The following is a 72,089-nucleotide window of genomic DNA, read 5'->3' on the forward strand; positions in this document are numbered from 1 at the left end:
TAGCTAGAACTAACTAAAAGCCAGAGAGAAGCTCTATCCCGCTGTCTGTCCGTGCTGCAGACACCACAGTCCCGCCAGCGAGATTTGGGGGAGTGATGTTTTTCTTTAACACAAACTGCGCGCTTCTTCTTCTCCCTCTCTTGCTCTCAAAGCCAGTCTTAAAGGTGCAGAACTTAATATATAACATAAACCAGACGATTGGGGATACCAGTATCATAAAGTCACCCCAGGACAGGAATGCAATGCAAGTGCTTTGGAAATCAACTCTGCTCCCGGTGGAATGATGATCCTAGGCTTAGCTTGCTTTCCTGCTGACTCAGCCCAGACACATGCCCTGCTGCTGGGGGGCGGCACAGTGTCTTGGAGGAGCTTTCCACTGGGCTCTTCACACTTGGCATGCTGAGGGGGGCATTTGAAACTTTCAGCAATTGCTGAATTGCTCGGCTCTACCCTGCAATTCTATTGCTGCAAATCTGCAGTAGTTGGCCAGGAGAGTTGCCTCCATTTGAAAGCATCTCTTTGGCCCCAGTTTCTAGGTGCCACGCTGACCGAGAGATGGGACTCTAAAGGAGGGCAGCAAAAAGTAGCCTAAGCAGGAAGCTTTGGCCAAAAGAAATGCAAAGCCGAGCAAGAAGAAGTCTGAGGTTGATTGGAGGTGCAAGCAGAAAAGTGGTTGAAGTGGTTTCTTGAAGTCCTTGAAGTCACTGAAGTCATCTCTTGATTTCAAGGTTCAGATGATGTCCCATTACAGCCCCAAGCAGTGAGAGCCCTAAGCAGTGGGAGCCCCAAGCAACAAATTTCCCACCCCTTACAGAATCATTTGTGTTCCAAAACCACATGGTTTTAAACACCTTGATACTTTGAAAGGTGGTGCCTTGATAGTGCACATGCTGTACTTTTCCCAGCTCTTCCCTTCCCATCCACGGTTCCCTATGCCATGGGCTGTAGCTCTGCAAGGCCAGACCAGAAGCTCAAGTGTGCTCTCTGTTGCGTCCCCCGTTTGTTTTCCCATCCCCAGGCAGCTCACATCAAGCAGCTGTAGGGCTGTAGGGCTGAGGGAAGGAAGAAGGACAGTTCAGCATGGAGAGGCACGTGCAGGGTCTCAGACCCCCTTGAGTAGAGCGCTTTGGTGCCCCAGAGGTTTACAGGAGGGAAGCCTTAGGAAGACGTGCCATTTCAGCCCTCCTTTCCTCTCCCATGCCAAGTGATGGCCTGGAGCGGGGGACAAGCAGGGCCTGCTCCCTCCTGCTGCCCCGCCATCAGCTGCAGCTGGCCCTGGGGGACGCCAGGGCACGGGGGACAACATCTCTACAGGGCAGGTGGGCTGGGCTGGGGGAGGGCCCCAAGGTGAGGGGGAGAGCCTTGGGCTGCTGGCAAGCAGTGCAAAGCCACGAAGGCCACAGCCTGGCTGGAGCGCACAGCTCCGAAGGCACCGTCTGTATTAGGCGTGGCGTGGCAAAGAAAGGAACCTGGCAGGGCTCTGGAGGCTTTTGGGGTTTTATTGCCAGTCTTGCTGAAAGCCAGGACTGAATCAGAGCCTCTTCTGGCTACTTCATCATCTTCACCTTCATCATTCTCTCCTCCGGGTGGCCTGTTCAGGCTGACAGCTCGTAGCACGTGCATGCTCCGCTTCTACTGAGTCCCAGCTTTTGCTTTGATAGCTTCATTCTTACTATGACAATTCTCTCTTTTCCCCTAAAAGGCAACTCCTGAGCTGCACTACGACAACAATACTCTACTCTTAGCTAAACATTACTGAAGCTTGCTATGCTCTAGCGTCCTAACTAAAAGCGGCTAAGCTAAGAAAAGGAGAAAACATTAAATTTTCCTCTGTGTGGCTCAGCTCCTCATAAAGTGCAGGGGATGGCTGACTCTCTGCCTAAACACCATCCATCACTAGCTGCTGGGTAATGAGAGATGTGGGGGTTGTTTGGGGGTGGAGCCGAAGCCGAGGGGACGGTTACGGCATGGAAAGGGGCGGAGTCACATGGGGCGAGTCAAGGGAAAGGGGGCGTGGTCAGCGTTATCCCCTGCAGGGCTGTGACCGGAGAGGACACTCGGTGACCCCTGATGGCCCTCGAGTGTCACCTGCAGGGGAGTAAACTTATGCTCTAACACCACCCTGACAACCAGGCCATGGCACCGAGAGCCACATCCAGTCATGAGAAACCAAGGTTGAAATCTTGGTCGAATTTCTTTTCTTTAAGGGCATTTGTGAACGGCCTGCTCTGTTTACCAGCTGAAAACTCTTATTTCTGTCTTAAACTTAACCAAAATCGGTTAATTGTCACTTGTGGTTATGGACACTTGATTTCTTTGCACCCTTTACGTTGAGTCCCTATTTCTTCTGTGGTTCCAGCCTGCCTCAGTTTCCTCATGGGTGTGCCGAAACAGCTGGAATTTTAACAGAGGTAAAAACAGAGAGGGAAAAAAGTCATCATCTAGCACTCATCCCAAGTGTTTGACTGTGTTTCCCTTTTCTCCCACCTGGAGGTCAAACCTGCCTTAAGGAGTCCAAACCCACTTCATGGGTGTTAGGAAGGCACCCTGTTCCACTGTTGAGAGCCAAGAGCTCTGACACAATCCTGTAGAAAGCACCACGTTGTCCTACTCATGGCAAATTCCATTTATTTTTTATATATATACATATATTTATATGTAACACAGGAATTCTGAGAAAGCTGTGCGTCATGTTAGTGACATTTTATGCTATTCAAGCACCGCTGGCTGTTGCTTTTAAAACATTTTAAGGGCAAAAAAGGGGAATTTGACAAAAACTCTAATTACAGGTGATTTGAGATTAAGGTGTGTTTTTGTCCCTTTTTGTGCTGTTATTTCTTTTGTGAGTAGTAAATGGCATTTCTGCTTTCTGCTTTTAAGTGCTCAGCTCTGAGGGAAAATTATGTGGTACCCCCACTTCCTGGTATCCCAGAGCCTCATTATTATTCCCTCCCCACCCTTTAATTTAGGATTTGCCTAATGCACTACTGTTCTCCCAGATGCACTACCCCTCCTACAGAGATGTGACCTCACACACAGTTATTTCAGCACCTGTGAGTTTACTGTGCCTTTATCAGGGCACAATAAATTTCAGAGACTTACATCTTGCTCTTCCAGCTGCCTCCCAGCACAGCACCAGTCCAGAAGTTAGATCTGGTCTTGGTCAGCTATGATGGAGCTTTGAAATCCAAAGGAAAAGGGGCAAAAAAAATGTAGCAGGGTCTCAAGGAGCTTGTTTAGGCCTTTGTGGAGTATCATTAACAAGTAAAGAAAGAGGCACTGGGCACTGGAAGGGGCTGCCCAGGGAGGTGTTGGAGTCACTGCTGCAGGAGGCGTTTAAGAAAAGGCTGGATGTGGCACTAAGTGCCATGGTCTGGTTGACAAGGTGGTGTTCGATCATAGCTTGGACCTGATGATCTCAAAGGTCTTTCCCAACCTAGTTGATTTTGCAATTCTGTATTTTCCAGGGTTTTTTGAAATGTTAAGACTCAGTTTTAATATGCCAACATTTGTGGCTTTTTTTTTTTTCCCTTAGGTTTTCTTCTGCCTGACAGCAGCACTGATAAATAAAAAGCCAGGAAGGGCAGAGTGCATCCTTAAAATCTTTATTGGAGTGGCACGGTGCAGACTGCAAGTACAGTCATGAGTCTAAATATCCCCAACTTCAGCCCCTGCACCATACCTGCCTGCAAGACCCCGGGCTCTGCTGCCAGTGGCAGGATGGGCAAAAGGATGTTCTGCAGGGCAGGGAGGCAGAGGAAAACCCACAGAGGTGGCGGCAGCTGACCCGTGAGAGGCGCCTGGCCGTGCCTGTCCTCGCAGGGAACAGGAGAAATGGGGCTTTGCTCTCTGCAGCATCACCTTCAGCCCCATCCCTGTGTTCCCTGCTGGAGTGCCAGGAACAGGAGGACTAGAAACAGTGCAAAATAAGATAAAAAGCAGCCCAGTCCTGGACCTGAGCTTCAATTGCTGCTGAGGCTTGTGCCCCTCCTTTCCTTCCCCACCCTTATGTGTTGGTAGCTGTTAAATTTGTTATTTGTCCAGTCCAGGAGACTCCTGAAATTATGAGATAACAGTACAGATACAATTGGAAATAATGGTAACAATATTAATAAAAAAAAAAAAAAGTCCTGCCCTAGTGTGTTTTAACTACGGCTAAAAGGCAGCATCCCAAATACCTGCTTGATGTCCAGACATGCTGGAAAAAGCGGTTCATCCCCAATTTCTCATTCTTAGCTACCCCACAGCTGGCCTGCAGCTTCCCACCAGGAACTGGCCTGAGCAGAAGGCTGCACAGCCGAGCTGAGGGTAATTAAAGCTCACTATATTCCAAAATACTTAATGCATTCACTGCAATGTTAAAAAATGCTAGCACATATGAACTCTTCAGAGATTTACAGGCACTATGTGGAGATTATGTGCAAAAGTCTGCAGATTTTTTTTTTTTTTCTTTTCTCTTTTTTGGCATAGCTCTTCATTGATGCAATATATTTCCTGCAAATAGAAAGCATTCTTTCCCCCTGAATGCTGAAGGAAATTACAAAAATATCAGACCATAGCAGTCTCAATAAAGTGAATTGCTGGAGGAAAGAAACAAACCACCTGAGTCTACTACTGAGAAAAAAGAAAAGATGAGAAGAAGTCCAGCAAGTAGCACTGTACAAAAACCACCCAGAATAACTATGTGCTTTTGGCATCAGCTTTTGTTCTTCAATAATATTCATCCACCCACAGAAAGAAGACATTTCACACGATGCAGCAGGATCCTGGGGGCAGAAAACAAAACAAAAAAATTAAGTCAGAGTGCTCATCTTCTATTAATTGGAAATAAAACTCACTACATAAGTCTGGGAAGAATTATAGGAACTAAGCCTCCAGATAGGTCCAAAGCAGAGAAAATGACACAAGGTCAATAACCTAAAGATCAAAACCCCCAGCTGAGATGTGCTTGGTCCTAATTACTCTGTGAAAATGTCTTGGGGAAGCTGCACTTCACACCTTCTAACGCTTGGAATTCCACCAGCCTAAAGGAGTTTAGTTACATGAAGTAGTTCTGTATAAACTGAATGGATGAAGAATGTGAAAAAACTTTTCTGCCTGGGAACCCTGAAGGGCAAAGCCATACCAAGCATTTTGATTTAGCAGCAGTTTTAACCATGTCTTGGTTTGAATTAAGGACTGCTAGCAAAACTCAGCTTTAATTCAGAAGCACAAAATTGTCTTTGTGGTAACCCAGGGAACAGGGAAGGAGAAACCTCACCTGGTAAGGTTAACGTTTAGCTTGCTTTCTGCTTCTCAGATTTGCTGCTGGAGGACTGTCCCTTTGCCTAAAGAGAGGATGAGACAATGAGAAACTGAGCCAAGTTAAACCTGAAATCAGGCAGTGACAAGACACTCATCAGAATCACAGCTCAGACATAAATACAATCTGCACCTGAAATACAGATTGTTTAGCAAAAGTATTTGTGTCTCCTGCTGTGTACAAACACTTTCACATTTTCACTATCGTTTTCTTTCAGAGAGTGGGCTGTGCCTGACCTTGTCATTCCCTGCTCCTAAAAGACCTTTTTACCCACCCTAGTGATCAGGTCACAGTTCAGAACATCCTCCTGAACAGGAGATAAGGACACCCCTCAGTTTTACACTGAGAACTGCAGGACAGTTCTGTGGTCACACAAAAGGCACCTGTGGTGATTTAATAATAACGACAACCACAAATCCCATCACTGATATGTGAAATGTAAAATTTCCAGAGCAGATATAATCATCTGATTCAGGCATCTATTGCACATACCTTCTGTGAGAACCACATGATGGAACAAGCTTCAACCTGACCTGAATCAATTTTCTATACTTCTGGAAAAAAAAGCCATGCAATCCTTTTTATGTTCTCCTTCTCCCCCCTTTTATTTCCCTTTCTTTGAATGTAGAAATAGCTGCCTGCCTTTCCCCACCATGTTTATTAATATGAAAGTATGTAGGTCTTAATTAATTTTAAAAAACAACTTCTGATAATAACTTGGGAACCTGGCTGTGGTTGTAGGAGTACTTTTTAGTCACTTTTGGGATGCTGTTACTCAAAACTATCAAGAAATGAGAGAAGTGGTGTGGATCCTGCCTGAGGCAGCTATAGGCATGCAAAGTGAGACTCTTAGATCAACCAGTCTGGGAAGGAGAAACCTGTGGAGCATGCACTGAGTACCCCTCAGAAGACCATACTCTCTCTGAAAGGTAAGTATTATTTTGCCCCTGTTTATTGCCAGTTTCCCTTGACACAGAGAGGGGCCTTTCTCCTATGTACATATTTACAAAAATGGATCAAGTTCAACCTACTGATATAAAACTCCCCCCTAAATAACAACCCTGTAATATAAATCCAAAATGCAGCTACCCCTCTTGTATGACTGTCCATACTAAAATAAACATGTTTGTACCGTTTTAGGGTCTCTGGGCTTTCCTTTATCCTTTGAGCTTGGTTTAGTGGTCGTAGCTTCCTTTCCACTTTTGTCCTACACTCCAAAGAAAAAAAATAATTACAGTTACAAGGAGAATAGAGTGGCTCCTGCTTTGACATCTGCCAAAACACAATCTTTTGAATAGGGCTGGCAGCAACACAGGCTGTGCTGACAGGAGACTGCATCAGAAAAACTTGGTAGAGATGGGCAGGTTTTGCATTTAGTAACAGGCAAAAATGTTGCAGCAGCATTTCTAGCCCTGGATTTCATGAGCAGATGAAGCAGCACTTGAAACACCAGTGGGCCTGTCTTCAGCTGCCTGAGAGTTCTGTGCTGAGGGAAGCCCCTGGGGAAGCACTGCAGTGTTAAGAAGTGCTGTTTGGAAGCAGCTCTTTCCTCCCAGGAATACAGCTGATTTGACCATCAGTTTCAAAGTTGCTGCTCCTTTTCTCAACTGCAGGACCTCTCCAGTCCATTCCTTTTCCTTTCTTCTTGTCAACTCCACTGTTTTCCCTAACACATCTAAAAGTCTTTGCTGCTCCCTGCTTTTCTCTCTACAAAACCCTCTTGACCTGTGTCTCAGTTCCACCCAACAACCATTGCAACACAGTACCTCCTATCATTGAGAAAAGGTTTCTCTGCCTGTCTGCAGTTTTTGAACACTCTTAAAATCTGCTACCACATTTCTTTGCTCAACTTGCTTCTCCAAGCCTGTCTGAAAGGCTCTAATTAACACAAACCTTCCTTCCTCCAAATATTTAGCACACAGCAAAATACATCCAACTTCCACTGCAGAAGTGAGACAATCCCTGCATCTGGACAGGCTTCCTGTAAACCTATATTGAGCTACTGCAAAGAAAAGTGGGGAGTGAAAAACTGTTTACTTAGCAAGTTACTAGCAGAAAATGGCCTACCTTTGAGTGCTGGGGTGTAGCAGGAGCCTTTGCACAAGTATCAAAGTCACCTGATAAGGCATCAATAGCTGCACTGTCATCTATAGGTTTCTGCAAAAATTTTAATTTGGAAGTGACAAAATGTGCGACCCAGTTTCCCACAGTCAAATTAGTAGTTCAGGAATTTATGCCTGCTTTAAATATTGATCCCTTTTCTTAAAGAAAAACACACCTGAACTCCACTGTTAGAGACATCTATTTGAGGTTCTCAAGAGGCATGATTTCCTGAACATTCATAATGCAGTTGTACAGAACAACTGCATTTATTGTGAAGAGTTACTTCCCACTGAAGTTCTACTGTCCACTACTGTTCCTATTACCTCCTGCATTTATGAGTTTTTGCAATGAAACACCCCTTAAGCCTACAGTGACATAACTTTGAACCAAAATCAGAACCCACAGCATGAGAAAAACCCACAGAATAAATATCATGAATATAAAAAGAAAACCTCAATAAACCCCATCATAAACGTTACCTTCTTTCCTTTGTGTTTCATCCTTTCATCCTTTGCTGGTTTACTCTTGGGAAGAAAAAAACCAGATCCTCATTTTGAACTGGGCAGATTAGTTTTAAAATATAAAATAAGTATTTACATACAGCACTACTGTGTGTTCACAGATTGCCAATGAAACTGCACCATTCTAAACAGATTTCTTTAGTAGTTCAACATGACTTATTTGTTCAGACTGCCCAGTTGAAAAAGGAAAAAAAAAAAGAGAGAGAACAAAACTTTTTTTCCCCTTTTGTTTTTTGACTTACAAGCATGCAAGGATAGAGCTACTCCCACTGAAGGGTATTTCCTCAAATAGATAGGTCAGATTCCTGAAATATCAGGTGTATATATATATATATATCTCATATATATACCCTATATATAGGGTATATATACCCTAATATATAAACATGATAAATATATATATATACACACCCCAATATATAAACACAATACAGACACTCACTTATTCAACTTGTAATTCTGAAGGGGACAGACTCAGAGAGTCTCAAATTTCCACTGTTGCAAATAAAAACTAAGGAAGCTTTTCCTTACCTGCTCACCTGACTCCAGAAGTTTTCGATAGTCAGGTGGGATTGTTTCATCTCTCTCTCCAAGCTTGTCTCTGTGTTCAGATTTAGTCTTTTCCTGAAAGTATTTAATTTCTTAAGAACTTTAAATATCCATGTTAGAAATATTAGCAATGAACAAGTCAGAGGGCATATCAGACTTAGGAGAGATACCCTTTTTTCACTTGAAAATTTTAAAACTACTGCGAAAACCCACATATATTCATTTCACTATGAACTGTGTTTCACGCCTGAAAGTTTTAAAAACTACATTTATTTTTCAACTTATGCTGCTCTGATTTTTGGCAGCATACCAGGAAAATGCCACACAAGAACACCACAAGGACATTTTTAAGCAGACTGCTGAAGAACCCTTTTGTTTCTCTTAATGCAGACATTTTGGGGATCTCTTTTATCTTTTTTCTCCAGCTAGGATTGCAACCTAAACTTACTGATAGGCAGCATATGGTGGTTTTATTTTATCCCAGTGATGTACTTTACCTTAGCTATTTCAAATTACAATTTATTATTACTATTACTACTATTATGCAGAAATTTATTTTCTTGTTAGCAGAAGTGCCTTTATAGGATTTTATGAAAGACTAAATGAAGACAAAACCAGCAGAAACAAGGAAGTCTAAAAATGTGCCTGATTAAGTGAACTTGATACTTGTGTTTATAAAAGTCAAAGCTTGACAAAAAGAGGGCCAGAAAATCAATTCTAGAAACTGAGGCCCAAGAAGACACCTGAAAAATTATGAGAATAATTTCTCATATGAAATGAAAAGGCACTGAACTAAAATTATTTCAAATGACCTGTAACATTTCAACACTTGCCTCCAAGTGGCTAAAGTATATTGACCAAATCATCATTTTTCACAGAACACACAAGTAATCCGGATGACTGAAAAGTGGTTGATATACCTGTACATAAGAGCATGGATTTTTTTTTCTCCAATAACCTTACTCTTACAACATCTAAAATCCCAATGCCATATACTCCTGTCAGCATATGAGAACCATTGTAGACTTTGGGGGTTTTGGAGGGTTTTTTTGTTTTTTTCTCTCCCACCCCTCCCTCTCCCAAAATTGCTCAAGTTTCAGAAAGTCTTTTGTTACCTTCACTTTATCCACAACTGGTTTGTTCTCATCAGGGTCAGGTTCCCTTTGTCCCAGGGAGTCAGATAGGAGATCCAAGGCTTCATCCATCTCTCTTCCTCCCTAACAAAGCAGAAACACATTTGTGAAAGCACATCTGCTGCATAAATTATGTTATTCATCAATCTACTATGAGTACTGGCTAATGAACTGCAGAACCTGAGTGAACAAAGAGCACTCCCTTTGTACTTGCACAATAGTTGGGGAGAAATACAGAATATTTCTGATTTGCAGAAAACATAATTTCAAGAAGGGCTTATAGAATTTATTTGAATGGTTTTCTTTTTTTATAAATAAGCCTAGCTGTTGTAATGAGAACATATCTATGAAATGGTTTGCAATTGTTCAGCAATTATTGTTTGGTAATTACCATTCATTTTGCAATTTTATACAGAACCTGGATATAAAAAAAGTCCTTAAAGCCAACACCAGCAGGAGGAGCTTTATATTCCCCTTCCAAACCAGGCTAGGAGCATCAAGGGAATATCCCTCTGCATGGATCACAGTGTGGAGCAACATGACAAGAAACCCCAGGAAGAAAGTTCCCCTGGTATTCAAAGGTGGTTAAGGTGCTGCCAGTGGAACTCTGTTGAAAATGGAGAGTTCACTCATTTTCTTTTTCTTCTTTTTTTTTTCTTTTCCCCCCAGTGGAAAAAAATGGCCGTTCCTTCTCTATGGCAACAGCCATTTTTAGCAATAAATGATTAAATTCTGCAACAATCCACACTGGTCAAACTGTCCAGATCATGCTGCTGCCTCTCCTCACTACTCAGCCCCTTGCTTTGGGTAAGGGCCTACAGGAGAGGTTTCTTACTGAGGTAGAAGGTGCAGGAGCTGCTGAGTGCACTGAGGAAACCGTAGCAGCAGAGATCACATCCGAGGAACTCGCAGGCTGGGCACCATCCTTGGCTTTCTAGAAGAACAAGACACACAGAGGACCCAGAGAAAAACCCCATCAGACCCAAAAACACATCCAAAACACAGCACCCACACAGGTGATTTCTAGGATTTCATTTTCCTCAGGAGCCTTGCCAATTTTCAGACTGAAACACATCCCCACACACACACACACAGTGCAACTGTTCCTCATCTCAGTTCTTCATCTCAACCAATGGGTTATAGACTTTGCCACAGCTGATGTTTAAACAGGTTTAACATGACTCCAAAAGAACCAAGATTTCTCCAAGCCACCTAATATTCCCAAAAAACACTTTTAAAATTCTCAGCTGCAAAGCACTACTTATGCAAGCAACAGATGAAAAGAAAGGTCACATAACTAGTTTTTTGTTTGTTTTTTAAAGTCCTGCTCTTCTATTAACTTACAGCAAGAAGTATTTTAAAGTTTTAGTTATTGGATTCCATTTAAGGAACTTTATATAAAGGAAACATAGAAATTGTCATGATTATTCAAACAACTTGAAAATAAAACCAGATTTCAGAAATCTAATATATTCACCTTTAGTACAGTTGACATAGGTAATGGTGCAGATGGTGATGGAGAACAGGAAAACCCTTCTGTCAAACCCTCTAAAAGATCATTTTCACTCATAGGCTGCCATTGAAAAGTAAAAAAAGAAGATTTTAAGTCTCTTCATCTCTTTAAAAAGCAAGCAGGTAACATAGACAATTTTTAAACTAAACACTGGGTAACCTTGCTGACGTTTGTAAACAATTCATAAACAAAACAGTTATTTGAAATCATCACTTTTTTTTTTACCTGTGACTTCTCTTCTGGCTTTGGTAGAAGAGGTTTTCCATCTTTATCCTATAAAGAAAAAAATGCCTTGCATTACACCTTAAACATGCAATACAAGCACTCTGGGAGCATTCTCTCAGTAACAGAGAATGTTACACAGGACAGGGACCTAACCAGCAGCCTCTGTAGCATCTAATGCTGCTACTCAAGATGCCACTTAAAACATCCAGGTCCTTGGGGTTTTCTTAACAGTTTTATCCAATCACTATTTATTTCTTTCTAAAATACCAGAAGCTACTGAGAGACTCTGGTGGACTTATCTCACACAGAATTATTAATTTGCAGGTACTTTTATGCCCATGCTGGCATCCAAAGATAGATGACACGTATTTGTGGGAAACCAGAATTTCTAGATATTATAAAAATGGCTGAACCAAAACATCAGTGTTTCAAAACTAAATGGGAATCTCAGTTTCACCCACACATTCTGAGGAATGAAAGGGAAGTAAGACAAAGCACATTAAATAAATTACTTTGGCTTCTGTTAATCTGTACTCTGGAGGAATCGTTTCTTCTTCTTCACCCAGTTTTTTGTGTTGTTTCTTTTTGGTTTTCTCCTGTGAAGGCAAAATAGGAATCACAGTAAGAAAAACAACTACCCACAGAAATGCACATGAACAAGCTTCCAGCCTTCAGTCTTCTGATTCAAATTTGTCTTTCTCATTCAATCCAACCACCAGATACAAATCTCATGAAAGATAAAATAAAGCATTTTCTCTTGAGAAAGCCTTCATTCCTCTGCCTGTTTCTTCCTCTGTGTATCAGAAGTGGCTCTATCTATTTCAGTGAAGATAGGAGAGGTAAGTAAATAGACAAGGGAAGACCTAAATCAAAAATATCTTTGAGTCTTAATTCTTGACATTTTTGGAAATCCACTCAACAGCTGTCTGGGCTGCATGCAAAGGAAGGCTGAAGAGAGAAATCAGTGTCCCACTTCAAAAATTATTATTCCCATACAAGTTATGCTGGGAAAATGCCAACTAAGAAAAGGGACTAAAGCCAACTTTGGGAACTTCTGCCTGACAGAATTCCAGCCACTAGAGGGGCTGGTTTCTGACTCCAGCCAATTCCATCTGGTTCAGGGCAGCACATGGGGGCCTTCAGATTGTGCCTATGAACAGCATTCCCTTGGACAGGATTTCACTGACTTATTTATGGCTCCCTATTTAAATATATAAACCCCAAAACTTGAGTGCACAATCCCTAATTTAATTCCTCCTCATAAATTTGGTTCCTTCAGAAAAAGGACCATACTGTGTGCTATCCTTGATGTGCATCTTACTTCTACTTCAGTTCGGCAGAAGGACACAATAAAACAGAGTTTTCAGAAACCGAGGGAACTACTGCACTGCAATAGTCAGGTAATAGGGAAGTGTATTCATTGTGTTGAAATCCTACCAGAACTTACTAAGCAGAACAGAACTGGTTTCAACAGTACATTCTGTTTGTTAAAAAAGTGAAAACATAACGTCTGCTTTGTTTGTGACCTGAGGAAATGGGGGAACACTGAAGGTAATTACATCAACATTTTTTGAGGTCTGATTTTTTTCTCTACCTTAACTTTGTCCACAGCAGGCTTTTTCTCATTTGGATCAGGCTCCCTCTTTCCTAGGCTACTGGACAAGGCTTCCAGTGCTTCATCTGACACAGGACCAACCTGCATGGGTGTTGATACAGGAAAAAACAATTTTTAGTTTGAAGAAACCTTCCCTGTAGTTCCTATTAGATTTACAAACAGCATCCCCTTTAGAGCTGGAGGACACCAGAAGAACTATCAGTCTGGCATCCTCTATGAGGAAGGTCACTGACCATTCAGTTTGTGCTTGGCTTGGCATTTTTTGGGGTCTTTTTGTTTGGTTTTTTTTGTTTGCTTTTTTTTGTGAACCACTCAGCCCTTGTGGGTTACCACTATGAAGGAAGAACATGCAATACTGAAATGAGCATCTTGACAACATGTTCCACTATCCTACAAATGAAACACTGAGTTTTGCTTCAGCTCCAGCTGAAGGGGCTCCAGTACTTACTGAAGGCATGGGAGCTGCAGACTGCACAGTGCAAGCTGTGGCATGAGGCACCACTTTATCCTCAGTGGCTTTTGCAGAAACAGAACATGATGGCTTCTGAAACAGAACAATTTACACTGTATTTTAGTGAATATGCTTAGAAAACACAAAATGTGCCCATTAAATGGCTTTTCTTTTTTTTTTTTTTCTAAATACAGTGCTAAATGAGAAAGAAAAGTCTAAATTTAATGGCAGAAGGTGCTCAATGAAGAGCTGAGTGCCAGTACTGCATGTTTCAGTAAAGGTAACAGGAAGAGTAAAACAGGAAGAAATGGTTTTTTTTGAAAGAACAGTAGCACTACCCAGTCTTAGCAAAACTGTCAGGATCAGCTTCTCCAGTGAACCAGAAAGACCTACTTTGGATGTGTTGCAGGGCTTTGGTGCTTTAGGTTGTACTGCAGGCTGTGCAGGGCAGGCAAAGTCCTTTGAAAATTCATCAACAAGGTCAGATTCACTCAAAGGCTGAAAAAACCAAAAAAACCCCCATATGTGGCACAGGTGACTCATTGCTTCTTTTTAATTTACTTTTTCAAGGTCTGTACTTCAGCTACTCAGAAAGCAGGAAAACATCTGTAGCTTACACTGAAATAACCTTTACAATTATGTACAACAAAACAGAATTAATTTTGCAGTACATAAAATTAGGAAAAACACACTTCAGAGTAAGTTTCTTTGTTACTATAAGTCAATATAATGTAGAGAACTGTACATATAATATAAAACATAATACAGGGAACCAGATATATAATTTTCAAGACAGTGCTACTTAAAATCAAAGTGTAACCTCTTTATAAGGAAGAAAATATTGATAATATTTACTAGCAGAACTAGAGCTCCCTGAAAGTTCCCTTAGCCTGTCCACTGACTGCTGACCATTCAGTGGTTTTCACTGTGCATGTTTTGGTGAATAAAAATGCAGTTTTAGTTTCCTGCTGTGTGTGATATACTACAAACTACCAACACTATGTGAACTAGGCCTCTGCAATCCATGTCTCCCTATATCTATATACCTGAAGCTCCTGGGATGCTCCAAATTACTGTTCAAAGCTAAATGTTTAAATCTTTGCCAGAAGTGATGGCCATTCACCTGCTGCATGGAACTTAAAGCTTAGGCACAGACTCATAACGCATAAAATGACATTTCTGAGAGAGAAAGCCCTCCCTCATTCCCTTCCCCTAATTCCTTATAAAGTGTCTCAACATGCAAGGCCTCAGTTTTCATAATGCCTGAAATCCTCCTTCAGACACTAAGTAAGAAAAGGCATTTTATTCACTAAGAGTGATGCCACTCCATGTGCTTAAAGCTATGCAGAGTGAAGGCCCAAAAAGCCACAAACACTAGTTGAAATCCTGAAGGAAGGACTCTGCCTTCAGCAGAAATCATGGAAGAAGCAGCAAGTGGCTTCACACTCATTTCAGGAGGGCAGAGATTTATTTCCTGTGCTGTTCCAATTTTTGGCAGCACTCCTCAGCTCACAGTATTTCCCAAGTGAAGCCCTCAGTCTCTTCAGTGCACAGTTCCTTTGCTTTCCTCCCTTTAAAATTAGTATTTGCCACTGCCTCTTTAAGTATTTTAATCCTCTCTTGCATTTTCTGGGCCATGATGGATGATTTTTGCAAAGTCTAGGTTGTTCTCTGTGATTAGGAAAATGTGCATAGCAGCTCTTTTTCCTTCTTTCCAGTCAAATTCCTTTATATTTGATCACTAGCAAGAGGAAACTGTCAAGAAAACAAGAGAATTTCCTGCTCCCCCTATATCCTTAACAGCTCCAAGAGACCTCTACTGAATACTAACTCCCCACACAGCCTTTTTTGGAGTCAGCCATAATTTTTGTAACTCTCCTGTCTTGAACTCTCTAAACCTTTTTCTTATATGAGCTCTTCATTCACGGACAAATGAATTTCAATAAAACCAACTTCCACTTGATGCTTCTGACCAGCAGGTTTTGTGCAAGGAAGTAAAACAAGCAGTCCAAGAGACTTACATCATGGCACAGAGAGAAGTGATGACAGAGAGGGAGAAAACAGGATATCTAGCCACACTCCTACAATATTGTCAGTTTTCTAACCTTTGGTTTTTCTTCAGGCTTCGGCAATATTGGTTTTCCATCTTTATCCTAGGACGAAATTAAGTATTATTGACATTTTCCTGTTGGTACAAGAAGTGCCATACTCAGTATTCACCAGCAAAATCATGTAAACTACATACTCAAGAATTAATCACTGACAAGAACTCCCCTAAATGGGGCATTTTTACATGATCAGGTAAGTAGATCAAAAAATCACATGGGATGTCAGCACGTTACAAGAGACCAAAAACTGTTCTGCCATTGTTTTGCTTAACTTTGAATTCATCTCTATCATTTTGGGTGACAATTAAAAAAAAAAAAAAAAATCGCAATCTTCCTACCATTTTACATCAGTGCTTCAAGGTTACATTATTAAGTGATGCCAAAGAGTACTCCTGCAAAGGGATGGACTTTACAAGGCTGAGATTTAATGTAAGAAACAAGAAACTTCATTCTTGCAGAAGGAATGGGTGACTTTGCCATTTGGGATTACTCACCCATCTCATGGGTGAGATGAGATCTTTGCCTAGAGTGCCTGGAAAAAACAGTGATGCCCACAAAGGAAGAGGAGGAAATAAGAGGTATAGAAATCACCAAGGAGAAAGCCATTGATTAAATATTAGTTTAGTTTGTTTTCTGCATGTTCTGTCTCTCTCTGTAATGAAAGAAAGGGTCAGACACAGTGCCCTGACCACAAAGTAATGGAGGTATGAAAAACTTACCAATTCTGGTGTTAACCTGTACTCTGGAGGTATTGTATCATCACGTTCTCCAGCCTTTTGTTCCTTTTTCTCTTTGGCTTTTGCCTTAAAAAGAAACAACATTAAAAAAAAATTAAAGAAATTAAAATAAAAGCTCCAAGCATACTACTTCACCAGGATTCTTCTGCCTACAGTGTACAAAAGGACTGGCATCAGATGAAATTAGTCTATGTAGCAAGATACTAAAATCCCTCAATTTATTCCTGTCAAATGTCTGTGGTAAAATCATAAAGGTTTAAGATTCAACGCCATATGGCTAAATTATTTTAAATCCTAAAAAACTCTAGACAGTATTCAGAGCTCTGTCTTTGTAGCTGGCACTTTTAGAATTTCTGTGTGTACAAAATCCTCAGGTTTTCTTGCCTTTCAGCACTCTGATTACAAAAGCCATAATTCTGTGTCTTTTTCCATCACTGGCACCACAACAAATTTTTTAATTCTCTGGGCCTCCTTCATGAAGAAATGTAACCACTAAGTTATCTGAAGGCCCAGACTGACAATTCTGCAATACAAGGAGCTATTTCTTTTGTCAAAATTTAGCTCAGCAACTGAAGACTTTTTTACTGTCTCCCTGCTGTTTGCTTGCTCTGAGCTTTAAGTGAAGACAGGAAAAGCCTGCTCAAACTATCGTTACAGACAGAGTTTGCAAAACTAAACCAAAAAGTTAAAGTTTAACATGGAAACACAGGGTAACTGTTTATCTGCTGGGGAAAAACAAAACTCTCAAAACACAGTGAAAGGCAAAACTCAAATTAGGAAGATAATGGAGTTTGATGGGAAAAGGAGCATATACACTGGAAGCCCAAAATCAAACAGCAAATATGGGCAAAATGAAAGCTTGCTATAAATTGTATAAAGTGCTGGGGGCACAAAAACCCAAAACAGAGCTGTATCTATCCATGAATGTATGTATGTATGTAAGTATATATGTATGTTTGCTTGTATAAGCAAACAAATCACATGCTCATAATCTTCCACACCACTTTACTAGTAATGTTCTACTCTACCTGTATCCACTTGGGATTCTTAATGCTTTTCATTTTCTTAATCACTGAAGACTCACACATTCCTTAGGCCCTTGATATCAAAGTCACTTTCCTGTTATTTCACACATACAATTTTGTCCATTGTCTAAACAAAGAGAACTCAGGATTCCACAACCAAAATTTGGATGCCAGGCTGAAAAAGGAGTGAGGTGTTACCTCTGACACCTCTACAAAAGGCGTAGGATCTTCTTCAGGTTCAGGTTCAGGTCCTCCAAGAGTATCAAGAAGAGCATCCATTGCATCATCTTTCATTTCCTGTATTTTAAGAAAATGTGCAAACCATTTTGTTATTTCTTTAAACTGATACGGGTTTTTACTCTATGTATTTGTGTACTGCATATGTAAGAAAACAGCCAGCACCAGATTGGTCATTTTGGTTTGGCTTTACCCAGTTTCCTTTTCACCAACTTACATAACAGAATTAGCACAGCTTTAGTCAGACATGGGGCTTTTCTCAAGGAGAGAAGGAAAGAAAAAGGAAGTAAAAACCCCCCCAAAACCCACAGTGTCACAATGTTATCTAACAAAATTCTTACAAATTGAAAAAGCTTGCTCTAATCAGAGGGGAAAAAACAGAAGGTTCATAAAACATGAGAAAATTACAGCATATCCAAGATTTAAACACAGATCACAGAGCTAAGAACATTTTCCTACTAGTATCTCTACTCCCTGTAGTGAGAAGAACCACAGTTATTCTCCAGAATCCAGAAGGAAAATAATCTGATACACTAAAGGCAGATATTTAAGGCACAATGGAATCTTGGCAATGGCATTTCTTGTTATTATTATATATTATTCCTATATTTTCTATATTCCTATGCTTTCTATAATAAGGAGGACTTACAATTGAAAATGAGAATGATGAGCATCTTTATGAGAAAAAAACACATAATTGCAGCATAGGCCTCTAAATTTAATTATAAGGTAACCAGGTAAAGAAGGATTATGTGTACCTCTTTTGTTTTCTTCTCCTTAGGAGGAACTGAGGTCTTAACTGAACTTGCTGCTTGCGCCTGCACAATTTCTCCTTCTTTATTTGGTTTCTATGAGTGAGATGAAATTACAGGCAGAAATTTTAAAAAATAGGAAAGAAGCAGGAAATTTTAAAATGAAATATTATGATAACAGTGTCAATTTTTCCTCACAATAAACGCATGCAACAGCAAAAAAAGTGTCAATACCTCTGTCTTCTCCTCAGCAGAAGCAGCACTGCAGGTGAAGTCAGATGACAGGGCCTCTGCAAGCTCATCATCCGTCATTGGCTTCTGAGCAAGGAATTGCAAACCAAGTTATGACCATGAGATAGTTCAAATATCATCATGGGTCAAGCTCAGTTTACAGCCTGAGTGTGTCCCACGATTACTCACACAGTGACCTCACTGGCACAAGTTCCTGACACAACAAAAAATAAAGGTGCTTGCCCCCACTGGTTGATTCATGTCTCAAATAAGCTTTTATTTTTAGTTTGTCAAACTTCCTAACAGGCAAAATTATGTTGGCTGGCACAAATCTCTGATCAAGTGTAGAAATACAAGTAGTCTTTGCTGAAGGCATTACACAGACTCCTCCTTGCACAGTATTCCTCTCCTTAGTTATTCGTATGCCCAATATTTCTGTAAGCATTTATTTGACTCGTTTCAGCTTCAGCATCATGACAATTCCTACATCTTTATTAAAAACATATGTGCCAAACTCTATTTAGTTCTATCAGTAGCTAGGTTATTTGGCACTCCACATCCCCCTCCCATTGCCTGGGACTTCTGGAGAGCAGGCAACTGTCTAATTATGGATTTTTGGATCTGGGTTCTTTTTCCCTTTGAACTGAAGATTGATGAGAGGGAGGCTTGTTTTTTCTCTCGTTCGGTCTCAGTTGTTTATTTTTTCTTATCAGCATTACAAGGTACAAGGAGCTATGTGCACTATGATAGTAAAGGGGTAAAATGGCTAACAAAGATCTTCTTCAAGGTCTTTTATATGTCCATTTACCCAATTAACAGATGCCAACCAAGCTATTTTTCTTAGTGACCCAATGACCCAACACCTGTGTGCTGCACTGTGGCATTTTCTACCCAATCACCTACTACTGCCCAAAAAACCCTAGGAAAGAACATGAAGAAGAAAGAAGAAGGACAAGAGACAACACCCTAAATCCTCCATCTTGTCTCCTGTTCTCTAAACTACTTTTTCACCCAGTGATTTAAGAAACTTTCTAATCTACACACTTACACTATTCTTATCTAACTTTAGCATTTGTTTTCATGTATCACCATGAAAACATGCTCATGAATTTCATACTATATGAAATTCAGTGTTTCTTTGAATTCTATAACTAAGTATTAGAAACAAGGTCACACAGTCTGTATCTCAGACTCCTACAGGCAACATTTATGTTTTCCTAGGAATCCAATGATAACTGAGTTATTTTCACCCAGGTTACTTTCACCTTCCAGTGTATTAAAAAAGAGTCTTACTTCATCTTGCTCATTTGGTTTCGGTGGGACCACATCTTTGCCATATCCTTTGCTCTAAAATGAGAATTAATTTTGTAGTAAATGGGAAGCAGAAATATTCAATACTACAGAAAACACACATGTTTTTTAACTCACTCACCTTCAACAATTTAACATACTCTGGTGGGAGACTCCCTTCCCGTTTACCCATTTCTTCCAAGTATCTTGCATATATATCTTCCTGTGAAAATAATGCACTCATTAATGGTTGTGTACTGTTCTTTACTGAAATGAATTTCTCATAAGAGCTACCTACAGTGATACTGCCAGAAAGAAAATGCAAATATTGACTAGGCCTCTCAATTGTGTCTTTCAGTACCTATTGTCATGCACATGCCTCCCCACCTGCTTCAACAGTGCTCATCATCCAGCATAACATTCCCAGATTCCTAATTTAAGCCATTTCACTGTCTCAGACCACAGAATGTATTGCTGAACCTAGACTGCTTTTTAAATATTTATCAATTCCAAAATTTATGCCATGTTTTACTGAGCCACTAAGCTTGTAATTTAATCCTTCTTAAATGACTCTCCCATTCAGACTCAGAAAGTTTTAAGTTCTTCAACAAATTCCCCAAACTGTGTCATTTCTATATTAACAAAACCAACAATAAAATGTAATTGTGCATACTGTGTTTTAATTCTTCACACATCACAGGTATAAGTCCTGGATTATTCAGTAATGAGCAACTACAGATGTAATTTAAGGATGAATCTTCTAAGAAATTAAAATGTGAAGTGTAAAATACCGTAATTTCTGGGCCAGTGTAAACAGGAGTAGTAGGAACATCTTCCTCAGGTCCACCAAGGGTATCTATTAGGCTGTCAAGTGCTGACTCATCCATACCAGGCTAAAAAAATAAGCAAACCATTACAGAATTTACCAAAGTGTACACAGGGGAAAAAAAACATCTGAAGCATCTTGTGAATCTATAGAATACCCCTAGAAACCAACCTAAAAGCTTTCTTTCAGCAGGACATGTACTTGCCAAATTTATCAGTGAGAACAGTTCTAAACTCAATTATCCAGTGTCATTAACAAAGTATTTTACATTTGTGTATCAGCAAATACAAAAACATATTCAAATATAACCAAAGATAGGGAGTAACTGATTTTAAGCCTGTAAAATTTTGAACTAGCTTCTGAAGAAGTCCTATTTGACAAAACACAAATGACACATTACTTGCTTTTTACCTCTTCCTTCAGACAGCCCTCCACCATCATACATACATTGAGGATGTATCAGTACTTCTGCAGGTATCCATTCATTTTTTTTCCTGAAGCATTTCAGAGAAAGAAGCACTCTCTGAGACACTATTACAAGGGAAGCCCTTGTCTGGGTCTATGTTTACTAACCTCAGTACTTGATTTGTCAGCAGCAGCAACCACACGTGCACCTGCTGGGCCTGTTCCAGCAGCTGCATCAGCCACTGTGGGCATGTCCTTAGACTTTTGCTGGAGAAAAAAAAGAGAAAAACTAAGAGACAGCTTATTGCAATGTTAAAAGAGAGACAAAACAAAGTAAGACATCCAATGCTGAGGCTGTGCAGAGTTTTTTGAACTCAGCAACTAGTGCAAATGCACAGCACCCAGATGCTTGGGCAGAGTGAGCTACCACCATAAAAGCTCTGTTTCCAGTGGGATTCTGCTGTGGGAAAGAAAGCGCTTCTGTTTTAAGGACTCTACCTCCTTCTTTTACTCTGCCAGTAGAAGAAATCTGCAGGGCAAGAAAGACACCAGGGCTCCTTCCAAGTCTCTTTAGAAAGCTGTCATTTATTCCTGGTAGCTCTCAAGGCACCCAGGTGCAAAAGGTGCTCAAGGAGGTAGGGTGAAAACTGCTGCAGGCAGGGAGGTGGAAGGGCAGTACCACCACACAAAATGCAAACCTCTACATTACTGACACTCCCATTTGCTGCCAAAAGTAAGTGTGTTGTAGCAGAGCTGCAGGAGGCCTTTGTGTTACCCCGGCCTTGTCATCAGACACGTGCACACCAGCAGAACAAAACACCAGTATCCTGATGCCACCACATGCCTTTCCTTCACATTTTTTTCTACATTTGCCCTCTGGAAATGACCTCTCCCCAGCTTTTTCCCCAATCTTCCTCACTTTATTTTTTTCCAGAGCCTTGTGTTCAGGGCTGACCTGCTGCATTTGGAGCCAACACTGTAGTGAGCGGGCAAGGGAAGAGCCTGACAAAGAACCAATGACAGCTGTCTAGCTACAGGTAACTTGAAAAAAAAAAGCTGAGAGAAAAACAGAAGAGCACCAAACACACAGGAGCAGGCCTAAAACTGTGATGTTCTTAATGTCATTTGCTCGGCCAACAAGCTTATCCACAATGTCATTTTCAGGGGCCCAAAAGTCTCACTTGACAATATTTAGATAAAGAAACCATCTCAATGTGGATTCCTAATATCCCCTCAATAAAATAATAAAAATTGGCTTAAATAATAAAAACTGGTTGTTTCTCTGCTTCTACAGTACCTTTGCTGTCTCTGTGGAGGTTGTTGGTGGAGGCTGGTCAGCCTGAGTTGTAGTCACTTTCCCTGTGTTATTTGGTTTAGAAGATGTCACAGTAGGTGTGGTTTGGTCTTTGCCCTGTGTAGAGATAAAATATTATTACTAGATATGGAGGGCTGGCTTTTTGATTTTTCCATGCTATTTTTTTTTTAAGCGAAAGACGGAAGTAAAATACCAGAAGAAACCCTCATTAAAAAATTCAAAGAGAGACAGAGATTAGAGATAGAAAAAGAGAAAAAAGAAAGAGAAAGAAAAGGAGAGAGAGAGGTAGAAATTATACAACTTACATCACCAGGTTCCTTTTGCTTCTCTTCAGACAGTTGTTTATTTTGAGAGTCTGCTGGCTGACATAAAATAAAAAATTGAGATAATCAATCGTTTCCACCACTCAGTGCTACAGATGATGATCCATGTTAGTCCAAGCAAGCACAAGACAGATGTAAAAGCTGGTTAAAGGACACTTCTTGGGCTGTCCTGAAGTTTATGCACAGGTATGTCAGTGATCACACACCAGTTTCATGTGGCACAGAAACAGCCAAGAGTTCAGCCTACTTCTTCAAAGCTAGTGAAAGACCAAAGTGCAGCAAATCTGCAAAGGTGAAAGGTAGGTTATTTACCTTGTCTGACTGGGTGTTCTTTTCAGATCCTGCTTTGGATGTTGGTGCGGACTGAAATATAAAGAACATTTACGCAGAGATTAATATGCATGGTTATTTGCAGAGGATCAGATTATGTAGAGCAGAATATCAGACAGGCTCACACTTGTCATCACACATGCTGTCTACTACACGTAGTACAGGTACTACACACTAATCTTGCAGTTCACAACATCCTAACACAGGCCAGTGATTTAAGAGCACTCAAATGTGTGCAGAGATCCACACACAGACACGTGCACCCCTCAGGTAGGGGACTGAGATGGAAAGATGCTACAACATAGTAACCAGTTTGAAACCAAACCCAAATTGCCACTAGAAATTTCTGAAATAGACTCAAATATTATTTAATGAATTATTTTTCTCTAATTTATCAGTAAAATAATTATAATTGCAAATTAAGTAATTATAAAAATACATGTAGGCCTGATGAAAAAGACAGTACATACAGCATGTACACAAGGTGGGATATGTTCAGTTAATATTCTTATAGTACACACAGCAGAAAATTTTGTATTTTTCCTCTCCTCTGTAACCTCCTAATGCTCTTATTTTACAACAGAGCTGGAATAGTATATATCCTCACTTGGATAGTATTACATGACTGCACTTCCAGGGTCTACACCCGAAAATCTTCTGCAGCCATGCCACAAAATCAATTCATGTGATCCATTCAAAGTACAGCAAGCAATAAATTACAACAGTAAGGACAGAAACTGAAAAATTAAAGAATCATTACGTGTGTTAAGAAGAGAGAAACCCGGCCTCCTCACCATATTTTTCTTCCTATTTTTTCTTGCTACTTCAGCTACACTATGAGCAACACAAAAAAGAGCCTTTCATCTGCCAAACATTCATTACCATCTAGAATCACCCGGCTTCCGTTTTCCTGGCTGACCACGTACAGAAATTTGCTAGGTTTGTTTATGTTTTGTTACGCAAGTATTCACACCCTCTCACTGAACCACGGACATCTGGCTGGGAAATCCTGAGCACACCTTAGCTGCAGATGCCTGGGCATAATCCTGGCAAAGGTCTCGAAGCTTTGAGAGACATGCCTCCACACACAAGTGGGTAAGTGCTGATGGAGAGGGAGAAGCAAAAATTCTCCCAAGTGAGAAAAAGATATTAAAAATAAATATTCAGCTTTAAGAAAAATCATCACTTAAGGTAGCACATCCCCACCCTCTCCCCAGATTCCCTGCTTTGTATTTTGTCTTGATGCCTAAAACCTGATTAAAGCACAGCAACTCTCAGGTTCAGTCATGTTTGACATGCTTACACTTGTGTGTCCCTATTACATGACTACTTTGTTAACTCAAAGACACACATTCATTTTAGCACCCATACACTAAATAATCCTTTAATGAAGGGCTAATTCGAAATTTTCCTAGTTTTTAAGATAAATTAAGGTTGGGTGTGTTTCTGTAACATCTATAGCCAAGAGTCAATCAGACATGAGGCGTCCTTCAGCAGCGAGATGCAAATAATGTAACAAAAGTGCAAAGACGAAGTACAAATAAATACAGAGTCTGACTTTTTTTGCTCTGGGACTACTGCCTGCTCAGGATTCTAAGTACCCTGCTGTCAGAGCACAAATCCAGGTTTTATTTACCTTATGCCTTTCAGGAGAAGACCAAACACACCTTATTTTTGCAGGCCCATAAAATATATGTACCTGCACTTCTGCCCACACCCAACAACACCTGTACAGAACAGTGAATACAAATTCTCAACCTGCCAAACCAGTTAGGAACAACTGCAAGTCTTCTTTTTTATACTGTAAATATTATTTTACTGAATACTTTATGCACCTTCTGTGTAACATATGCATCATTCACTATCCTTTTGTAACATTTAAAATATGTAGAATTGCCCATACTATAAATTTATGTTTGGGGCTGCTGAAGAGTAAATGGACCCATATGGGCAAGGATTTAATCCAAGACTTGCACACAAAAGCATGCTGAGGCCACAGTAAAACACATGATTATAAACACCTGCTCATACACAGAGACACATCTACTTAGATACACTTTCAGCAATTACAAAGTTCAAATCTAATTAAACAAACAAACAAAAAAACAGGTAATCAAACCAACAATTTTAGTATGAGACTATCCATTCAGAAGAATTGTTCAGCCATCCTTTAGACTGAGTCAGCTGTGAGCAGCCACTGACTGAAGCCATGGCATCAGCTGATGGCATGCACTGAATTCCTATGGAGAAAAAAGATGTTCTACTTCCCCTTCAACTGCCTGCTTCCACCTGCACTGTGCCAGGATCCAACAGGATGCATTTGAGACTGACTGAAAAATGGTCTGGAAATGAAAAATAACACTTTTTCATTGGTTGTCTGGTTCACAGTGCAGTTGCACAAATATGTGCAAGAGGAAGGCAGCGGAAGGGGACGTGTTTGTGGTAGTGTCAGTGGCAGCACCTGCTTCTTCCAACCCTGCAAAACCCACAGGGTGCTGGGTCTACACCCTGGTCCTCCAAACTGTCCTCCTAACCCCAGGCTTTGCCCAGAGAATAAGAAACTCCACACTCCTTCCTCTGCCATAGTGAATTCAGAGCTTTCTCAGAGAGACATAGAGCTGAGGGTTCATTAGAGGCAAAGGATACATACGCAGAGAACTAAAGTTTAAGGAGGGGTCAGGAAGGACAAATGAGATGTGGTTGTAGCAGGCAGTTGGAAAAGATCTGTTAACTTGCAAGAAATTTAGGACTAGAAATTGAAGTGACTCAGCAACCTTACTTCTTTTCCAAGAAGGCTACTGTCAGAAATGCAAATGATTTGTTTAATCCAGCAGACAGAAAGACATTAATAATGCAACAGACATTAAAAGAAAACATTAATTATGTTACACATGCAAATGCAAGCCACTGTTTAAAAGGGGTTTGTGTTTACCAGTCTTACAGTGCTGAAGCATGCCACTGCTACTCTATTTTTGGCTCATTTACCACATTCTTCTGAGAGTTGTTTTAAATTTCAAGTAGGGAAAGACCATAGCTGTCTGGGTTAGACCATATGGAGGACCACAGCATTAATGAACGTGCCACAAATGAGTTTGCCCACAAACACAACAGGGAGGAGAAACCAGAGGCTGTCAGATGCCTTCATTTGCGAGTAATGATGACGGTGCACAAATGGAAGGTTTGTTTAATTGCCACTCAGCTTTTAGATGTGTGTAGGGAGGAAAGGGTTTTAAAAGGCTGAGTGGAATGCAATGGCTAAGTTAAAATGCAGAGATGGAGATGCAGGCCAGAATGAACAGAGACAAGAGGAAAAGGTTGTTCCTGCACCAGAGTACCTGCAGGGACCTCTCCCACCCTCACCCCTCCACGCACCCCTTCACTGGCATTTACACCAGGTGCAGGCAGCCTGAGCCTTTACCACTACACATGTCCCTGCTGGCCTGCTCTGGCGTCCAGCTTTTGTTGGTCTTGCTGTTACAGTAGTGGAAAATGGAGGAGGTGGGGAAGAACCATTACTCATTTGTTTAAACAACACAAGTAGCTCCTGTTAAGCAACGTGAGGATGATGACTCTCTCCTAACAAGCAAAGGACAGGATGATGACACAGCCCTGACACTGAGGAAGCCCTAGTCATAAAACAAGACAGAACAAGCATGAAGGGGAAAGGCAGGGGAGCTGTCAGACAGAGAAACACGGGAGATTAACGAGAAGCAACTGTACATACAGAGAGAGCTGAAGCTCATCCTGGATTTGAGTATGTGAAAAATCATCACCAGGTAAATAACCCTGCAGCTACACTGGGGGGAGCTATACACATGTCACAAAACTTGACAGAGCTAAGAGCAAACATTGCAATTAATTTTCTTTTCACTGCTGCTGTAAAACCTTCTGGTTGATTTGCATAGCAACTTTTTAGAATTTTTTTTTGGGGGGGGGCAGAGAAAAAAGCTACAGATAAGAAATATGGGTAAAGTTACTTAGTGTTAAAGTGTTAAAAAGGAAATTCCATGGCTTCATATGTGTGGCAGGAAAGCATGATTTTCTTCTGAAATTCTTACCCTAGTTTCAGATGGCTTCATAATTTGTGGTTTCGATGCATCCGTGGAAGGAGACTGCTTCTAAGAGAAAAAAATCAAAACTTTACTTTTATAATAAATACTTTTACTAAGGAAGCATAAAGAATTTGAATTTACTTGTTATCCAGATGAAAATTAAGAATAAATTATTTCTGACAATTAGAGTTATTACTTTAGATCTTTTCCCTGGCCTGTATTTCTACAATACATACATGTAGAATTTTGACAGTTTGATAATGCCCACAGACCTTCTTTAAACATTATTTTTTCTCCTCTGAGATGTACTGACAGCAAATTTTCCATTGAGTACCAAGACAAACTCAAATCCTGCTCTCACACTGAAACACATATACTTACTCTGCAGGATTCATCCATACTTCTTTTTTAATTTTTCAAACAAAAATTGTGCCTTTGGATTTACTGGTTTGTTACAGAAAATATTTAATACTAAAGTATCCAACTCAAATATGTCGAGATAAAAAGGAGTAGTTAATCTGCAATCAACACATGTACCCCACCAGTGCTCCTTTATATCATCCAACCTTTTTGTAACTCCACAAAGGACACGGTCTGTTCTCCTGGCTTCAGGGATGTCAATCCAAAAACACCATGGTGTGTTTCTGTTGTGGCTGTATCAAACTTCAAAGACCAAAATATGCCAGTTGTCTCATCAATACTTTATAAAGAAATAATACTACTCCTCTATTCCTGCTTCATGCTCCTATTCTTTAAGGTGTATTTTGTATTTTTGCATGTGCTCAAAGCTGTATTCTATGATTCTGTGATTTGCTATCTCTGTCACAGTAACACATTCACAGGTCACATTTAAATTTACAGCACAATTTATCCATTTTTTTACTTTTTCTCTTCCATTTTCTTTACATTGTCTCTGTTTACCATGCTACTTACAGTAGCAGTTTGAATGCTATATGCTTACACATACAGTTTGAATGAACAGAAGCCATATCACATACCACACCCCAGGGTGGCTTCCTACTTCCACATGGAAAAAAAAATTAGTTTCCCTATCTTTTTGCAGCACAAACTTTCTCAGCTGTAAGAGAAAAGCTGTAAAGAATTTAAATGCACCCTATGATGATGACAGCATGGTCTCCCACTAGCTTAGTTGGTGTCTCACACACCTCAATGAGAGGTCTGACTGTTCTAAACATATATTATAGAGAATCTGCAGCTGTCACACTGCAGAAAAGTAAAGTAATATCTGCTTCCATATACCTACAGATTGACTACTTAGTAGATAGAAGCTTTTGCATGGGTGGAGATACACATAGGAATGTACAGAGCCTCCTGCGTTAGGGTGGAAAACAGAAGTTCTTAATAACCTTTTAACCTATTTCCACTATCACCATCAGGCGACCTGCTGGCAACTCAGTATTTTTCCTAATTTGGTCTTTAACAGTTTTACCTCTCCTTTTCTTTCTTCTGCAAGAAATTAATCTGAATTCCTTCTGCATGACTAACAAGTAGGTATCTGTTCTACACCTTCATATTAGTCACCATAGTCCCTGTCTGTTTAATAATAAAAACATTTCTCTGAGCCCTTCTCCCTTCCAGCCCTCAGAAAACTCCTACCTTTAAGACTCCCCTGTCTTAAAATGCACTGAAAAATTACTTTTCCCATGTCCCAGCACAGCAGCATCACCACAACCTGCAGGGATGAGTGAAAACCTCCCAAAACCCCCACAGCAGTACCACCACCACATACAGGGATGAGTGAAAACATCTCAAAACCCCAGCTGCTTCTTCCTGCCCTGTCCAGCTGGAGAGCAGTGACCAGCAGAAGCAAAAAGGCGAAGAATGGAGGTACTCATGGAGGAAGAAGAGCAGTCTGAAAACAGAAAACAGCTCAATGCACAGCTGCTGACCAGCAGATGTGGAGGACACCAAGCCATCCTCCCTGGAGACACTCAGGGCTAACTGAGGGGAACAAAGCCCTGAGGAGCCAGAGGAGGAAAGCAGAACAGGTGGGAAGAGCACACAGACCACCATGGAGTGCCTTGCTTCACTTCCCTGCTTCCCACTCAAGTTCCACAATAAAGGCCCACAGTTTTCCACTCTCTCCCCAAACAGAGCCACTCTGGGGAAGAAGCAGGATCCTTGTTCTCCCAGTCCATCAGCCAGCAAGGATCTGCAGCCAGACTGACAATGCCATGAGGCTGCTGAGCCCCAACCCCTCTGTCTGGTGTGGTCACCACTGTACCACCTTGTCTCACCTCCAGCCTGGCTCTGGGATCAACCTCTTACCCCATGTCGCTCTGGGGCTCCAGTCCTCAAGACCCTGCTCTGCCGCCAGCTGTGCCCAGATGTTTCTCCCACAGCTCCACAGAGGGACTGCAGAAGGCGTGAAGCAACACAGGGACGCGTGTCAGGTGTGGAGGTAAATATTAAAATGCTGCCTGGCAACCTGGCAACAAAATCCTCCTGACACAGAGCTGCAGTGTGTCTGTGGCACACCCTGCTCACACCCCGGCGTGGTCTACCCCAACTCCCCCTCGCAGGAAGGCTGGGGTGTCAAACAGTCAGGGCTTAACCAGAGCAGAAGGCTGGGACAGAGGAAGTCAGGGGAAGCTGCAAAGGAGAGTGGGGTGTCCTCTGAGCTGTCAGGGGTCCCTGGAAGGCAGAGCCAGAGGGGAGAACCAATGCAATCAGTGCTGGCTCCCCTTTTCCTGCAGCTGCACCCCCACGGGTCCTGCCTGAAACCAGGTGTGGGTTCTGGAGGGTGCAGTGCCAGCCCTTCTGCCCTGTGAGTGAGCTGCAGGAGGGATCCCAGCCTGGGGGATGGCTAACACACAGCTCTTGTGTGAGCTAGGAGGCCAATCCATGTCAGCATCCAGGACCACTGACAGCCCAGGAGCTGCTCCCTGCCTAACACTCCCAAGATGCTGAATGCAGATCAGGCAGGTAGCACAGTGTGTGAAACTGAGTCACATAGCTTTCTCCCACTGGCCTGAGAAAGTACGACCTGAGAAATCATAAGGAGGAATCCAAACATTCCATAGGGAAGGAAAACAACTTTTGCAGGTGTTGTTTATCACCTTGCTGTTTACTTGTAAGAAACGGTCAAGGGATGCTGTTCCTAACTGTCCAATGATGGTGATGTGTTGGTTTGATGACCAACGAAAGCTTTACCTTTTGGGACCTTCTCAGAAGTGTCTATAAGAGAAGATCTGGAAGAATAAAAAGCGCTATATAATAAAGGCTCTCTCTGCAACTGAGTCTGAGTCATCACTATCACTGCTCCTAACACAGTGTGACACCCATGACCACCACAGCAGGGACTTGACAAACAGGGAAGAGGTTACAGGACAGCACTGATTAAGCAAAGACTGATCCCTGTTAATTACCCCACCCTGCCAGCAGAGCTCCTGGGAGACCTGCAGCATGGGGTAATTAACAGGGATCAGCCTTTGCACAGGAGCTGACCAAAGGATCTCAGGCGCTTTTGAGTTGGAGGATGGTCCAAGAAGGGCTGATGAAGAGATCTGGGATCTAATTTGATAGAATTAAGAGAAGGAATACCCTTGGGAACTCATTTGTCAAGTTAGCAGGGCAGTATTCATGCTATGTTTGAAAAAGAGCTGTTACAGAAGCCAAGCAGTGGGTTTGCAAAACAAAACAAAACAATCAAAAATTGTTTATCTGTTCTCACTATGAGTGTCACAGAAATCTCCATGAAAAATGGAAAGTGTGACGGGAGAAGAAGAAAATAATGGTGGCATCAAAATAAAAAAATTGAATAGCTCAGAGAACTGGATGCAGATGCCCTCTGGAAAAGTAAAACAACAGGAAAAGATATCCATGAGTTCTGTCAGTTTCACAGAACTAAAAATGAAACTACAGAAATAAAACTGAAACTACCCCAAGTATAGCGAGAGCTAACATCAACTAAAATTATAAATTCTGGAAATTCATGAAGAAGATTTGTCAGGCTGAGGAAGGTCATTGCCCAGCCTCAAAAGGAGCACAATGGAGACCTTCAAAACCAGAAGAGATGCTACAAACACTTACCAAGCAACCCATACAGAAATGCTGAGATGACAAGAGGACAAATAAGAATCAACAAGAATAAAGCAACAAACACCCAGAGGAGGACACACTGTCACTGCAACTTTTCACTGTACCTGAGATGACATTTACTCAAATAAAATGGGGAAATTGGTCTGTAACACTGGGTTACAATCTTGCTTTCAGGCAGCTGAATAAAACAGAGCTCCTGACCTCTGACACTGGCAGTAGGTTGAAGGCACAAACACAAAACCGCAAAACACCACCAAACCCTTCTATACAGGCAGCAATACTGACAAAAACATGCAAAGGCCATATTGTCACAGACTGAGATTCTCCTACCAAAAACAAACAAGGGAAGAGGAATCTGGGGAAAAGTAATCTGTTGCTGTGACATCCTAAATACAAATGTAAAATATAACTCCAACCTCCTTGGCTTTAGCTTCTCTAGGCCAACAGCTAGCACAATTTTCACCATCACAATGCAGCAGAGATAAATATTGGAAGATATGAGGAGAGGTTTAGGGGGAAAAAAATTAAGGAAAAGTATGTATGAGGGACTTAGTGACAGTAAAAGGCAAGTCAGGACCTGATGCTTTGTACTCTGGTCAGGCCCCCAAGGAAATGGGAAACAAATAAGAAAGTGACTTATCCTTTAATAAAGAATCTTCCAGGTCTGTGCTCAAAGATCTTCCTTCTGTAGAGAAGAGTCACTCTGAGGCAAAGGCTACCTGGACATCACCAAATCAGGCACCTCCAGCTCCAGCAGCCTTTGGGGGAGCTTGTATAAACATTTTTAGAGTGATGTAGCAGAACTTCAGTCTGGAACAGAGGACTGAAGAGCTACCCAAGTTTTCTTGTGGGTTAACATCCCTTTGGTGTGAGTGAGCTGGGACACCTTCTCAGGCTTAGAGCTCACAACACCTATGATTTTATAATGGCTAACTCACAGGGTGTGTAATGCAAGGGAAAACCTAATCTACCTGACTACGAGTGGCTGCTTGTTTCCATTAATGGCCCTGATACTGAGCTTTAATTAATGGCACTTGTAAGATGTGGGCAGCAAAAGCTCTGCAGAGAACCATTGTGGAAAATAGTGGTTTATTTAGCTGAAGTGTGAAATACCACTTGAGCTGTTAAAAGGTTAAACCTCTCACTTGCTTTGGTGGTGTGTGGCAAGGGCTGTGCAGCCCTCTCATCCCTGGACACACACACACAGGAGGCATAAGGTGGGACAGGGGTAGCACCAAGCGTGTGCACATATACAAATAAATCCATAAATCTATAAACACGTATATTTAAAGCTACACAGCATCTCAAACATGCTTAAAGCAGGAAAAAAAGGTTCAGCATTAACTCTTTATATATCTTTTATTGTTATAGTATGTAAAATAGCTGAGTTAAAAAATTACAACTATGAGTGCTCCTGTGTCATCTTCCATCCCAAGTAATTTTGGAAATATCCTACTACTTTGCACCTGCTGCTCTTATATGCAGTTCTGCTATTATATTTCTAGAAGAAACAACAGCTTTTTAAGAGTAAGATAAAAATACCCACAACAACCAAGCAAATATTCTTCTCAAGATTTCAAGTTCTCAGTTAATTTTGTGGAGTCTTAATATTAAGAACCCAGTGAAATGGAAGAGCAGGATGCAGGTTTCTAGTTAGTACCTGTGCATTACTCAGACACTGGTGTATTTGTGCTGTCCTGCTGTGACGGGTTTCTTTGTAGAAGCGATGAGCACCATTTCCAAATGATTTGTGCTGCAATTTCTGATGGCTGACTTCGCCCATGTGTAAGTCCCCTTTCATTTATAAAGCCCACTGTCATTACTGAAACCCACCAACACCACGTTATAAACAAAGCTTTCTGCCCAGCCACCGAGGGCAGGTGAGGAAAAAAAAAATCCTTTGAGGACAGTTCCAGTTATTTTATGTAACTCTGTACTAACTCAATCTAAAACTCTTTGCCAGACTTGTTATTTTGGCTGTTTTTAAAATTCATTGTAGTTACTGTAGTTACTTACTGTAGTTATTTACTGTAGTTAAATTAATCAATATACCTGGTATTAAATACCTGTCTTTGGAAAAAAAAAACCCAAAAACAAACCAACAAGAAGAAACACTGTCTCTGGAGATGCTTCCTTGTGCTTTCAGCATTCAATAACTCAGCTAGTGTGAATATAACTGAAAAATATGTACAATCGATTACTATCATTATAATTCAAATTTCTGCAACTACTACTGTGGAAAAGAATTTCCTTAAAATTTCATTATTCTGCCATTTTCTCACCACACAGAACAAGCATTTGCAGCAATTATTAACCTATACCCAGAAGCAAGATCAACCACCATTTAGAGATGGTAAAAGACAGAGAGGAAATACAGTTGTTTCCTCATGAAAAAAAAAAAAGACAATTTTTTCAAGAAGCTGGTTTGAACCAGGAGACTGAGGTGCTGATTAGCTAGTAAAGGCTCTTTTACAGCCTTAGGTGCTGCTAAATTTATTGATGGTCAAGGAACATTGAGCCAGGCAACTTCCATTACACAGACTCAGTGGCTTCTTCTGCTTTGAACATTAGAATATAATTTCTGCCATCCTGGCACAGAGATGAAACTCTTCAATACTTCACTATGGAATTTTATGCATCAGCTAAATCTGGTTAACCACATTACTCATGCAACAGGTTTTTAAGCAGTGTTTTTAGATACAACCTACTTGGATTTGAATTTGGTTACACTAAACGAAATGTTATCAAGCAAGCCAGTAAGATCAGTATTATATTTACCACAGTGTAGAATAAGGCTTCGCACCTCCTAGAAACTGCCAAACCACCTTTAGGTGAGATGTCTGTTTTGAGATGTCTGCTTTAAGGTATCTGGATTGCAGCATCATCATTCAAGTCCAAGGCTTAATACTGGCATGTCTGTTTTTCTTTATTTTAGCAACTGTTAAAAACTCTGAAACAGCTTTATGCTGGAACAAAATGCAACTGAAACCAGTGAAGGACAATTGACTTTGAGTATTATTTGTACTATTTGACTCTGCCTTTAGCTTCCAACACCTCAGTTTATGCTTATTTATATGCAGGAAGTTAGGACTGTCAAAAAATTTATAAGTATATCACAGCTGATGGCAAGAAGGATTGTGCCTGTTTTCTTCTTTTGGAAGCAGAGGGGAAGTTTGCTAGTTGATTAAAGGTCATGCACAGTAACTATACAGCAAGAACTTTATATACTCACAGTTCAATTTGTGGCCATGAGGAATTACTTAGACTCCAGTATGCAGCTTGGCTTACTGCATTAAAGGCTTTACTATATACAAAGGCAATTTCTATTTAATGTCTTTCCATGATATTGGAAGTCATCTGGAAACAAAGTCAGTATATCAGTATATTCCAAGCAGGGAAACAGACTTCATCCACTGCCTTCACATTCAGAGTGTCTACTGTAAACAGACCACTTCAGTATCTCAGGCTCCACAATCCTTGTTTCTTTTAAATTAATCAACAATCAGCTTTAAACTCCCCATTTGTATTTCTCCTTAAAGCACATGCTTCAATTACCTCCTCCTGGAAACTTCCTGTTTCTGTGACAATAAATTCTACAAGTGGCACACACTGAAACTTTGCTTTCATTCAGTCATATTCAGATATTAGAAGCAATGCCCCAGCCCTGTCAAGCCTCTTCTCAGGTTCCCACTCTGTACAAGAGAGGGTTACAGTAATGTATGATCCCGTCACTGCAGATGAGGTCTCCTGTTTCTGTGGGCAGCTCAAAAACCCTCTTTTCAGTTTTGCCTCATGTGAGCCATTCAGCTGCAACTTCTCCAGCTTTTTTTTCAAACACAAGAACATTCCACAGTTATCTGCGGCAGCGAACTGCAGGCTGACAAACGAACACCAGGAAAACAGGAGATTAGGTGCCAGCCACATGCCATGCTGCGCTGCTGAGCTCAGCTAGGATTTGTGTCACTTGCCCCGCAGTGTCACACAACACTCTGCTCTGCAGAGCTGGGATGCAAAGGGGAATTACAAACAGAACCAGGGAGTCACAAACAGAACCAGTGCTTTCTAAAGGAGGGTTGAAAAAGACACTGAAGTTACGTAAAAGACAACTTCATCTTGAGGCTAAAGGTCTCTGAGGTTATGAACTCGATTACTTCTACTGAAACAATCAAGCCAGGCAATACCCAATGCAAGAGCAGCACTCACAACAGGAAATTTGTTTTTCACTCCCAGAATGCAGAGAAGGTGGAAAGAAAAATTTATTCATGAATAGCTGTTAGGGCTGACACACACATGGCTACCAAGATGAACGGAGAACACAGGAGAATAAACAAAAATCACTGAGTCAAGGAATCTTAATAGAACTTGGCTGTTAAAATATCATCTAAGGGCAACACTGCATAAGCAGGGGTGGTGGCAGGGTGTCATTGGGTTTTGTTCTTCAATCATTTTAGAAAATTTCAACATTGTTTTATTATTCCCACTTAAAAAGAGGCAGAATTTGGGGCAACTTCTTGTTTCAGCATTGCCTTCAACTCAAAATCACTTCAGAAGGGCCTTCAGCATGCTCTGGAGGAATAACTACATTATGGTTCAGTTAAAAAATATGGAATCTCCAATTTGGTGAGGTTTTATCCTGCCTCACAGCAGTCTTTCCTCCTGGGGATCAAAAATGTTAGTTTTCAAGTTGGTTCCAGCACTTGTGCTGAGCATGGCATAAAGGCAGGCACTGACTTCTTCCGTAAAACCAGCATGGTTTCTGGGTCCTAAGGAGCTCCCAAAGGGTGCTGACACCCTCCCTGTCTCCCTGCCAGGTTCTCTCTTCGGCAGAAGAGACTCTGGAGAAAGCCCCAAGGTGCTAAAGGAGCACAAGCATCCTCCTCTCAGGGAAACAAAGTGCAGAAATGGTGACAGTGGAGACAGCTGGAGACCAACTCAGTAAAAAAAACAAACCAGTTCCTTTGCTTTCTGGAGATAGAGGTTTCTTCTCTACCCCCACTCCCACTCCTCCAAGAGCCACTAGGGCAGCATAGCCTTGCCCAGAATTCAAACTGGGAGTGCCTCCCTAATGTGAAAAGCTCTGCAAACCAGAGCCATGAGGAAAAACTGGTCATGGAGCTCATTTCTGCAGCTCCAAGATCAGAAACAGAATTTTCTGCAAGCTCTACATACCCTATGTATCTAACCACTCAAACGAAACCAAAAAAACCCAAAACCTAAAAAGAAACAAAACCCCACACCAAAAAAGCACTGTGTCATATAGAAGACCAAGCATAACAAATGTCAGTCTAGAAAAGACAGTGTCTAATGCAGAAGAATATATTGTAACTTGTTTTATATAAATCTAAAAAAATACAACATTGAGGAAAGTACTTACCAAAAAAAAAAAAAAAAGAAAAAAATCAAGAACTCAGCAGAGGTGTCTGCAATGTTTAAAAATTCTGGGCCATTTCATGCACTACTTTAACTTTCTCCGAAGGAGAGATAATATTACCAACAATAATTAAACAGTGGCATAACTTAAGCAATGCCTACCTACCTAATTTTCACTACTACAGAAACAATACAATTTATTGAAAAGTATTATTTTTTTTCCAAATAATATATTTTTAAGTGCAGTAAACTATTGATTCCTGAGCACAGTTCAAACAAGAAGTTGCTCTTGCAGATCACCACGCCCTGACTATGCAAGACAGGCAGACAGGCTCTGCATTAGTGTGCCAAAAAAAAATCACACAGGTCTTGGAAGCCAGAACAGCGTGGGCTGTGAGCAAGGAAAAAACACCAACCCTGCCCCAAAACAAAAATATAAATACAGAGCAGCTTAGACACCAATTTTAAAGCTTGCTTTTCCTTGTCCCTCTCTTCTCCAAACTGCTGTGTCACATGGTGTCTGAAAAGGCCGTTTCCAGTATATTAAAATAAATCCAAAAGCTTATTAACTACACACTGCTTTGGAATGCCTCAAGCCTGTTGACAGGGGAGCCATGCCAGAAAGCCCCGGAGCTGGCAGCTTGTATTATCGCAGCCCACGAAACTCCCAAAAGAGGGAGAGAATGGCGAGCAAACAAAACAAAACAAAACCGAATCAAAAAAATACCAAAAAAAAAAATAAAAGTAACTACAACATGAACACCAAGAAGCCTCACGCAGGGGCAGCAGGAAAGCGAAGCAGGAACAGCTAACTCACTTGGTAGACGTGTGGCTCCTGTCTCCTGCAGCTGGGACACGGCTGGGACACAGCTGCTCCTCGCCCTGGCGCTGTGGCTTCCGGGAGCTGCTGGCCAAGCCAAGCCCTTGTCAAGCAGGAGTGCTGAGCCACACAGTCCCCACCCAGCAGCACGGGGAGGGCACCAGAACAGCAGGTTTGGGCTCCCACACTGAGCCACTGTAATAAATGGAATGGATTTGTGATAACTGAATTGTAACTACTTGGAAAGTTATTGTTAGAAGCAATCAAGGGAATTGGTGTTACAAGGCAGATGCACCCCTTTACAGCTGTTACGTGTAAAAATTAAGATAGAGGATGTAGTTTTGAGAGAAGTGATGTCCCAAGACAAAATCGACCTTGAGATGGACGAAGTTTGAACAGCTTTAGGCATAAGGCCTGAAAATTATGAAATGTAAGATTAATTAGTGTAACACAATGGTTTTTTACATAACACAACACTTAGTACACACTCACAATCTGTGAGGTTATCCAGAGGACAGCGAGGATGAGTGTAAGCCTTCGTCAGAAGACCACCAAAAGAAGACTGAAGACCCCCTAGCAACAAGTGAGGCATGCGCCGTGAAGAAAAGTGACATAAAGTAAGAAAAATCAGAAATAGGATGAGACTTGTGGGAAACATTAATGAATATGTATAAGAACACAGTATATAAGTTTAGTTTGAATTGTTTCGTTTTGTACGTGAGGTGGGGTGAGAAGCCCTCCCCATACCCCGGTCAGTTTTGCTTATGCTTTAATCACACTTAATTAGTGGCAAATTACATATATAAATGGTATTTTTTTAATTAAATTGTATTATTTTATACCAAATTACTATAAAATTTACTAAATTGTATTCATTTTTAATTAAACTGCTGTTAACTCAAGGGACCCAGCTATCTAAATTCCAACTTCATTTGTAACAGCCACAAGGAGCAAAACCCCTCCTGCTCCTTCTGGGGTCACTTCAGGAGCTGGCCAGACCAGGGTGCCCCAGCAGGCACAGGTGTCACTGACAGCCACGCAGCAAAAGCAAGGGGTGAAGCTAAATTCAGCCTCCAAAAAGCAATACTTGCCTTCCACCTTTTGCCTTCTCAGCAGCGGTGCCGAGGGAAGTAACCTGCTCATTTCCCCTCAGCAGAGTAATAACCCTATTACAAGTTTACAGTCTCTAAATTTGGACTGATTACCGAGACTCCCTGAGCACATGGATGTTATTAATTGAAAGTAATTGAGGTGGTTTAGGCCACTTAAGGCCTAAACTTGACTGACTAGGGCCATTTTTAAGCACAACAAATCCAAATAATCTGTATTAGTTTAGAAATTAACAGGCGCTTCTTGAAATACTAATAGTGAGCTGCTCTTGAATTTCTTTTTGTCATATAATCAAATTTTTAATACCTACAGTAGTATGGGAGAGTTTGGGTTTGTTTTTTTTTTTTTTAGAAAAAAGGCCCTTGTGCCACTAACAAAATCTTCAGCCACTTTTTCATAATAGTCTCTGTATTGTCCTTAATCTTGAGCGAATAATAAGAAATAAGCCAGCTCTGGAAGGGAATTAGAAAGGGATAAACATCTGCAGACTGATGAAGAAAACATCGCATTTCTGAGTGAAGTATTTTTTTTGTGGAAGGACTGTGCTATTTTGGCTACTGCACAGATCTACAAGTTGCAAATCCTGTATCTTTACTAAGACAGCTCTTCCACGCACGAGGCACCTTCTGTACTCCCACAGCTTCCAATTTTTAATATTTAGGTCTATTTTTAGCATGCCTCTGACACCAAGAAAGCCAGCACTGTTCCCCACAAAGCCACAGCCTTCCTGATTTTCACGTGCTGCCAACAGCTCTGAGGACAACTTTCAGGAAAAGCCCCATGATTTGTCCCAATCCTGCTGCAGAACACCAAAAAATTGTCAATCTGTGTCATGACACACACACCTACCCCAGAGAGAACATGGAAAAGAAGTCCTCAGGTAACATGAACTGTTATTTTTCAGAATAATCTCAAATTTTAGAGATAGCCTTTCCAACCTTCACAATATGACTGGGAACGTAAGAATAAATTTATGGATTTCTGTGGACATTCCCAAACAATCCTGTGACTTCAGATGCCTTCTACTCAAAAATTCTTTCCTTCACAGGAAAGGTGAAGGTGCCTCTGCAAAGCTCACAAAATAAAAATTTGGTTACAGTTTACAAGGCGTGTTGCAGAAAAAAAACATTGACAGTAGGTGCCACTTTGGATGATAAACTAGATAAACTTGCCTGCTGCAAAAATAGCAGGGATTTCACTCAAAGGTACTTATCAACTGCTGATCTTTTTCCTTGTTTTCTTGTTAGTTGCATGAGAAAGCAGAGAGAATTCCCCTTTAAAACAGTGTTAATTTGGGTGTCAGCTTAAATAAACCTTAAATTTCTTAAATGATAAAGGTCAAGAAGTTTCCTCTGAAAATCAGAAATAAAAATAATTCTGACTGCATTTCCACCATTGTTGTTGAGCTCTCCCAGCGCTGCTTCAATAGTCCATGAAAGTAATACTGATAAACATTCTCACTTCTCTAAGCCATAGCTTAGCAGCCAGCCAGAAAAAGAAAATAATTACTTATTAGGAGCAATGCAAAAAATCTGCCACTAATTTGCTGCTATAAAAAGCAGCAAAATTTCATCTGTTATCAACAGAAATACCATATAAGAACACAAAGATCCAGAAAAGGTGGCTGGATCCAGCTGCATTCAAGTATTAGTGCCTTCTATAAATAGAAATGATTGAACACTAAGGTGGAAATTGGCTTTCTTGATGGCTGTGGAACTGGCAAAATAGTCATTAAAGGCTGTAGAAGGAAACACAGCAGCACTGGCAGGAGATCTTCTGCAGAGGAAGGACGTTAGCTCAGTTTTTCCTCCCCACTGCTGCCTGCTAATCCTGGCAGCCATGACCTGGTTTGTGCACCTTGGCAGTCAGTGTGTACGTGGAAGAGGCTGCTCTTAGGCAACCCAGTAAACATTCCTGATGATGACAGCCTTACCTGAACCTCCCTTTTCACTCCAGTTACCTGGCAAGCCAGGTGCTCACTGAAAACCTCCCTGGTACAAACCAACAGTTGAACTGTACTCACTCCCCCATCAAAGAGGAAAGAAAGGCTTGTCACAGAAACAAAGGAGCCAGAACACCTGCTTCTCTAAGCCTCTCTAAATTATTCATTTTAGATTTGAGTCACACAAGAACTGGGCACATCCAGGTTGCCGACTGAGCCTCCTGAGTGCTCCTAGTGCGGAGGAGGAGGCAAGAGAGGCTGCACTTCTTGCGTTTAGGCTGCCAATTAACACCCCTGTAAGAACACACAGAGCAGAGGGGTGAGTAAATACTGGCTGCAATTCCAGGAACTCAAGAGTGACACAACAGAGAGCAGAAGTAAAATGAAGGCACAGAGAACTGCATTTCTCAGGGACAGTGCAACAAAAACAAAGCCAGCTGAGCGCTCTCCCTTGGACAATCAGACTGCCCACACACTCAACACAATGACAATCCTTCACCACACACAAGCTCCTGCATCTGAAAGCCAGAAACCCCAGAAGAAACAAGCCATCAGTTATTATTACTTACTAGCTGAAGGAGAAATTACTCAGGCCTGACGTGGAGGAAACAAACCCCCTCTTGGCTCTTCAGTTTAAATAATTTCACCAGAAGGTAGGAATAGGTTCAAGAAGTAAGAAGTTTGAGCTGGAGCAACTTAACTATCCCACCTCCTTTGCCTCTGGTAAGGACTGAGAAACTTATCTAGGATAAGTGATGACAAGTACTACTGACCAACAGAATTATTAAAGCTACATCAGGGGGAAATATATAATAGAAGAAACAGTAGTCCTAAACTGTCCAAAAACTGGTGGAGTATTTCTGATTGCCCTGAAAGATTTGATCTGATTTTGCAGGAAAACAGAAAGGGCTGTCTTGCCTTGTCAAGAAATACCTACCTTCCTGCAAAATTCCTGTTTAAAAAAAAAAAAACAAGACTGCAAAATATTTATTTTCAATAGATATTTTTAGAGACAAAAGTAAAGGCAGTAAACAGCCAGACAAATGGCTTGAAAAAAGGGCATCTGTGGCAGAAACTACAATAAATCTCTCAGTTTTCCTCTATTTTAAATAATACTAGAGGATCACAGGAGATTGTTGAGAGTAAAACTTACAATTAACAGAAGATTAAGCCTAAGTGAAAAAAGGTGGAAATGAGTGGGAACTTAAAAGGCTGAACTGAAATCAGCTATTGCCAAAAGTCAGTATTAGATAGTATGAGATGAGTATTTTCGTAGTACACAATCTTTACCAGTAAGTACATTGGAATGTTACAGAAACTGGAGAAACACCAAGTACTGATAAAATACACAACCTAAGCTGCTGTAACCTTATATGCAGCAATTCCTGGCAACTCCATTGCATTACTTTCATGGCACTATCTTCCAGTTCTTAGGCTTAATAGAACATACGAATTATGCCTTCCACACTTAAAAGTTCTTTGTACTTATCATAGAAAGAACATATACTGAAAAAAAAAAATACTCAGAGATGTGTTAGTCAGCAAATTAGATGTCAGCATCCCTGGGACTATGCAGCTGGTGACATTCAGGTTGACTAGGAGGAGAAAACCTTGTCAAAGTGCAAGGAATAGAAAGAAAAAAAAAACATTAAAAAATGCTGGGCTATCTTTAGTGATAGACAGAAACACTGAAATAAAGGGACAACAGGATTTATATCTTTGCCTCCTCCCTCACTGAGGAAAACTAAATCACTTAGGAAGCATGAAGATATCTTTAGGTGTATTATTTTACAGAAGCACCGATTAAGAAAATAAAAAATGCCATTCAAAAGCAGAAACACTTCCTGCTGTTAGGATCCTCCAAACAACAGGCTCTCTGCAGATATGGAACACCGTGGTGGATGTGTGGACCCCTCTCAGTGTGACTTAGGGGCAGCCAGCCCTACACACCTTGGGTGTGAACTGAGGAGCTGGAAATCCCCTGGCTCACATATGGGAGTGAAGGTGGGCTGAGAAATATGTCAAAAGGTGCTTCTGAAAGCCAGAATTTCAAGGTAACTAAGGTACAGAACACAGTACCAGAACTAAACAAAGTCACTGATCTTGTCTCCACTGCTGACTAGTAGCCAGCTGCCTCCCTCTTGAATACTGCCATCAAAATGGGCCCAACCTGAGTTCTCCCAGAACTCCAGCTGGAGTTAAACTTTACTGACAAACTTCACTAAATTCCATCAAAAATGTATATTAACCTCAAAAAAACATACTTCTACTTCTCTTTTAAGTGATCTGCATTTTACTCACTTGTGACAATTATGCACCTAACAATGGTTACCAGGTGCAGTATCTGCAAGAGTATTTTCTACACCCTATTTCAATACCCTGCAAGACCTGAGCATCATGTTTTCCCTCAGAGAATATCACCTGCGCTCCTTTGTAACTCAGATTTAAAATGCTTCTTGAATGATAAGCTGAACTGCTCTGGGGGCAATGAAGGCAAAGACAAGCTGCCAGCTCTTCAAACTCACAGAGTTCCACCAACTAAAAAGAACCAAAAAAATGCGAACACCTCAGGGTGAAAAAAGAAACACAGCCCCACAATAATCAGATTAAGGTGCCAACCGACATCAACAGGGCCAGGATCCTTTAAAATAACTGGGAGACTAACAAAGAACATGAGAAAAGGGAGAATCTTACCATTTATTTCCTCACAATGTCAACACTGGCATTCTGCAGACTTGTGCTCCCTTTTCATTTCAACAGTTAAAACTTCTAGCAAGTCAGGAAGAGCACCCTTGTGGTGCTGAATGTTGACAAACAAATCCTTTTCTATCCCAGTGCAGGGGATGCAGTCACACCACATCCTCCTCACTTGTCTAAAAACATAATTTCCTTAAGTACACGTTACCTTAGCAGAAGCAGCTGCTCCACTTGTCTCTCTTTTGGGTGGCTGGCTGACATTAGCACTTGCTTGTTTTTTCTAGAAAATAAAAAGACATAATAAAGGTCAGAAATGTTGATGAAGGGAAAGAAAAGCCAAGTAAAACTGTAAACAAACAAACAACAAAAAAACCCTGAACCAAAAGTATTAAAAAAAGAAAAAAACACACTTAAAAATGTTCCCTAGAACATTTTTGCAAGGCGAGTCATCAAAAAAATGAATTCTCCTACATAACTTTAATTCACACAGGCGCATCTCAGAGCCCAGAAATGTGCACACCCACAACAGTCTTAGTTCTCCTGCAGTGTTTTATGGACAATACATAAATCTGTGCTATTTCCTGTGGCACAGCAACTCTACTTTAAGCTAACAGTTAAAGCAACAGTATCTATATAAAAAGTGTCATGAAAACAAGGGGGGGCAAGCTATTGTTTAGACAGAATGTGAATGACTACCCAGAAGTCATCCTCCAGCAGGGAAGTAAAGATACAAAGTTAAGGGCAAAACTATGTTTTTTCTAAGAAGCACAAGATGCAATTAAAAAATTTCAACAGCTCTCCACCAGCAGGGCAGGCTGCAGAAGGACCAGAGAGTCAACCAGCAAACTCAGAAGTTTTCAATGGATGGGACACCAGATTTCTAACACTCTGGGAGATCCAGAGACCTCTGCCATTCACGTAATTCCACCTCCTATTTCTGATTTAGTTTGAAAACCTGGAGATCAGCTAGAGCATGGACATTCAGCAGTCACCTCCAGAGATGGAGCAGTGGGCAGGATTAACACGACCAAAATATGCCCCAAATCTTACATCAAGGATCACACTGGAACCAGTGACATCCCAGTAAGATTCCACAGGATGCTGTAAAACCCAAGGCTATCACTGTTTTTTGCCTACTAAAAGGATGTTAGGAGTGTTCCGGCCCAGGACCTTCCTGTGCAGTGACTGAAGCCTAGTGCTGCTGCCCATTACAGACCTACCCAGAACCTGGGCTCTCTGCCCAGGCTGCAGGATGTGGTTAAAGGAAAAAGCAGAAACAAAGCCCAGAGACACCCCAAACACACCCCAGAGACACACAGGACCCTCATCACAGCCCCTCTCCCTCATGTGTTGTGAAGAGGGCCCACAGCGGGCTGGGGGTCAGACAAAAGAGTCGACAGAAAGAAGAAGCCAGCAGGATTCCTGTGTGTCCACAAGAAGAGGAAGAAAATAAGGGTAGAAGAAAACAAAGAACATATGTGCTGCAAAAGACATCATGGAAAAACAGGATTTATCTGTATTTTGGGTTTCTGGGGACGCTTTCTCAAAACAGTGCTTCTAGCAATGGACTTGAGGAGTGGTGTGATGATGGGCAGTGGGATGGGGTGCACAATGGGGTCAGAAGGGTATAAAAAGCATATGTATGAGCACAATAGAAGAGCTTGGATGAAGTTTCTTAAGGTTCTGCTTTATGTTGCATCTGCTCCAACAGCAACAATGTGTCAGTCAGGTTCATCTCTGTATTTTCTCCTCTGACCACACATTCCTAAGGGAGCAGAAAATCTTCTTCCACATGCTCTTCAACTCTTGTAACAATGAACATTTTTAACTCCCCTAGGAAGGAAGCAGTGCTCCAGCTGAGGTGGTAATGATCCTGGAGGCAGGTGATGGAGGTGTGATGCACTTTCAATTTTGTAGAGACAGTACTGAGATGCAGAACACCTTGGGCTTTCAGTGCACTGAAGACTCTGTAATAAGCATTACCCACAAATCCTTCAGCTTTTAATTAAATTGTCCAAGAAGCTCAAAATCTGAAGTGCTAGCCTTCCCTTTTCAAAGAGAAAAAATAAAAAAGTCACCATAAAAGAATCACAAAAAAAAAAAAAAAAAAAAAAAAGAAAACTCTGAAGAGAAGTCAGAATTGTGGGCACACCTTCACCACCACAGATCTTGACTGCCACCTCATCTTCAGCCTCTGGCTCAGGGTTTATGGTGGTCAGGATTTACCTTCGGTACCAAAGTCTATGTCTAACAGAACTGTGATTCTCTGAAAATATCACAGAATTCCACAAATCCATGAAGCACTTTTAGAGAAGGGAGTCTTTATGATACCTGCCAACATACTCAAAAATTTGAGGCACAAGGGTAGCTTTCCCCACCCCCAACAAGTCTGAGCCACAAAAAACAAACAACCCAAACCAAACCAAAATAACAATTAAAAATTAACAAAAAACAAAACACAATAAAAACAAAAAAAAACCCACCACACAAAACCCCCCAAAAAACCACAAAAAAAACCCCCAAAATCAAAAAATGCAAACAAAAAACCAGACAAAAACCAGAAACAAAAAATCCCACCTCCCAACCCCACCCCAAAAAAACAACAAAACCAACCAAAGAAAATGCCCCCTCCAGAAACAGAACCAGCTAACAGAGGGAAATAAATCCTTGTCCAGAGTGTGAACTTTTGTTAATCAACTAAACAGAATAAAGAAAAAAATGCTAATGCCAATATTTGTTTGGTGGTAGACCAAACAGCAATAAAAGATAAAGACAGAGAGAGAAGAAAAATTAACAAATAAGTTCTCCTCTGGAAGAGAGAAAGACTACCATAAGAGTACCATAAGAGATAATCCATGTGGAAGTTTAAGCCACCATATCAAATGAGTGTTACTTAATGAATACTGACCACAGCACATGGAGTATTACATATTTCAGTTCCCAGAGTCATCTTTCAACAGCACCTTCCTTGGCATCTAGGTATCCCTTAATGTGTTTGTAAAAGCAGAAGGACTGGCCACATCATTCAATTAGGTTTATCCTTCTTTCACCCTTATTAAAATAAGGATGTTAGGGTGTTTCCCAAGATGTTGCCCTCATTCAAACCAGCTCAGATACCCTTTATTGACAGATACATAAGAGCTGTTCTCATCTTCTCCCCCTCCAAGAACTGGAAGAGTATTTTTCTTCTGTGACAATCTCAGACACAAACAACTGAAGAACTACCTTGCAGCTGTGCTCATACCCTGCTTTCTAACCTGATATTAACAGAGACAATGAATTATCAAAGCACAGCTTCTTTATGAAATGATTTTAAAGAATTATGGCCCTGTAAGGAATTGTATGTGAAGGAATAAAAGCTGTGGCACACAGGTACTAATAATCTACTCTTCATTATTAGCAGTGGCTTCAAAACGACAGAACAGTATTTCAGAGTGGAATATTAATTCTGCAAGTTTAATAAAGGGGAGATGAAATATACATTCTTCTGATAAATGGATTTTGCAAAGGAAGAACATGTGTTAAGACTGTTATCCAGAAACGTGGACAATGTTCGTTTTGGACTACAACATTCAAGTGTTCATTGTAAGAGTGCAGTGAGAATGCTCATGGTACACTTGTCTTAAAGGGAAAAAAAACACAGGAGGCAAGTATGTGCAATCTTTGCTCTGCAAATGCTTTTGACAACCATCTGCAGCATTTCAGCCTCCCCCTATCAATCTTTCATTCAAGAACAGCTCAAGCAGCAATCACCCTATATTCCTTCTGAAGGCAGAGACATTGCAACAGCTCCCAGTGAGTACCAGAATTTAACTGAAATAATGTTATTTTTCAACTACCTTTGGCATTTTAGTCAAAAGAAGCACCAAAACAGAAAAGGGAGACAGATAAAGGAGCTGCTGCTGTGCTTCTCAAAACCCTCACACTCCTCTATTGAAGATGGATTAAGGCCACAATCCCCTCTGCCAATGCCAAGGTGCTCTGAGGCACAAGGGAGAAAGAACAAACAGTGCAGATATAAATTAATAATTTGGTAGCAAAGTAAAAAGAAACCTCAGAAACACTGCATGTAAAAAACTACCCATGCACTTCCACAACTCAGACCAGGAGTGGACACCCCAACAAAATTGTCACCAGTCATAATGCCTTTATTCAGCCTTTCTGCTTTTTCTGGAATCCCAAGTGGCGAGCCTCAGGATGAAAAAGTATCACAGACACACTGATTTCAGGGCAAAGAATCAATTCTAAAAGGGTAGAGATACTTTAGCACAAATCATCACTGTCATCTCATCCTTCCAAAGAATATAATTCTTCCAAAAAATATATAAATTCTTCCAAAGAATATATTTCCTGATAAGTAAAGTACAACGAGCTGAGCAAGCAGCACAGGTTCTGCCTACAGTCCTATAGAAAACAACTCAAAATTCCAGGACATTTTAGAGAGGGTCCTGTTTTTCACACCATATCTGGTGAAATATGGCCTCACTCCTAGCTGTGGTTTCCAATTCCTAGAATATATGACTCTGTCTTCCTTTTTAATATCACATTTTCACATCCAGACAGCAGCCGTGCACAGGCTGGGCTTTTACACAGATACAGAATCTCTCCTTGGTATTTCCCTCTGGGACAGTAACAAGAGAACACAACACGTCTTTCTCCATATTATTAACATGGATTGACTCAGAGCAGAGGGATTTCAGACCACAGCCCCACACAATGTGAGCACTTGTTCAGTGTTATTCTTATGAATTTCATGTGATTATGTAGCAGAACACACTGTGCTCCAAGGGCAGCCCTCTGACAGGCAGCACTGACTGGACATCACATGCAAGATTAGGACAGCAGGACCATGCACCTCATCCCAGAGCAAGACCTGCCTTCCTGAATTTGGATAAGCTTCACTTTTGTCATTCCCCTGTCTTTAGCAGTGGTCAGCAGCAGACAGGAAAGAAAACAAAATCAGTGATGTAAAAACAGTTCAGATCCATGCTGATTTTTCTTCTAAATACTCTTCCAGACTCAATTTATGGGCCAGGGATTTCTTAAGTTCAGTATATTTTATAAACCATCCTGGGTTTTTCTTCAGTGATTTTATGCCATCTACCCTTGTAAGCACTTATACTTTATACTTCATCCAAGAGCTTCTATAGCATTAGTGTCCCAATGGCCTCAAAAGTGGAAGTGATCTGAAACTGGTGGAAAGGCGCACACACACACACACGTAAGCTGAAGACAACATCCAGATGGGGATAAAATAAAAGCGCACCAGCTGCCCCTCACATGCTGACAAATTGCTAAAAGCCTTGGAACACCAGGAAACAAGGGGAAGAAAGGAAATACGCTTTTTCATGTGCTTTGCAATGGCATGCTGCAAACATGTTGGCTCAGGTCCATGATGTCACATCACAGTGAGAGAACAGAGGGGCAGAAATGGGAAACCTGTGGCACACCACTCACTTTTACTGGGTGGCAGCTGCATCCCAGCTGCAACCACATGCCACAGCTTCACATGCACGAGTAACCAGCAATTCCAACAACCCCCATTCTGATAACACCCCACCATACACACACCTACAAGGAATGAAAACATTTCAGTAAAGCTGATCAAGATTTTCAGTGTCTTCTCCCTAGAAGGTGAACTCAATAAATATGAGGTTCTAACAACAAAGACATCAAGGAGCAGTCCCCAATACAACACACACAATTTTTTAGACATCTACACTCATGAAAAACTGCCTTTATTTTTGGGTTTTTTCAATTAGATATTTTAACACATCTGGAAATTCCAGCATATCTTTTGCCTGTTTCTACAAGGCTCCATGCACAGACACACACTCAGCTGCTCATCACTGGGCTGACAGACTGTGCCAAACTCAACCCAAAGCTGTGCAAGCAGATCCCCCATCCAATCCAGACTTACAGCTTGAGCTGCACTGCTGAAATGATGTAAACAAGTATGACAGTGTCCTTCCTTGGCTAGCATCTTGAGGCAATGAAGTGATGGAGATCAGTCTTTCCAAGGACAACACGACCCTGTCCACCATGGCATCACAGCTTCATCCCTTCTGTGCAAGTCCACCTCTTACCAAACATGTTTCTATCTACAGTAAACCTGCTGTGTTTTCTTCAGTTTACTTTTAAGTCTCCAAGAAGAAAGGGCTAAGAAGCCTGTTCTACACCCTAACAGTATTCATGGGAATTCCTCTTGATGCTGTGGCTAATTGGCATCTCCCACTCAAACCAATGTAAGGCCCTTCCTAAGTTTGCTTTTCAAAGCTCTACCGTCCTTCTCTCATTCCTTCAGGACTATACACCCAAAGAATCTGAGAGACAAGAGTTGTTTGTTGTTATTTTTGGTTAAACAACAATAATACTGATTTTACTGTTTTCCTTTCAGTATGGATATAAACTCTTCAAAGACCTTCATATTTTCTTGTAATTTTTCTAATGCCAAACCTTTTTTAGTAGGCCAGTGAACAAACTCAATATTCTAGACAATGTTGCACAAAGCTCTCTACAAATATATTACAAATTTCTGCTTCAAAAATTGAAGAATTATCTCTGACTTTAAAAAAAAATATGTAACATTGCAGACTCTTGCAAAAGTTGCTGAAAGATTTTGAGTTGCTTCCTCAACTGCTTAACAAATCAGAGTGTTTTGGAGGTAGGAATGAGTCACACTGGAGTTAACGCCCCTCAGTTCATCTGTGGAAGAGGTTTTTGATCTATTTGCACTTTTAAGCACTGCATAGTGGATGGAACAAAAAAAAATTATGAAGAAATTCACAAGAGGAAACATACATTCAGTATTCTAAGGACTCAAAGAGCAGAAGTATCTGGACAATAAATTTTAGTAAGAGCCTTGTTTTTCTGGAAACAGATTTTCTCAATGAGAGGTCAGAAACATTAGCCCCAGAACCGCAAACTACAAGCCTTGACTCCCATCCTTCCCCCAGAAAATGTCAGCACTTCTCTATTGAGAAGAACAAGGTGCAGTCAAAGAACATGGCATTAAACCAAGAATGTATAAATGCACAATGGTATTTATGAAAAAAACAAGCTGACTGAAGAGGAAAGAAGGAACACGTTCTCAGGCTAGGGAAGCCTTCCTTGCCTTCTGAACAGGAAAGAAAAGCAATTGCTTGAATCATCTACTTCAGAGGACTGTAACAAAAGCATTCACTGACCCTGATTTACAGTGCAGTCAAACAGGACTGGGCAAAGTTATTTCCCACACAGCTTCTGCTGTGGGTGAACCATCAGGTGGAAAGCATCACAGTGCACTCCCTTCACCTGTACTTCTGGGAAACTGAAAAACCAGGGCCATCAGATGTGTATCACACTGTACCAGCACTGCACAGCAGACACTCCACTGAAGTAACTTCCACAGATACCAATGTGAAATATTAGGGAAAATCTGAACAGAGAAAAAAACCCAAACATTTCTAGTAGGCTGCTCAGCAGCACAAGACAAAACTAAACATTCCTGGGATGAATAATGACTGTCTGGAGTGAGTGAATTGTCCAAAAACTACCACTTTGCTATCAAAAGTCAAACATCAGTCTATGACAAAATTCATTGCCAACTTTTCTTTTTAATATGTTCAAACACTTGAATTTACCTCTTCCACTTCTGCTTTTTTCTCTCCTGCCTTGGAAGAAGCTTCACTTGCCTTCTTGTCACCATGCTGTGAACAGAGAAAATATATGTGTAGTTACTTAGATCTTAAGTCATATCTTCCACACAAAGAAATTCTCATACATCTTAGTGCAAGGATGATTCCTTTCAGCTACCACAGTATGACAGCAGGGAACATTTAAAGTTTTTCTTCTCACTAATGGACAGGATTTCTAAATGGCCTGCTGCATAACTTCAAGAAAAACTGAAGGTCATGACTCTTAGGGCAGCCACATGACTGTTCTCATGAAAAGTTCTGGAAGATATTCAGCTTATCACTCATCCCTCACTCTCCAGTGCTTGTTTTGGAAATGTCAGAACCACAGGCTTCAGCAGCTACTGAACAGCTCTCAGAGACACCAACATGATGTGTGCAACCCACTCCAACATCTGAACTCCCCTCAGATACACTGAAATGCTTGACAGCACCTCCTCACCTGACAGAAAGCTGTTACCATGACTGCTGTAATTCTGGTGCTGACAGAAAAAAATAAATGCTCCAACAGTTTAGGCACAGATGCACACTGGGAAACACAGTTCTTCCAGGATCCCTGAACCTCCTGCACCTTTTATCTCCTCCTCTTCCTTTCACTTAACCTGATACACAATCCCAGTAGTTTCCCATGTGCAGCAATGTAAAGAAAGACACAATTTGCCCAGCACGCACACTGGTATCCTGGTATCCAGCATCTTGTAACTGTGTGTGTCCCTGGAAAGTGGTGGTTCCTCAAGAACTTTCCAAAATGTCTTTTCAAAAATAATAAAAGCAAAAAGCAAGAAGTTAATATAAAAGGCAACATAATATAGCTACTCTCTACTATCTCAGCTAGTGTAACTTCCCACAGCAACTGAGACATCTGGGAGGGAGGATTCACGTCTGGTTTGTCTTGTTAAGTAAAGAAAGGAGATGATTCAAGACCCATTTATTCCCTTCTGTTTTCAGGACTGAGCAGCAGGAGGTAGAGCCTGCTAATCCACTAAGTAATGAGTTCCTGCAGATTTTTCTTCACATGGCTATAGGGAGAAAGTAATGATCCATGTATCACTGCACTATCTTCAACAGAAATCAGTTCCAGCACATCAGCAGGAGAAAAGGCAGGCTGAAAAAAAGTATTATAGCAACAAAAATTTCAATAATTGTTTTGGACAACCTCTAACAATTCAAGTTTTTAAAATGAGTTTGGTTATGACTAAGACACTTGATGAGTTTTGAAATTGGAAATGCTATACTCATATTCCATTTGTGCCTCTTTAGAGGAAAAACAAGGTTGTCTATTCAGGTAAGAGATTAATTGATTCACTGCTCCATAATAGCACTTCCAGTAGAGACACAATTTACCCAGCTATCTGTGCTTTTCACAGCTACAATAAAAGCACATTGCACACACATCAGTTTAGAGCAATGCTAGTGAGTGTCCTGTTGCTGACAGAACGGGAATTTCAGAGCCAGCACTGCCAAGAGGCTCAGGAGCTAAAGGAGAACGCTCTTGATGAAGCTATCTTCATGCACGGATACCCTCAGCATTAAAATGCTCCAAAAATCAAGTATTATCCTGAAAGTCTTAAAGTCTTCTATTACTTTCATTTGCTTTCTTCTTCAAATTCAGACACAGCTTTAAAAGCAGCAACACCAAAAGAAGTGTAGGGGAAGTGCAGGGTCTCTAGTTGTTGTGGTTTTTTTTGGTTTTGTTTTTTTTCTTTCACTAAATAAAGCCAGGGAATGTAAGAACTAAATACTTGCCTCCTACTGAGTATGTTAGGCCTTCATCAGGGCTGAGTCTGGTGCTATCCTTCCTCCCTAAGTCCACCTCCTCATCTTCACACCAAAGAAACCCACAGCAGACAGGACCATGGCACCAAAAGGGTACCCACACCCAGGAATAGGAAGAGAGAGATTTGGAAGGGGACTGGCAGGATTCCCTCAACCACCCCTCAGGCAGAACAACGCCCTGAAGGACCCCAGGGCAGCTTCAATGTGCAGAGAGGATGCAGAATGAACCAGGACAAGGACCACAACTTTGCTACCCCTAAATTAAAGACAAAGAGACATTAAAAGCATGACATTTCCTTCCAGAAGGTTATGTCAAACAACATCTATAATAAAGACACTTTGACTCAGAGCCTAAATATGTTTATTCCAACTCAGGGCACAAAGCACATACGGTCAGACTGAAGCTGTTTTGTTTTGAGTAAGCTGAGTAATGCACTGTGTACACACAGAGCCCTGATACTCACTCCCTGGCCTCAGATAGTAAAACAGCCCGTGAAAGTACTGCCTTGCAGCAAAGTCTGCTGTCCTGAAGAGGTAACCTTGGGAAGCAGAGCTTCACAGTAGACCTGAGGAAACCATGCTGGCTCCCTGAACACTTAATGCATAAAGTATGATGAAGGATCCTGTTTCAATAGTGGCCTTCAACAGCCCTTTTCTTACCTGGATTTCCAAGCTTTGAAGCCTTTACTAAAAAAATTAAATATAGTAAGAAAACAAAACAAACAAAAAAAACCTCCAGAGAAACAAAAAAACAAAACAAAACAAAAAACAAAATCCAGGCAGTAAATCAATCTGTTTAGTCAGAAGCCTAAGCTCAGGTTTTTTGGGACAGTGTACATTCACTGCTCATTCATATTCACAACTCGTGATGACAAGCTGACTTTTTCTTTGGGCACTCTTTCCTTTTCTGCTCATTTTCCTTTACAGTGCCAAAAATACAGATTCCTAACCAAGGCAGTGGATCAGAGCAGCTCCAGCCTTGTCACATCAACAATGGGCGTACAGCTGAAGTGACAATTTTAGTTTAACTCATGAGCTAACAATTCCTCGTAGCTTTTAAGCTGGCTCAAAATATTTTCCAACCTTACTAAGAAAAAACCCACACAATCCTACCCATAATCACATGTTCACGAAAATACATAAGTGTCATGAGCAAGAAAGTTTATCCTGAGATCTTCATCCCGTTCTAAAGTGCACAAAAATGTCACCACACTATTAAGACATACCTTTAAACTTCTGACTCAAATAGTGCTCATAAACTAGAAAGTAACTGGTGAAAAAGCAGAGAAAATTACTAACAACTGAATAGACACCTATGTGCACAAAAATCCAATCCTCACTAAGGGCTTTCCAAGAAATTCCTTCAAAATCTCAGGAGAATTAGAAGACATTAACAAGCCTTTGGTTTAAGGTCTCTGCACAGCATCTCAGTGGATGTGCAGCAACTGGGTGAGAAGTGAAGTCTTGCAAGATTCTCAGCTGAAAGGCAATCGACTCAGCATTACCACTATTTAAGGAGATGGGAAGCTGACCTTCGCTCTCAGCTGGAACTGGGAGGAAGACAGAGTTCTCTGACACTGCTTGGAAAACTGTCAGATACAAAAGAGTTGCTGGGGAGTTACAACCAAGCTAGATAAGGAATCAAAAGGCGAAACCCAGATTCTTATTACATCCAACCCCAGCTTTAAATACACCAGCCAGAAAAAACATTCACCTCCTTTGTGCCTATTCCTCTCACCCACGTTTCCTGCCTCTCCTACCTCCCCAGTGTGAATCACATGCACGAGAGAGGACTCCAGTCCCACGTGGAGGCCCACAAGTGCCAACAACCACAAACAGGGGCTTCCAAAAGAGCAGCTGTGGGTACAGACTTCTTACCTCAACACACACAGCCAAATCTTAGTATCTTTTCTTCCCCTGGATGCAATGACACTGAGCTATAACGAGGCCTTTTGCATCCATTCCACAGCTTAGTGCAGTTAATTCTCAAACTTTCCCCTCTGATTTTGTGTCACCTCCACCACACTGATTTGACTCACAATGAAAATACCCGAAAACACTGCTAAAACTGTGATCAAGCTAAAGCAGTGATCACTGCTAAATCAGTGCTAAAACTGATCCAAGCTACACAGAGCAACTTAAAAGTACAGTTCTAACATCAAGAGATCTAACCTGACTGATCATATACGTAGGAAATACATAAAAGTGATATTTTCCCTGAAACCAACATTTCACAACATATGCTTTCTGTAAAGCTTTAACAGAACGCAAACTTTTTCTTGCCACTCCATACTGAAAGAATACAGAGACCAACCCCTTCCTCCTATGCACAACAAACCGTAAAGGTTTCTTAAAAGCTTTTTAAAGCCTTTTTAAAGCAGTCGAGGGTTCGTCACAATAATGAGCAGCGACCCAAGTCTGTCCAAGCCATAGGGAGCCCTGGTTTACTCAGGGAGGGTCTGGCAAGCGATGGCTCTTCCCGGCAGCACCTGCAGGGAAGAGCGCGCTCCGGGGAAAAGGCGCAGCGCCGTTTTCTTCCGAAACAGCAACATTCCCACAAAAAATCCCGTCTTACGCTTTCTGGTGCGCTTTCGTCACCCCACGAGCCCCCGTTACTCGGGGAACTACGACGAGAACTGCTAACAGCACCAGAACCCTCAGTTTCCTGCGTCGCTTTTCTGACAGCGGATGGGATGCGGAGGGACAGCGGGAGGAGCGCTTCCACCTGGCCCGAACCACTGAGGCTTTTTTTTTTCTTTAAAAAAGCCCTGTCTCGTCTCCAGCCGCACCATAACCCCTCTTTCCTTACCCCCTTCTCCGTCCCGAACGCCGGGGAGTGGCGGGAGCATCCGGCCCGGCCCACCCCGTGCTCCCGGCTCCCCACAGGGGAGCTCCCGGCTCCCCACAGCGGTGCTCCCGGCTCTGCCGGCGCTTTCCTCCGCACTCACCATGGCGTACCACCAGCGGGCGAAAGCCATGGCGCTGCGGCTGCTCTTCCTGCCCGTCCTGCCCGGCAGTGCCCGGCCCGGGACGCGCCCAGGGCGGCGCCCGGCACGGAGCCGCTCCCCCGCCAGGGCCGCGGGGCGCCAGGGGCATCGCCGCCCTCCTCACAGCCCTCCCCACGTCCCCGAGCCCGCCTTACCGCCGCGGGCAGCGGCTGCCTGCCCGTCCCGGGCGCCGACATGCCGATGGCGGGGAAGAGGAGCTCCACGGGCGGCTGGAATGGCCCTCGGTCCCTCCCCTTCCTGCCGGGGCCCAGACGGGACGGGGGAACCAGGGGGGCCGCGGGTCCGGGGTGAGGAGGCGGGGAGGGGACGGGGAGCCTGTGGTAGGAGGGTGCTCAGATGGAGCGAGAGTGGCTTTTCTTTAAAATAGCGCTGTTTGGGGGGTGGGGGGAAGAGTGTGCAGACTTTCTCCTCCTCAAGAAAGTCATTCCCGTGGGGAGAGCGTTTGGGTGTCGACAGCAGACCCTCGGCGGCGCCAGGCTCCGTGGCAGCCCCCAGCGAGGATTTTGCCCTTTCCCCGGGACGGAGCCGGGCGGAGGATGCTTGGAGCTGCTCCAACACGCGGCTCCTCTGCCAGCTTCACTCCAAATTGGGCACCCTGTTCCTATGACAGCCTCCTTCCCCAGCCTTGGCATCCAGGCTCTTCCACCAGCCTCTGGCTCCTCTAGAGCTGTGCCAGCCCAGCTTCCCGGCTGGCTCCAGCCTTGGCCATCACCTTGGCATGAGCTCGTTCCCACCACACAAACACGTTTGATTTGGAAGTTGGCCGCGCATCCCGTAGGTTGGTGCGGTGTTAAACCCCACATCCAGGGGGTTTGTTGCAGGCCAGGTTATAAAATGGAAAACACAGGTGTTGCGTGCAGGAATGGGCACAGTTTGACAAGTTTGTCTTGCCAGGTTGTGTGCAGTAAAAGAAGTCGGTGTTTGGAGTGTTCTGTGCCAGGGAGCCCCAGGCTCAGGCTGGATGGGTGGAACAGCTGTTTGGATGAGTTGCACTGCTCTGAAGGGGGAACAGAAGCAGCTCTGAACACGTTCTTGGATCAGGAGGCCCTGTCTATTGGCAGAAGAAAGGAAAAGTGTCCCAGTCTTTGGGGAATGCTCATCACCTGCTTCTTGGGGAAGAAGCAGTAGGACTAATCCGCGTGGTAAGCGGTAAGAAGCCTGTAAACCAAATTAGTGCCTCCACCCTTGGCTGTCAGGTGAGGTCTCCCCTGGAGGTCTTGGGAAATGGCTTTTTTTCTGCAGACAGAGAGGGAATGTTCCGATTGTGGAAAACGAGGTTCACATTCATAAAAAAATAAATTTAATTTTTTTATAGAATTTAAAGGTTTAATATAAAGACGATTAGGAGATAAAAATAAAGTCTACAGATACAGCCAGGTGTCTCTGCATTCAGCCAAGAGAGCACACCTTACTAACAAAGGATTATACCTTAAAAACAGAATCCTAGTACATATTCATAAATTCACATACATGATTCAAACACTCTCCTTAAGTTCTGGATGTTTCTTTGTTTAGTTTTTGACTCTTCCCCTTCTCAATAAATCAATCTTCTTGGCCCCACTGAGTCTCACATTCCCTGATAACAGAAATGCAATAAATTCCTCCCCCAGAGCTCTGGTTACTGCTGTCCTCATCTGGACAAGATAATTTAAGAATGGTGGGGGCTCTCCAACCATCTCCTCTAGTCCCTGGGTTATACAAAAGTAGTCCCCACTCCAATACCATGCCATAGCTCAACACATATGTATATTATACTACCATTTCTAAGCTTCATCAACAACAGAAATAGAAGGAACCACACTAATACAACAAAGCTTTCTAACATTATACATGTAACATTCATTCCAATATTTGCGAAAAGCCAACAATATAATATGTATCTATAACAAGATGGATCTGCCTAAGGCCACCCCTGCTTTTCCTTTCTGATTAGATCCGTGCAGGTTTATGGCTGACTCTGAAGTGTTTCAGCCTGTGACACCCAGGCAAGGTGCTCCAGAGGAGGTGGAGGCGAGGGCCGTGTTTAAAATGCATGGCTTCTAGACGGGGCTGTTGTGTGCAGGTTTACCTGGGGTCACTCCAGCAGGTTGTGCCGCAGGCAGCAGACCCTCCCTGCTGGCAGAGGGCTCCAGGGTACCCTCAGGAAGCGTCACCCATCTCACTGCGACATGCCTGATGACAAGCAGCTGGAGCTGATGGTAATTGGAGTGGTGGAGCAGGGCAGTAACACATGAAAGCCTTGGTGATGTCAGCCTGCATCACGCTGGGCATTCAGGGTTCTGCTGACCCAGGAGCACATCACCCATTCCAGCTCTGCCAGTAGATTCAGTTTATAAATGAGGTTTGAATGCTGCTGTGGGAAGGAGGGGAGCTGTTCAGACATTTGCCCCAGTTTCTGCAGTTGTTGCAGTGCTTTGTAAGCTGACTGGGCTCCATCCAGCCTTGCATGGAAATCTTGCTTTAGGGCCGAGGGCTTGTTGCATCTACTAGAATGCTCCTCTAGCTTGCCACTGCTTCAAGAAACCATTGTTTTTTGGCAATTTCTTCCTAAGTTTATTTTTAACTAGTTGAGAGTACTTTTATATGTAAAGGATGTAGACAGCATATATTTACCTGGGGACGGAAAAGCAGGTTCTTGTTTGTCTGACAGAAGGAGAGTCAGCTGATGAGTGCCTGAGTCAGCTTTTTAAATACTGCAGGCCTAAACACCACTCCAACAGTTTACTCATTTGGGTAAAGATTTGGGTATTTGAGTGGAGCAGTCACTAGTAATTATCCAAGTCAGTCTGACGCTTATTATCTTTAATTATGGCAAAATAAGTTTTCCTTGCAGCTTGCAACAGCATACAAGTGTGTGGTATCAAAATCACACTGTGTTTTCTGTCATAGTTTCTACTTATTCCTTCAGAATGTCTGCAAGTGAACAAATCCACTGAGCCTTGCTGAGATTTTACCTGATATTAGCCATGGAGTTCTTCACTTCAGAAACAGATGCAAGAAGTGATGGATGGCACAAAAAAATCAGTTTTTTCAATGTTTATTGGCTGGAAAAAGAGCAGGTGACCACATCAGGAACACACAGGTTGTTTTTTACTGCAGTGATGTGAACAAGTATTCAAAAAGAGTTTGTGTGCTTTTAATAGTCATGGATGCATTTCCATGTAATTCAAGGTATTAGGATTCTAAAATTGGAATGGAGAATCACAGACTCATTTTCCCCATCATGCCTCATCTCCAAAGGGCACCAGTTGACGTCAAATGCTTCCCAATAAAAAGGTGCTCAAAATTCTGGCAGGATGGGATGAAATTTTTGCCAAGCATACATATTTTATTAATATAACTTGCATAATGGTATGACTGCAAGCTTATGAGTCATTCTCAAAATCTACAAAATAAAGTACAAAATCTCTTGTGTAACTGGATTTTTTTATCTAGGGTAGTTTAAAAGAAGTCTTAGTATAAAAACTAGTTAAACAAATAGTTTTTAAACATTTCTTTCTTCCTCTTCCTGTGGTTTACAAAGAAGCTCATTGCATTTGTTCTCTTGTCTTCCTTTGAAACCCAAAATGATCAGGATTTACTTTTTTTTTTTTTTTTGGTCTTTTTAATTTGATGTGTTCAGTCTCACCCTGTTTTATCACACCTCAATAACAAAGACAGACAAGTTCATTTCATTACTTCTTCTTCTGTTTCTGTTCACAGCATGTTCACTAAATGGAAATTGGAATTTTAAGTCTTGGAAGTTTTGTTTGTTGATAAGCCTAGTTTGATGACATTCTTGCTCTAGAAACCAATAATGCCAATCCTTACTATTGAAAAGAAAGGTTTCTTTCTTTATCTATGGATACATATATTTTTGCACGTTATGAACATCTTTTATCATATAATTTGTTTCTCCTCTGCTAGTTCAGTGCAGTCTGAGGATTTCATGCTGGACTCCATCCCACTGCTGAGTGGAGATTTCTTCTCCTCAGACAGAAAACATAAATTTGACACCAACCAAGAGAAAATTAGAGACTCCTTTGAGGTTTGATATTTTTTGATTCCCTAAATACTGAGATGAACTTTAATTAAATACCAAAATAATTTCTAAACTAATCTTGAATAATTTCTGGAGACGTATTTGGGTGATATGTATGAAAATTTTTATCTATCCAAATTTTCTCCTTTGTTACACTGAAATGCAGCAAAGCCCAAAGTTTAGTACAATGTATCACATGCAACCAGGAGGGGAAAAAAATAAAATTGTACCCTTCACCATTCAGGATTGTGTTCCACCCACGTGTGTTTGGTCCTGTGTCCCTTCCCAATTTCTGCTGGGGAAGCTGAAGGATGCTGTCATTCTGTAAGTCAGAAGAAGTTCAAGGTAATTGACTTGAAAACCTCACTATAAATTAAGCTTTTAGCAAACCACAGGCATTTTTCTGTGCTACATACAGATCCAGATGAGGTTGTGACCCCAAAGTGAGTCCAAAAGGAAGAACAGCAGAATGAGTGAGGCGTTGCCCCAGTGAATGTCAAACATTGCAGCTATGTAGGAGTGGCCAGCCTGCAGCTCGCATCTGCTGGTTTTATCTGCAGAGAACTTTCCCAAGATGAGGTACGTTCTCCCCAGTGTAAACTGAGTTATGAGAATACAGGAAAATATATGAACTAGGCCTCACTGATTTTTATTAGTCTGAGTTGTAAAGATTTACACATACGAAAATGACAATACCATTCATCTTGGATGCTTAAACTGCAGGGTTGGAATAGTCTGTAGGTAGAAATTGCAGATTGGTGAGTTCTGTGATAGGTAAGACAAAAAAGCCTTGTGTATCTAGAAATATACTTTAAGCTCTTTATACACTAGGGTTTCAAAATCAGTAGAAATCCATGCTAACAAAATAAAACACATTGCTTTTAAGTACAGCTTACACTGTCAATATGCAGATTTTTGGAAAATGCTTTGAACTGTGCCATAAAATCCATGCAAGAGATTAAAAATTCCGTGTGCTCCTTGGACATTTTCTCACGTAGTCTCCATTTGCTACAGAAAAAGTGATTTGCTTGAGACTGATAGCATTCCCTCCAATGCCACAGTGCACTTATCCTTAATCATCAAGGTGAACAATGCTTCCCTCAGGGCACTACCCTTCTTCAGGTGAAATTAATCCTGAGATTCTTGGTATTAAGAGGCTCCCCAGAGGAAGGGTTGTGGAAAAAACGTGGTTTTCTGAAATGCATCTGGTAAAAGAAGTTTAAAATTGTCTGGTTTGGTTTGCAAAGATGCCAGTGTGTGGCTTTTGATACCAGAGTGATGAAGGAAATGTCATCACATCCCTGGTTATATTTTGGTTTGTCTTTTCTTTTTCTCACTGTCTAACCCATGCACAGATACACATGCAATCAAGGTTGAAAAAGTTTATAACTAATCCAAAAGCAAATTAAAGCTAATTCTCAACTACTTTAGAATTAGTGTGCATATATATTTGTACATCCATAAATATATATGCAACTGTTTTGTACAAGATGTAATGCACTATACCACTAGGCAATGTTACCATGATTCACAGGTAGAAAAAAAGACTAATGATTAAACACTGAAGAAGAATAACTCAAAACAGCACTGATAGGTATAATAAATTTGCAGTGAAATCACACACCAAAAATGTTAGCGTAAGGCAGAATTTTGACAGAAACCTTGGAGATCATCTAGGGCTAGGAATGTGAGGAAAAAAACTCTTCCACCTGCCTCCACTCAGCTTTTGCAAGGGTTATCCAGAGCAGCACCCTGTAGCTAGATATCATCTGTAGCTGTCAGTGACAAGCAGCACGGAGTGACCATGATCCTGTAATACAAAAAAAAAAAAAAAAAGATTTTGCAGCTGCTCCTTGGGGTTTTTTAGGACTGTGCTTCTGGGAGAGAACTGGACAGTGGTAGTTGTTATAAAACAAAAAATGCTCTTTTGCCAGGGCTGCAAAATATCTCTTGCTTTCTCCTAGGGTTTGAAAATTCTTCCCTGATCCTTGGTTGTTTGGGGGAATGGTGTTGCCTAGAGCAGGGGTGGAGCTCCCAGCCCTTGAGGGATTTAAAAGGCATATAAATGTGACACTTGGGGACATGGTTTGGTATTGGCTTTGGTGGTGCTGGGTTAACAGTTGGTCTCGATGATCTCAGGGGTCTTTTCCAACTTAAATTATTTTGTGATTCTGTGATTCTTCTTGTATTCTTTCAGTAGCTGGCTGTGAAACAAAATGTCAGTAATTACAAGAGTACTTCCATAGTGTTTCCTTCTGCACTTGTGACAGGGTATGAAAATAAAAAAACCCTGGCAAACAAGAAATTCCTGTTGAGAGGCAGGGAAATGACCATGCTGGGTTCTGTCTGCTCAATAATTGCGGATTGGCTGGATGGGAGTTAGTGGATGTGGAGCATTTATCAGCCTTGTTAGCACCTGGTTCATCCTGTGTTTAACTTGGTTAACTAGTGCCTCATCTGAAAGTGACATTAATATGTTAAAAGCTGCATTAATATTAACAACCATGTATCTGCTTACAGCCTGCCTCCCTGTGGATTATACCCACTGCCCTGCCATTATTTCCCTCTTCATGTTTTCTCACTTGCATAGATCAAGTTCTTTTCTATCGTTGGCATGATGGGTTCCCTTACAGATAAAGTTTCACAGGTCTTTTCTTAGGATAATACCACACTTGGTGCCTCTGAAGAAGCACAGCTTCCAGTCAAAACAACACACAGGAAGCCAAACTAAGGACAGGGAGGCACAGGAATATTTTATGGGAAATTGCAACACAGCTTCGCAGTAAATTTTTTCTTGTTTCAGAAACGCATGGAAACATGGAGCTGGTATTGCTTGGAAAGGAAACATGGGTAGCATGGAAAATATTTTACAACAATGTTTTACAACTCTATGTTGCTCTGAAGGCAGCCGACGTTTTTCCTAGTTAAAAAAAAAGCAAGCAGATTGAAGGGGCATTGAGGTCAACCTGGATTTGTGAACACCAGGGCCACGGCACTCAGCGCAGCTTAGCTGGATGAAAGGCTCTGCCACGCGTTGCCCGAGGACATCCCTGCTTGCAGCAGCTTCCCTTCCTGCTCATGCTCCTCGGAAATCAGACATATGGCATTAATGGAGCCAAAGCGTGGATAGCTTCCACTCAGCACACACTGCTTTCCCCTGTGAGCAGTCTTCAGTTCCTCTTTTCTCTTTTAATCTGCTGGCTTTGTGTTTGCCCCGAGATGTGCGCTGGGGCAGCCCTGCACGGCAAAACCCGCTTCCGTGGGTGTTCAGGAGCAAGCCAGAGCACAGGAGTGCAAAGAACTTGATTTGCAGTGAAACCACTTGGTAGAGCAACCCAGCACGATTTGAATGCGGCTGACGTGCAAATCATTATAAGCTGTGACAGAGAAGGTTGGTTTTTTTTTTTTTTTGCATATCACAAACCCACAAATCTGTCGCATCTATGCAGATCCACATGCTGCTTCTCCGAGGCAGGCTGATGGGGCCAGACAGTCTTGTGCGCTGAGGTGATGCTCTGTGGGCAGGGGGGACCGCCCCAGAGCTGCCTGGGGGTCTACTGCCCTGTGCCAGGCTGTAGGTGACAAAACTCCATCTGCAGACGACATCCATTTGCGCCATCAGTGTTCCGCAAATGTGGGCGGGTGGCAAATGTAGGGAGGCAGTTCTGGGGGAACTTCGGTTTTGTGCACAGCAGCCCCAAATATTGCAAAATCCCAAGTAACTCAAGCTACCGCAGAGCGGAGAGGAGTGACAGGAAATCCTCCTCTTGAGGAAATGAATTTGTTTGGTGTGGGATGGCTTGTGGTGGCACTGCATGGGACAAACACACCGTGCCCAGGCTCATGCTGCCGGAGCCAGCCTGGCCACCCCTGCTCATGGGGATGTTGTGCTCTGCCCTCGCACCAGCAGAGCACCCCATGCCCACGTCCAAATTCCCAGGCTGCTTCTGGAGGAGGAGCAGAGAAGCTCCCTGGCAGGGGAGGGGGGCTGGATCCCCTGGATCCGTGCTGGGAGGTGGATGACACCCTCACCCCATGCCTGCTCCCCTCGCAGCTCTGCTGTGACTCACCCCAGTGAGCTCCATGACAGATCTGTCCTGCTCTGCTCTCCTGAGGCACCAGGTCAGCGGCACTGCAGCTTTGGGGTGGAGTAATAAGCTAAATAATTAACGTGCAATTATTAAATGTGGCAAACTTGACAGCCTCGAGTGAGAAAATAAATGCATCCTGCTGTTTTAGACCCTGAAAATAGATATTTTTGCAAATAACACGGTATGAGTGCAAGTGCCCACCTACTAGGGACACCAGAAAGTCAAAATCCTCCTCCACCCCTCAGAATTTGCCACAGCTGGAGGAAATGTGGTCGCTTGTTCTTGCCAGGAGCCAGCTTCAAACCTCACTGCAAGTATTTGCTTTCCACTGCCACAGTTTTAGGTCGAGTCCAAAAACCTTTACTTCTGCAACAGTAAAGCGTGGAAACAGTACTTTGCATGAGCCAGATTAAGATACCTGCACCTGTGAAAATCCCCTTTCCCACTGCAGGGAAAAAAAAATAAAATACGGATAAATCATGATAGCAAGGTTATGCTTTTAAAAAAGACTCCGCCAAAGCTCTGCCAGCATTGTGTAATAACCGATCATTTTAAACCCCAAACCCGCTGCCAATGGTTGCAAGAGGGCTGGTAATTTGTGAAGAACAAGGAGTTTAAAGGGTTCAGTGCCAGCATGCCTGTGACTGTGCGGGGATGTTTCCTCCGCATCCTCTGCCCCGGCTGCCGAGCCGTGTGGGTCTGCGGCAAGAGCCGGGGGATCGCCTTCGCATTCCGGAGAGACGATCCCTAGGGAGCCAGGACGCCTCTGGGGATGGGAAATATTAAAACAAGCTCGAAAGGGAATTCCACAGCGCTGTGGGAGGGCTCGGGGAGATGATGGCAGCGGTCTGAGGCGGGGAGCAGCCCTTTGCCTGGGCAAGGGCTTATTTCTGGGGTCAGGTGCCCTGTCCCCGGGGCTGGACCGAGTGGGTGCTTGGCTGCCGGATGGTTTTCCTCCCTCTGACCGCAGTCCTGCCGCTCCCTGCTGCTGCTCGCTGTCTGCCGTGTTTACAGAGCAGCTCTTTATGGATGCACAAGGCGTGACTCATCCGCAGCAGTGCCCGGACTGCGGAGGAGCCAGGTTGTTAAAGCTGAAACTTTGCTTTCCCTGCTTTCCTGACTCTGCAGAGGAGCCGGCTCCGTGGCACAGACCTGTTGACAAGACTGTGCTTGTAGTCTTCGGTTTCCTTGTTTGCCTTGCCAGAAATCCTGTGCGGGAATGTTCTTAAGAGTCATTCTAACTCGGATCTGAATTTCTGAGCAGAGAAACTACGTGTTTGGGACAAGTTTGGCACTGCTGTGCTTGTGCTGTTGGGAGAGTCTCCCGCCTGTCAGCGGGGCTGCACTGCCTCCCCTCCTCTCCATCTCCTCCCCATGTGGACCAGGGTTCTGTAAAACACCCCAAAATCAGCTGCACCACATACCCAGGAGGTCTGGTCAAGGGGCTTAGCTCAGACCTTATACACTTGTCTTTCACAGCTGAAGATGTCTGCTCTAGACCTTTCCCAATAAATTTCACCACAGTGCTTTTCACCTTGTTTTCTTTTTTTTTTTCTTTTTTTTTCATTTTTAATGACTACTGGATGTTTCGAATTGTCCTACTGGCAGTGCAAGTTTATTCGAGGTAACTCATACCTGGGTTAATATTCACTGTGTAGAGGCTTTTGTGTCCTCAGCCCCAGGTCTTCCAGAAAGGGTCTGTGGTGTACCCTGGTTTCTACCATTCCTGGGAATCAAAACAATGCCAACTGAGCATCATTACTTTGGTTAAGTTATATTATTCAGCTTTTTTTTTTTTTCTGGTACTCTGATTACATTTGTGAGTCTCAAGCATCTCCCTGCTGTACTGAGAAATACTGAAAGATGTGTCAGAAAGACAGAATCTGAGGAATTTTAACTCTTCACAGCCCTTTCACAGTTCAAAATGGCTCTGAGCATCAGTGGCATGATAGTGGTGGGTTTTCCTGCCCAGTGGTACACTTTGTCCCAGCTTCTGTCTCCTTCAGGGTGTCCCAGGAGGACAGCAGGCTTTGATTTCTGTTGTCTCTCCTCTGGGGAACTCCCTTTGCCCCTCTGGGGCTGTGACTCATTTCCTCCCTATGGCTCATCTCATCCTGTCTGCTGCCAGAGCTTACAGCTCCCTCTTCCTCTGTGCAGCAGCAAAACTTGTTACAAAAACAAGAGAATCCATCACGTTTTTGGAAGTCTTGTCCCATTTCCTGCAGCATATAGAGAACCTTGTCTGTAAGGCTCTGTTTATAGTGTGACATGGAAGGAAAAGTGCGAGGAAAATTCCAGTTTTCTGCATGTAAAGCCATTTTATCTTCCTGTTGTGCAAATGTGGGGGGAGGCACAGGCAATAATAAATAGTAAAAAATTCAAAATTCAGTCTCCAATTTGTTAATATAAATTAAAAGATTGAGTAGTGAATGAAGGCAGAAATAACCATGCTGGTAGTGCCAGTTCTTGCAGTGAGAGGCATTCTGAAAGTGAGCTGGCCAGGAAATTGGGGTGCACATTTCCTTGCCCTGTGGGTGGGACCCTTCCCTTACATGTGCAGCAGAACTTCTGTCTTTATGTGATTCAAGATAGGTGATCTTTCTTTGCCCAAGAAACTAATCCTTTCTGAGATTGAAAAGACTAAATTTTAGTTATTATCTTGCCTTGCCTAAATTTGTTTTCACCTGTCACTCAGATTCAGTTTGTGACAGTATTTCTATAATTTTTGGAAGAGGAAGCAAAGAAAACAGAGTGGTAGGAATCTTAAAATTATGTAATCTCCTTTTAATTTAACTCTGGTATTGGGCTTCCTACAGGGGAAAATAAAGACTTTTAAGGTTTTGGTTTTTTTCTCAATTTTTCATCTGGTTATAAAGCCCACTGGGGATGTGCCAGTGAGTTTTTTTTGCTTCTGTGAAGAGTTCCTAGAGCTCACCACATCCAAAGCAATGGGCTGATGGATCCTGCAACTGGAACTGAAGGACTGCTATCATGTTGGGCCTGACATAGGATGCAGCGGGGCTGGGAAATGTGGAAAAATGAAAATCATTCTGTGAAATCAATGTCCAGGCTGTTCATAGGTCATGTGGAAAGAGATACACGGGGTAAATATCAGTCCTCTTACAGCTGAGAGAGAGCAATCTGCTGTAGGAGAGAGAGAGAGGACTCTGTCAGATGCATCCTGTTTTTTCAGATTTCAGTTTAAATAGGTAAAAGGCGGCACTGTAGCAGTGATGCTTCACTGCTGTAAGTAAAAGCATCAGAGTTCTAGCCTCAGAACTGGCTGCAGTTAAAATTTGGTGCACAGGGTATAAAATTGGGCGCACAGGGTGCCAGTATACATGTGAGGACACAGCTGAAATGCCAGTAATATAGAGCCTGTTTAATTTAATTTTTTTTTTTTTAGAAATGAACTTACCGGTAGTTGCAAACTAGATCCAAACTGGCAGAAGAGGGATTATAGTCATGGGGCAGAGTCTGTTGATTCATTCCTTATTTTCTGTTGGAACACTTAAAGTATGTGCCACCTGGTGAAGGCATGGGATCTGCTTGATTTTTTTTTCAATTTTTTTACAAAGTTTCTTTTCCTTTTCCTTTTCCTTTTCCTTTTCCTTTTCCTTTTCCTTTTCCTTTTCCTTTTCCTTTTCCTTTTCCTTTTCCTTTTCCTTTTCCTTTTCCTTTTTCCTCTTCTTTCTTCTTTTTCCCTTTCTTTGTTTTGCCCATTGTTTTTTCTCTCTCCTTCCTTTTGGAGGCAGAACAAGGAGCTCAAAACTAATCCATGGCCAAGAGATTTCTATGTGCAGCACTGTGCTCACACTTCACCCCTAATACAAGGCTTTCAGTCCCTGGCTGCACTGAGCTAAAAACAGCCTCCTTGAGGCAGAGGTCTGCTTTGGAGTGAGGGAATGGTGAGCCTGCCAAGCCATGCTGGGGAGCGAGACAAAGCTCTGGATGTGGCCCAAGGACACCCTTGTTGCCCATCAGCTTTTGTGGTGCCCAGGAGATGGAGATGGTGGAGACAGGCACAGCTCTTCCCATGCCAGCAGCTGACCAGGGAATGGGGACAAGAGCCCTCCAGCGACAGTGAAGTTGGAAAAGGTGTGAGTTCTTCCTCAATTCCTGTTATAGCACGGGATGACTTCACTTTCCTATTCCAAAGCTCGTATGCAGCACCTGAGAGCTGGAAGCTCTGGAATGGGCAGAGGCTTTTGGAGGCATCAGAGCTCTCCCACGCTGGTGCACTCTGCACAAGGCACTACCCATGCTCATGGGTAGCTGTGGACTGGCAGCCAGGCCAGATTTCATCTTTCCCCCTCAAAGCAGCTCACTTTGTAGCCATGGCAACTCACTGCCAAGAGCAGGCAGGCCCCAGAGATGGGGAGCTGGTGCTCTGCAGCAGCTCTGGTCCTTCTCACCATGGCTGGCCAGGCAAGGGAATTTCCAGGAGTCTCCTCATCTGCTTACAGTCGGCTGTTCTTGTCTCCCAGTAGACATCTATGAGGCTGAAATCAGAATAAGGGTTTTTGAGCATCCCTTCATGTGTCACTCTTTGTGAAGCCCCTCCATGGCCACAACATCCCCTCAAGGTCCACAGCATCCTCTTGTGACATCTTCCCACATCCCCACCAGGGGTGTGGAGCTGCAGCCCTTGGGGGGGACTCGTCACTAAGTCTGAGCAGGGGAACAGGGCTCAGAAGGAGCTCAGTTCTCCTCAGAAAGGCTGTTTGAGTTTGCTGCTGCCACAGAGAGCCCTATGCCACAGTGCATCTTCTCTCTGTCTCAAAAATTCTCCATTAAGACATGCTTTCTGGAGTGGAGCAGGGATTTGATCCTGCTCCAGCAGTGAGCTCTAAGGGGTTAAAGGATGGAGTCATACAGCCTGGGACTTTGCTCATCGACTTCTTGCTGTTGTTTGCTGTTGCAGACATTTGTTATACCCTGCATTAGTCAGATTGTCCTTTAAGATACCTTCCCATTACAGCAGCAGCCTTCCTTAGTGAAAGTTTTTTAATTAAGATTTCTTAATGAAAACGTTTAGGTTGCTCTTCTATATTCACGTGGGCAGCCCAAACCTTTTTTCTTTCATTGGCTTGAGGAGTTCTCCTCCTGAGGGAAGAGAGGATGTAAGAGAATAACAAACCACCACTTTCTCATCATCTCAGAAGCATGTTTTAGGTCTGTGAGGGGAAGTAGGGACAGCTCCCTCCAGACATCAACAACAAGGTGGTAAGAGGAAATCACGGGCACATCATGACCCTGGTGTGAGGCATGGCTCCACCCTTGCTGCTCAGCTCCTGCAGTTCATCTCCTGCTACCAGAAAGCATTGCTGCAGCTCCAGAAGTCTGATATTGCTCTCTGGGGAGCGATTCTGGCTTTGCTGGAAGAGGCAGCACAGTGCCTGCAGAGCAACACATTCCAAAAGCCAGGAAGAAGGTAGTGCTGGAGCCTCGGGTCTGCATTGCTCATATCTGCAGTGCTGATGTTTCTGTGTGCCCAAGTACCCACCCCTGGGTTTCACGCCAAGTGTTGTTTCCAATACAATGATTTCCCTGGAAAAGGGCAAATCTCCAGATTCACACATCTGTTATGACAGAAGAGACGGGGAGGTGGGGCTGTCTGAAAAAAAAGATGACACTTGGAAAACAGAAAACAATCAATGGGATTTTGTTATACCAAAGAGCTGTTGGCAGATTATCAGAGCCACCATATAGACACTTGTTTGAATCTCATGAGGCTTCACAAATGAATCATAAATTGTTGACTGGAGACTTCAGTACTGGCAAACATCACACAACCAGCCTGATTCCAGCCTTACAGGTGTCTTCTGGGAGGTCAGAACTGTGTAAGCAACTGAGGAGGCTCCTGAGGCTTTCTTCTCCTGACCAGCCAGCAGCCCATAGCCAGCAGAACCAGAACCAGCATTGCTGCAGTGGTCCAAAGCAGACGCTGATGTTGCAATGCAGAAGACAGCAGCATTTCCATGGGGCTACTGCTCCCCTCAATCTCCTCCAGGAGCTGAGTCATCTCCTGATGTAGATGTTCCTCATGCTCCTGCTTCCCTTTGGCTGTGGACACATCAACCTGGTGCTTCACCTTCAGGCTGGGGAAGGTGTCCAGCAGGGCCAGGATGAGAGTTGTTGTTGGAAGCATGGCCTGGAGGAAGTCGGGGGAGGGGGCATTCAGTAGGTCTGGCTGGGAGGGAGCAGGGGGCTGGGGGCACCTGGAATGTACCCAGAGCCTCTTTGGGCACCTGCCCCACTGAGGGTCTTGAGCTCCCTCAGCTAACCCAGCCACAGGAGCCCCCTGGGGCTCTCTGGAAGGAATGGACCCCTTGACCAGACCCTCCAAAGCTGTAACTGAATGGAACATGGGGACTGTAGGAGGATGTTGATGCCTTAGGTGGAGAGGTGAAATGTTTTCTGAGCCATGTCATCTGGATCTGAGTTTTCTTGCAATGAAGGGTTATGTCCCCTTGCACAGAGACAAAATTCTCCTCCTCCCTCTCCTCTTGTACTCTTAGAATGCTTCTACTCTTGTAATTTGTTGCACTGGAGAAGAGATCCATCCCCACCTTGCTGCCATCTGCTTTCAGAGCATTGTAGAAAGCAATAAGGTTTCCCCTGAGCCTCCTTCCCTCCAAGATAAACACTTCCAGCTTCCTCAGACACTCATATGGTTTAATCTCTGGACCCAACTCCCCAACTCCACTGAGCTTCTCTTGACACAATCCAGCACCTCAATGCCTTTCTTGCCATGAGGGGCCTAAAACTAAACACAGGATTCAAGACATGACCTCAGAAGTGCTTTTCCCTTACCCACTCAGTGGGTCACCTTGTCACAGAAGGAGATTGGGCTGGTGAAGAAATATTGTCCTGTGGTCACAGCTCTCCTCTGCAGTTCTGCTGCTTGTTGCTGCATTGAAACTAAATCTATGTCTAGTTTGCATGAAACAGTTTGAGAGATTAAACTGATTCTTTCATTCTGTTTTATTTTTTATGGTCAAACTGGAAGCACCAGTGTCAGCAAGTAACCTGGACTGCAGGAAACACTTTTGGGTCATGGTCATATGCTAATGATGTCTACATTTGCCCTTTTCCTGCAATCTGCAGTTTCTAATCTTTAGTACATGCTACAGGTTTTTTTTTTCTTCTTTTCTTTTCAAACTATTTGGATTTTTTGAGGACAAGGAAGGGCCCACATATGTAAGGACTTTTGAACTCTTGCCCAATGTTTGCATATTCTCCTGGAAAGAGGAAGAGCTGAATGAGAGCAAGCCAGCTGGCAATGAGGAAAGTCGGATTCCAGCATGATAACTGCCCTCCTGCTCTGCTGGTTCATCCACTTTTCGTCTCCTTACAAGGGCAACCCAGCAGAGCAACACGTGGAGCAAGGGTGACACGCTGTGATGATCCAGGAGAAGTACAGGGGCGTTGCTGTGGGTGTCCCCGCTTTGTTCAGGATGGTTTCAAATGCACAGTAGATGGACTTCATTCCTAGTGGCTCAGGGCCAGGTAAATGCCCACTTCCCAGGGTCTGTGAACACACAGGATCAGCAATTCCACAGGAATAAGCTCAGTCCCAAAAGCAAGTGAGGAGAAAACACGCTGGCCTAAGCATGAGCTTGTTCATCTTAGCAAAGTTGCCCATCCTCTTAAGGAAGACAGTAATAGTTTTAAACCTAAAGGCTAAAAGTTCCCAAATGAAATCCTGTAAAACAGGGTGCTCCTTGATCCTGGCAGTCAATCAAGCTTGGGTTCTCAGATTTGTGCCTTCTAGTTCTTTCCTACTGACTTCCAATAAGATTGCTGCAGAAGGGCCTGCCTTGCTAGATGTTAAGGGACATACATGTGAAGGTATCATGAGATGAATCTAGAAAGGCTTCAGCCTGTTTTTAGATACCAAAAAACCTTTCTGGCCATCAAAAAAAAAAGTTAGGAAAGAAACCAAGCAGAGTGTCCTCTGGTGGCTAATAAATTTTAAATTCTGAAGAAAGTTTTCATTTTGAATAATATCAGTTATAACAACAACTGGGAAAAGTTATTCCGAGTATAGACCTACCTGCTGCCATTGGGTCTGTTGTACCTCCTGTACAAATAGAAAAACAGAAAAAAAAAAAAGGTTTCACAGGGTTCAAAGTTCTTTAGGAAACTAGGCTAAGAATGTAAGATAGGTTTTGCTTTAGGAAAGTAACAGCCCAGGAAACAAACATGTTTAGCAATGATGAGTATCCTGGGAAAGATTCAGCTGGTTTCCAGCATTGCTTTGGGTATTGGCTGTCTTTAAAAGGATGCTTAAATTGGTCTTTTCACCATATGTGAATTCCCTGTGTCTTTGAAAACAGCAGGTCACGGAGCATGGCTGCTGTGACCAGAGGTGTTGGGGTTAGAGCTGGAAATTAAGCAGCCTGAATTCCTTTGAGACTCTGACAGCACAGACAGCATGTTCCCATCCCAGAAGGGCCATGCTTCTTTTCAG

General features: G+C 42.3%; 1 protein-coding gene across 7 annotated transcripts; it reads right to left on the reverse strand.

Annotated features, from left to right (window-relative positions):
* Positions 1-3,589: 3,589 nt before the first annotated feature.
* CAST (calpastatin) lies at positions 3,590-55,720 on the reverse strand. Of its 7 annotated transcripts, none has more exons than XM_014262396.2 (31): positions 55,636-55,720; positions 50,667-50,732; positions 43,253-43,324; positions 37,293-37,490; positions 27,050-27,106; positions 22,974-23,024; positions 22,644-22,700; positions 22,321-22,434; positions 21,192-21,290; positions 20,584-20,685; positions 19,935-20,015; positions 19,796-19,849; positions 18,506-18,589; positions 18,278-18,367; positions 17,481-17,579; positions 16,240-16,323; positions 15,518-15,565; positions 13,806-13,910; positions 13,410-13,505; positions 12,941-13,042; positions 11,859-11,942; positions 11,347-11,394; positions 11,086-11,181; positions 10,444-10,542; positions 9,591-9,692; positions 8,458-8,550; positions 7,885-7,929; positions 7,370-7,459; positions 6,435-6,514; positions 5,261-5,327; positions 3,590-4,766 (listed from the first exon to the last, which is right to left on the reverse strand). In XM_014262396.2, the coding sequence occupies exons 1-30, from the start codon at positions 55,675-55,677 to the stop codon at positions 5,270-5,272; spliced, it is 2,496 nt and encodes an 831-aa protein (XP_014117871.2). In that variant the 5' UTR covers positions 55,678-55,720; the 3' UTR covers positions 3,590-4,766; positions 5,261-5,269. The 7 variants fall into 7 exon arrangements, with proteins under 7 accessions (XP_014117871.2, XP_087910246.1, XP_087910245.1 ...); XM_088054120.1 differs by having other exon boundaries at positions 6,435-6,509; positions 27,050-27,109; XM_088054119.1 differs by having other exon boundaries at positions 27,050-27,109.
* Between the last annotated feature and the right edge of the window lie 16,369 nt (positions 55,721-72,089).

This window comes from Pseudopodoces humilis, chromosome 4 (genome assembly GCF_049639895.1).
Source record: "Pseudopodoces humilis isolate 2021_Gansu_Grassland_sample_001 chromosome 4, ASM4963989v1, whole genome shotgun sequence".
NCBI lineage: Eukaryota > Metazoa > Chordata > Aves > Passeriformes > Paridae > Pseudopodoces > Pseudopodoces humilis.

Bases quoted from the DNA above. Each gene is read 5' to 3' on its own strand.
- CAST (XM_088054119.1), bottom strand. From the start codon at position 55,677: ATGTCGGCGCCCGGGACGGGCAGGCAGCCGCTGCCCGCGGCG. The intron at 11,395-11,858 runs GTAATTTATTTA...TTTTCTTTATAG, and splicing joins ACAGATTAACAGAAGCCAAA to GATAAAGATGGAAAACCTCT. The intron at 10,543-11,085 runs GTGAATATATTA...TTGTTCTTCTAG, and splicing joins CTATGTCAACTGTACTAAAG to AAAGCCAAGGATGGTGCCCA.